The 71772-nt window shown below is 42.1% G+C and overlaps 5 protein-coding genes across 5 annotated transcripts; all 5 read right to left on the bottom strand.

Annotated features, from left to right (window-relative positions):
• Nucleotides 1-261: 261 nt before the first annotated feature.
• Nucleotides 262-11604, bottom strand: LOC121553986. Its single transcript, XM_045217341.1, has 7 exons — nt 11483-11604; nt 6666-6748; nt 6112-6447; nt 4942-5259; nt 3026-3151; nt 1043-1090; nt 262-647 (listed from the first exon to the last, which is right to left on the bottom strand). Exons 1-7 carry the CDS (start codon nt 11485-11487, stop codon nt 625-627), a joined length of 939 nt encoding a protein of 312 aa, XP_045073276.1. The 5' UTR covers nt 11488-11604; the 3' UTR covers nt 262-624.
• Nucleotides 11605-38897: 27293 nt separating this feature from the next.
• LOC121553848 (jupiter microtubule associated homolog 1-like) lies at nt 38898-45790 on the bottom strand. The gene is made up of 3 exons (XM_045217347.1): nt 45738-45790; nt 44135-44277; nt 38898-39306 (listed from the first exon to the last, which is right to left on the bottom strand). Exons 1-3 carry the CDS (start codon nt 45788-45790, stop codon nt 39197-39199), a joined length of 306 nt encoding a protein of 101 aa, XP_045073282.1. The 3' UTR covers nt 38898-39196.
• A 1647-nt stretch (nt 45791-47437) lies between these two features.
• On the bottom strand, nt 47438-57983 carry LOC121553932 (jupiter microtubule associated homolog 1-like). Its single transcript, XM_041867323.2, has 5 exons — nt 57726-57983; nt 55979-56121; nt 49499-49599; nt 49278-49305; nt 47438-48873 (listed from the first exon to the last, which is right to left on the bottom strand). The coding sequence occupies exons 1-5, from the start codon at nt 57779-57781 to the stop codon at nt 48725-48727; spliced, it is 477 nt and encodes a 158-aa protein (XP_041723257.1). The 5' UTR covers nt 57782-57983; the 3' UTR covers nt 47438-48724.
• Nucleotides 57984-60664: 2681 nt separating this feature from the next.
• On the bottom strand, nt 60665-63111 carry LOC123486130 (small ubiquitin-related modifier 2-like). Its single transcript, XM_045217346.1, has 4 exons — nt 63007-63111; nt 62247-62378; nt 61809-61880; nt 60665-61447 (listed from the first exon to the last, which is right to left on the bottom strand). The coding sequence occupies exons 1-4, from the start codon at nt 63025-63027 to the stop codon at nt 61382-61384; spliced, it is 291 nt and encodes a 96-aa protein (XP_045073281.1). The 5' UTR covers nt 63028-63111; the 3' UTR covers nt 60665-61381.
• Nucleotides 63112-63344: 233 nt separating this feature from the next.
• Nucleotides 63345-71441, bottom strand: LOC121553849 (ADP-ribosylation factor-binding protein GGA3). Its single transcript, XM_045217345.1, has 17 exons — nt 71363-71441; nt 70652-70736; nt 70311-70386; nt 70122-70220; nt 69877-70000; nt 69671-69774; nt 69044-69124; nt 68739-68876; nt 68412-68493; nt 68171-68290; nt 67697-67933; nt 67414-67478; nt 66972-67234; nt 66340-66632; nt 66030-66199; nt 65267-65377; nt 63345-65009 (listed from the first exon to the last, which is right to left on the bottom strand). The coding sequence occupies exons 1-17, from the start codon at nt 71400-71402 to the stop codon at nt 64899-64901; spliced, it is 2199 nt and encodes a 732-aa protein (XP_045073280.1). The 5' UTR covers nt 71403-71441; the 3' UTR covers nt 63345-64898.
• Between the last annotated feature and the right edge of the window lie 331 nt (nt 71442-71772).

The following is a 71772-nucleotide window of genomic DNA, read 5'->3' as shown; positions in this document are numbered from 1 at the left end:
GGGGTAAAGTGCAGAGTAGGCCTCATTGAGCATTTGTAGTCAGCAATGGGTGGGGGGGTCAGGTAAAGCACTTTTGCTACTGTAGGCTGAACAATAGAACAGCTATTTCCATGTTAAAATGTTATGGGATGCATTTGCTCCATTGTTTTTTATGGTAGGCCACTCTGGTAGGCCTACGTTATGATAGCCACACTAGCCTACTTGACCACTGTTAAAACTAACTTAAAACGGGTACAGCCTCAGTGTTCACAGTAAACACGCGGCGGAAGTTGCACAGAATTTTCGCAACGTTCAAGTTTACGCTCAGCAGACCTGAAATTTGCTCAGTCATGAAAAAAACATTGCTGTATAGAAACATTCATGTTAGGCTTTTAAACATAGGCTTTTAAAGTCATCAACCACAGTCATCAACCACAGTGCTTACAGACTGGTATTATCAGCTGATTAAGAAGAAACAAATGCCTCAATCAGAATGACCTGAGTGCCAAAGTGACTGTCACTTAACAGGAAACAGTCCATCAAAGGATAGTGATGGTGACAAGCCCCTTATTGATCGTCAAGGAAACAGTCCCTTCCAGAGACTGCCAGTTAACTAATCAGTTACTAGAGACTGGAATGCTGATCCTATGAACTGTCACTGTTTAGACCTGGAGAGAGGGAGAGGGAGGGAGGGAAAGAAAAAGAGACCGACAGAGACAGACAGACAGAGAAGGCGAGAGAGAGAAAGATGGAGAGAATGAGAGAGAAAGAGCATATTGTTACAAAATAGAAAGTAAAAACAGGAGACACCACTAATCATTACAAGGAGCAAGGACAGCATGTAAACTACATGATAACTGCAAGGTTAACTACAAGGTTAACTACAAGATAATCAATCATTTAAAAAAACATGTCCCCATGAAGCTATGATACTGAATAGAAAGAGCTCTATTATAAATACAGTAGATGTAGATACAATATACTTTAGATAGATATATTCATTTTAGATGTACAATATAAATATAGATATATTAATTGTAGATTGAACACATGGACACAGTACCTTTTGCTTCAACATCGTCATCATGCCTGGTATCTGTTTGGTGGCCACCTAAAAAAGAAAAAGACTAAGTCAGTGATCGTGATGTCTGTATGTCTCATCGTGATGTCTGTCTGTTGGATGGCCACTGTGACCTATAACTGACAAGAACAAGTGAGAAGCTGATCTGTGACATAATGTGGAGGAATGTCATCTAACATTTAAATCTCCAGAGGAGCATTGCATCCTCCAAAGTTCAGTGGAATTAACAGTTGGGCAGAAAGAGAAAAGTTAGTCAAGACAGCAAGTCTTCCCTCACAGTGCAGATAGGCCCATATTTCACCCAGGATTACATAATAGTATGACCCAAATAAATAATCTCCCTTCACCACAGCCACGCAGCTAAACTACCTTAATTAGGACAGGGGTGAGTCAATTATTACGATTTCCCCATGAGAACAGTACAAAAGCGGAGCCATCATCATCGCCAACTGGTTTGGTAAACAATTAGTAATCATCCAGCCTCCATTTTATACTCCACTTGTGACGCATGTGATGAAACACTTCCCTTTGACCTACATTCAATCACCCTAGTAGTCATGTTTAATAGGATAGCTAAGACAGATACTGTGTGCACAGCATATCAGATATTATACAGAGACAGATACAGGGACGGACTGGGACCAGAAACCAGGCCCATGTTTGCCCCTGTAGGCCCCCATACCTGCCCTAGACTGATAGGACAGACACTGTGTGTACAGCATATCAGACATAAGGGCCCAATGCAAACAAAGTATCTCCCTCTGAAGCTACAGTAAAGAGGAACAGAGAGAGGATGTGGTTAGTGAGGAGATTTGGAAGGGTGACAACAGACAGACATGTGTTCCGGGTGAGTGGCCACTGTTTCACAGTTTTACTGTCCAAGGCTGAGTGGCTAGTTTCACAAACCAAAAGCATGTGAATGCTAGCCTGGTCAAATAGCTGTACTACTCTTGCCAACTCCATAGCTCATTGTCAAGACAAAGATGTTTACGCATGACGATGAGTGACAAGGAGTTGGCATGATAGCCCAAACAGACTGGCACTCAGGCTATGTGAATGCATTATGGAGTATTGCTTTTGCCTTGGAAAATTTAATAATTTGTTGAGTTATAATTTTGATCAAATCAGGTGAATCCAGGTGAAAGCTATGATCCCTTATTGATGTCACCTGTTAAATCGACTTCAATCAGTGTAGATGAAGGGGAGGAGACAGGTTAAAGCAAGATTTAAGCCTTGATACAATTGAGACATGGATTGTGTACGTGTGCCATTGAGAGCGTGAATGGGCAAGACAAAAGATTGAAGTGCCTTTGAACGGGGTATGGAAGTAGGTGCCAGGCCCACCGGTTTGAGCGTGTCAAGAACTGCAACACTGCTGGGTTTTTCACACTCAACAGTTTCCCGTGTGTATCAAGAATGGTCCACCACCCAAAGGACAACCAGCCAACTTGACACAACTGTGGGAAGCATTGGAGTCAACATGGGCCAGCATCCCTGTGGAACTCTATCAACACCTTGTAGAGGCCATCCCCTGACAAATTGAGGCTGTTCTGAGGTCAAAAGGAGTTTGCAACTCAATAATAGGAAGGTGTTCCTAATGTTAGGTATACTCAGTGTATATTATATTATAATAGCATTATGGATTGTGTTAAGTATTAACTATACTGTTATTCATGGTTAATAGTATGCCACAACATGCCACTGATTTGACTACTCTAAACGATTGGCTGAGTTACCAGACAACATTACAGGTTGTGTAATCCCCCATGCAAAGCCAAAATGGATGGCTGCCAGAGCATGCAGGCTTGGCAGAGGAAGGGCCTCTGTACAGGTTAATCTAGCACTAGCTAGCATGACAAACAGATACATGATCAGATACATGATCAAAGCTCCATGTAATGATATTATGGAGTTATACACACACAACAGTCTCTACTTTATGAGTATGACAATTCATGTACTTACGTTGGGCGGAGCGCTTCTTAAAAAACAGCAGCGCAGCAAGGAGTCCAATGATCAGAGATCCTATGACTACAACCGGGACAAGCCACTTGGGGGTGGACACAGAATCCAACTTTTCAGCTTTACTACCTGGACAGACAAAATTGACAAAAATTGGGAGTTACAAAATAAATAGGCAATTCATATGAAGTCAAGAGAAAAAGGTTAGCTATGCTAGGGTCAAAGTCAGTATCAGGGCATTTCAGACACACAGACTTGAGTTCTGTTCTAATCTAAATGCATCTTAATAACCTTTTACTGCAGTGGGGTAAATCAGGGTCACACAGAGAGATTATTGGTAGTCTTAAACAAATCTAGAAGACTGGAATATAACAAAACCGTTTGACATAGAAACACCGGATTTTCGTTGTTTTAAAAAAATATTTATTTATTTTATAATTGTGAAATTATGAAAAATATTAAATATTAATACAATTCCACCCATGAGGCCAAAGAGGGTGCTTTTGGCCATTGACTGCAGGAAAGGGCTGCTTTACTTCCCATTGCTAAGAACAATTAGTTTTGGCATTAGATGGATCCTTTTTCTTTAAAAGTTCCCAGCCAGGCTAAAGAACAACAGCTTGAGGACTGCAGGTCAGAAATAATATTCAAAATGGCTGCCAGAGATGAGAAACACAACTGCAGAGACAGAATGTTCTGGTAAGAAGGTATTATGACTGCACTTATGAATCATGATAAGGGGCATTAGAGACATATTGGAGACTATCAGCTCTAATTTGCAACTAGTGCAGGTAGTTACAACTCCACTATCATTATTTCCCCCTCTATGGACCTATTGGATCAGATTAACCGAGTAATTTCCTATAGCTCATCAGATGACAAGTAGACTGGGTTAAGCAAACATTGAAGATCTTCTAGATTCCTGTTGAAACACGCATGAATAGAGCTTGCCAGCTTGTAGTCCTAAAACCCGGAAATGAGTTACCCTTGGTTCATTCAGCCATTCCTATGGCAAAAATTAAAGGCGAAAGAATACGGTTTTGAGATAAACGCCGAAAATAAGGTCTGAGGTTAACACAGGTTTAGGAGGTCTTATACGTTTTGTTCTATGAGATAATATCAGTCAGTTAACATGACCTTTATGAATTATGAAGCCTTTATGTGCATTATTAAATTACATAAATGCTTCAAAATTCACAAAAGGTTACGTTCACTGATGAAGATTATCTCATAGGACAAAATGTATAAGATCTCCTAAGCCTATGTTTACCACAGACCTTATTTTTGGCGTTTATCCAAAAACGCTACAAAAACTCCATTCATTTTCTCAATAGGCTTTGTCCAACGAACCGTGGTGGAGTTAGTGCCTACAAAAAGACGCCATTACTATTGCGCTCTATTGTTTCTTATCCAAACAAAGACAAACATTTTCCTTTTGTTCGAGTTTCAAGGAAGGTGTTCAGTCAGATTCGGGAGCATGTTATGGCCTGACCTAGGGCAGTGTTATAATTCTTTGTATCTACTCCACTCCTCAGTGACATGTTGTTCTCTCCCCGTGTAGCTCAGTCGGTAGAGCATGGCGCTTGCAACGCCAGGGTTGTGGGTTCGATTCCCACGGGGGGCCAGTATGAAAAATGTATGCACTCACTAACTGTAAGTCACTCTGGATAAGAGCGTCTGCTAAATGACTAAAATAAAATGGCTGACTTTTATTGCGTTCAGAAATGTGATAAAGACGTCGTAAAAAACATCTATGATATTAAAAGTAGACTAGATTGAGGCTGAATTGTTTTACAATTATCAGGGTCAGGATGAGGGAATGAGATAAATTGGCAGGTTTTGGACTTGGCCCTGCTTTTACAAAGGATGACATCACCAACATATTCATACCATTAGGTAGCAGCCATGGCAGAACATACCTAGGTTTCGGGACACAAACTGGATCTCAAATGAAGCCTTCCCCTCCAGGGCTTCATTGACATTGAGCACTTTGCACGTGTAGTTCGTGTAACTGGATGTTGCCTTCACTGTGAAATTACTGGCGAGGCTAAACAGACCATCGTCGGTCTCTTTGGCCACCAGCTCAGCACTCTCTGTGCAGTTTGTGCCAGACTGATCAAACCACCAGATCAACCCTTTCTGGGGCCCGCCTGTAGAGTTGCAGAAAATGGTAACAATTGTGTTCTCTTGGATGTTGGTGTCAGGGATGGAGCTCATGGTTGGAGTTTTGTACTTAGCTGGAAGAGAGAGAGAGTAAGGGGAAATTATATTATACATGTGGGTGCTATTTGGTACATCAGTAGTTATACAACGTCAGCGGGTAAACATTGTCTAGACAGACTCTGCACCTTTTCAACGTCAATCCAACGATTATAACTTGGAATGAGATTACAGTAGGAGTGATTTTAATAAACTGGAATGACCTTTTTTTAATCACTCAGATGTTCTAATTGAGTCTGTGTCCATTATTTGTAAACACTGATTGCATGCCATGGGCAGAATGGCATTATGGAGGCTAGTGGTGGACGTGGTACTACTGTGTACCATTTGAGCAATGTCATTCTGAAACAGAAAGTAAACAACGCTCCTGCTGTGCTGTCCAATCACACACTTACAAATAGATCTGAACTCCCCCTGAGAATATTACAGAATAAACATCCTTATCAATTTTGTATCATAAATGTATGGAAGTGCTTTCTTAGAAATGAAAAGCCTGTTCTACTGTATTTCACAATTCTATCCTCGATGCAAGACTTAGTGGTTGTATGGTTGTGTGCACGTGTGTGTGTGTGTGTGTGTGTGTGTGTGTGTGTGTGTGTGTGTGTGTGTGTGTGTGTGTGTGTGTGTGTGTGTGTGTGTGTGTGTGTGTGACAACAATGGAAGTTGAATAGAACTTTCCAAAGGATTTCAGCATATGGGCATCATAAGCTATGAGCCGAGACACATTAAAAAAAAGAAGTTGTCTATTCTTCTATTGCACTCCAAGCTTGGCTGAATATCTCACATGTTTAGTTTGCTCCTTTCATGAACCGGTGTTGAAAAATGTGTATATTTTCCTAAAATGACACTGTAGACGGTCTATGACTCACCTGTGACACTGAGGCTGGGTGTAGCTTTGTCAGTCCCAACATCTGTTTCCACCTCGCATTCATACTCCCCATTGTCGGCCATCTTGGTATTTGTCAACAACAAGGACACATTCATATTCTTCTTGTTCCAGGATGGCTCAGCAAATTTAAACCCAGGGGTTGGGATCATTTTATCTTTATGGTATTCCAACAAATTATCAGCAGCAGCTCCCACTCTCTTCCAGGTCACCGTTATGATGGTCACATTCTCATCCACTGGTTTGACAACGCACTCTAGAATTGACTGCTGACCATAAACCCCATGGTATTCTGTTTTACACTCCAGTTTGACAAATTCTGTTAGTAAAATATCAGAGAAAGAAATTGACATTAATACAAGAGAGAATTACTGTTATTGTAGTCAGTTTTATCATGTGACCAATCTTATTGATATTTTGGTTAAAAAAATTATACACAGTTCTCCCAAACCACAGAGAAAGGTAACAATCATCTGAAAACTATTTTTTTATATAACATTTTATAACCATTATTATGGCATTCATGGCACAACTTACTCTCAGAGGAATTTTCAGCTCTGATACAGGCAAAATTGATTGCAAAAAACAGCAAGCTGGTAGCTGAAGTCATCTTTGGATTCCTGAGTAGGAAGACAGAAATTTACAATGACAACACTTATCACAGCAGTATGAGGTCAGTCTATAGACTGTGTAAGGTAGGTTAATAGACTGCCTGTCACTCACAATGGCTCTGGACTGTCATCCGAAAATAAACATAAAACAGTTGCTAACAGAAACCAGACAGAAATTAATTATAATCCAGTGCTGAATATGTCTTAACCAGTGCTTGACTGTCCGGAACTGTCCGGCACACCATACTGGCACTTCTAATTCTGGGGGATTTGCGTACCAGCTCCTCTGTAAAAACAAAGTAGCCTATCACTGGCCCAGATTCACACACCGATTTTTTGGGGGGTTTATTTTATTAGGATCCCCATTAGCTGTTGCAAAAGCAGCAGCTACTCTTCCTGGGGTCCACACAAAACATGAAACATTACATAATACAGAACATTAATAGACAATAACTACATAAAAAAATTTTTAAAGGCACACATAGCCTACATATCAATACATACACACAAACTATCTAGGTCAAATAGGGGAGCGGCGTTGTGCCGTGAGGTGTTGCTTTATCTGTTTTTTGAAACCAGGTTTCTCTATATAATACTGTACGCTTTCTTGAATTTGTTCTGGATTTGGGGACCGTGAAAAGACCCCTGGTGGCATGTCTGGTGGGGTAAGTGTGTGTGTGTCAGAGCTGTGTGTAAATTGACTATGCAAACAATTTGGGATTTTCAACACATGAATGTTTCTTATAAAAAGAAGAAGTGATGCAGTCAGTCTATCCTCAACTCTTAGCCAAGCGAGACTGGCATGAATAGTATTTATATCAGCCCTCTGATTACAATGAAGAGAAAGACGTGCCGCTCTGTTTTGGGCCAGCTGCAGCTTAACTAGGTCTTTCCTTGCAGCACTGGACCACACGACTGGACAATAATCAAGATTAGACAAAACTAGAGCCTGCAGAACTTGCTTTTTGGAGTGTGGTGTCAAAAAATCAGAGCATCTCTTTATTACAGACAGACCTCTCCCCATCTTTACAACCATTGAATCTATATGTTTTGACCACGATAGTTTACAATCTAAGGTAATGCCAAGTAATTTAGTCTCCTCAACTTGTTCAACAGCCACACCATTCATTACAAATTCAGCTGAGGTCTACAACATAGGGAATGATTTGTACCAAATACAATGCTCTTAGTTTTAGAGATGTTCAGGACACACCATCACACCTCCTCCTCCATGCTTCACGGTGGGAACCACACATGCGGAGATCATCCTACTCCGCGTCTCACAAAGACACGGCAGTTGGAACCAAAAATCTGAAATTTGGACCAAAGGACAGATTTCCACTGGTCTAATGTCCATTGCTTGTGTTTCTTGGCCCAAGCAAGTCTCTTCTTCTTATTGGTGTCCTTTAGTAGTGGTTTCTTTGCAGCAATTTGACCATGAAGGCCTGATTCACTCAGTCTCCTCTGAACAGTTGATGTTGAGATGTGTCTGTTACTTGAACTCTGTGAAGCATTTATTTGGGCTGCAATTCTGTGGCTGGTAACTCTAATGAACTTATCCTCTGCAGCAGAGGTAACTCTGGGTCTTCCTTTCCTGTGGCGGTCCTCATGAGAGCCAGTTTCATCATAGCGCTTGATGGTTTTTGCGACTGCACTTGAAGAAACTTTCAAAGTTCTTGAAATGTTCCTGATTGACTGACCTTCAAGTCTTAAAGTAATGATAGACTGTCGTTCCTCTTTGCTTATTTAGCTGTTTTTGCCATAATATGGACTTGGTCTTTTACCAAATAGGGCTATCTTCTGTATACCACCCCTACCTTGTCACAACACAACGGACTGGCTCAAATGCATTAAGAAGGAAATAAATTCCACAAATTAACTTTTAACAAGGCACAACTGTTAATTGAAATGCATTCCTCATGAAGCTGGTTGAGAGAATGCCAAGAGTGTGCAAAGCTGTCATCAAGGCAAAGGGTGGCTATTTGAAGAATCTCAAATATTGTCACGTAGGTTGAGTACAGGATTGGACCAAGGTGCAGCGTGGCATGCATACATGTTTATTCACGAAGTTAACACACGACAAAACAACAAAAGCAACGTAACATGAAGCTCACAATGGCTACACACAAACAAGCCAAACAAGAGTCAAGATCCCACAACATAGGTAGGCAAAATGGCTACCTAAGTATGATCCCCAATCAGAGACAACAATCGACAGCTGCCTCTGATTGGGAACCACACCCGGCCAACATAGAAATCCCAAACATAGATATTCACATCACATAGATATTCACACCCTGACCAAACCAACTAGCGAACTCTATGTCAGGGAGTGACAAATATAAAATATATTTTGATTTGTTTAACACTTTTTTGGTTACTACATGATTCCATATGTGTTATTTCATAGTTTTGATGTCTTCACTATTATTCTACAATGTAGAAAATAGTAAAAATAAAGAAAAATCCTGGAATGAGTAGGTGTGTCCAAACTTTTGACTGGTACTGTAAAAAATAATGACAGACAGATTAACTATATCACCAATTTAAAACATAACTTGTAGCAGTTATCTCGCTAGTTAACTATAGCTAACTAAGCATTAATTTCGTTGTTGCCCTTCCACCGACAATGTAGAGCCTAAATAGATCTACACTGTTGGAAAGCGGGGATTCCCCTCTATTAAACAGTAGCCATGTAATTGCGACAACGTAAAAAAATATTATAAGAATACCTTAATTGACAAATAACTGGCTGTGCATTGATCTCCCCCGAAACATGAATATTTGAGCCTTATATATAAACATGTCTAGTTAGATACCTTGCTTTGAAGTAGCCTACCTTATCCATTTGATCCCTGATTTATAGAATGAGGGAATCATTTTATAAAGACAAAAGTATTTGGTTGTAATGTTGAAAAAGCCAAGCCTGCACACCCAGGAGCTCTCCAGATGGAGGGTTGACCACCTGTTGACAACATGTGACTAACAGTGCAGTTCTATGTGGGGGGGCTAAGTGCCTTGATCAAGGGCACAACGGCAGGAGGAGGTAGGTCTACATGGGATCAGACACAGCAGCTTTCCAGTGTCAATAATGCTTACTTTTTCATGTAGACTATAATAATAGTCATGGAAATTTGGTTAAAAGTCGTGGAGAATTAATGGAAAATGTGTATAAACCGTTAACAGTGAATAATCAGAGGTCTCTATAGCATAATGTAATTTGTGGATTTCAGTGAACATAGTCTAATGGACAGACTTGGAAAAAGACAGCTCCTGCACTTCTTCCATCCCAAGTCAAGCACTGGTCTTAACTAAGTGCATTGTGAATATGGGCCTCACATAGGCAACTGTCCCCTATTTAGCTATCTACTGGTCACCTCCCATCTGGATTGTTAACATGTCTGTTTCAACTATTTCTTCGGCAAACAAATGCAATATTATACAAATACACAAAAGAGCATAACATTCACTGAAGGAAACACATTCTATTATTAAGGAAACAATGTGTGGGAGATGACAGTAATGTTAAATGAATTCATGTGGCCACTAAAGCTGTTGGAGTTATTTCCCCCCACAATATCCTCATTGCTTCTGGAGCCAATGCGGCTGAAGAACGCCCAAAGGAATAAACAGCTGCAATGGGAGGATAAGGGATTTTTTTTGTCTACCTAGTGAAGGCTACTGGAGGGACCTTTTATGGAAAGATGCATGAAATAGGGCTACAGATACAAAAATGCATGCAATAATCTAGGGACAAATGTGCAGTATCCCCCTTTTCAATTGTTTATTTAGCACACTCGTTGTACTCCACCTGGTCTTTGGTTTTACACTTTTTAAAGCATTCATTAAAAAAAAGATTAACATATTTTTTATTGTGATATAGGCTGTGTATTGCCTTGCACCTTTGTGTCCCCAGATGGTTGTAATGCAATTTCCAAATTCATTTTTTACTAACCTAGACATTGGCTTGTATGGGAGTAATATCAATAGGAAAATATATCTGGAGTAAACCAACCAGTTATTGAATACATTTTGCAGTAGAATCCCAGTAAACCTCACTTAAAGGGAAAGTAAATTAGAAGGAAGTTCTGTAACTACAATTCAGCCTATGAATTTAGCACTTAATTTGGTTGTGGTTTGAGGACAAAAACAAACAAAAAAATGCCATATAGTATACTTGACATGTGGAGAAAGCTCCAAAATGTTGGATACGCAAAATGAAACATAACCTGCTTGCAAATGATGGACTCTTTCACTTTTACTAGGCAAATAGACACCCTTATACTATGCAAATAGATACCCACTGGCAGTGGGCACACACTGGTTGAATCAACGTTGTTTCCACGTCATTTCAATGAAATGATGTTGAACCAAAGTGGTATAGCCGTTGAATTGACGTCTGTGCTATGATGGACATTCTGAGTATTTTCCGTGAGCCGGCGCACTTGGCTCTGTTCACGTAAAAGAGAAGGCTCATTTGGCTCCCAAACGGCTCTTCGCTCAAAATGTTAAAAAATCGACCTAGAACCATGAAAAAAATGCTAACGTATCTGCATTAAATCGTTGTTTAAGCTCAAAAAGCAGTAGTAGCAGTATGCAAATCAGGGAGCCAAATGGACGGCTCTTTTTTTTTTTATCGGTAAACGCACACTTGTAATGCAATATATATGGTCAACAATTAATAAGCTTTCATTATTATTAAGAAAAGCTAGGCTACAGACACAGAAAACGTTCAAATCTTACCGCATAAACGCTTCAGGCTGTTACCGTTCAGAAGGTCTGAGTGAATCTGATAAAACATTACATTGAGAGGCTGTCTAAACGTTCAGTTTCGATTTGATGCTTTGGCTTCGAAACGTTCTATTCGTTGAAATGTGGTGGTGTTCAAAACTTCGGTTTAGTTCTCAGGGTCATTGCAGTACGCAATCTCCTCAACCGCGGCAAGGTGACAGTTCAGCAGAGGATTGGTCTTTATACCGTAGTGAATTTATATAAAACAACAAATTATTATACAGACAAACAAGGGTCTGTTGTAGCCATTTTTACATTTAACAGATGTTCTTTTCCAGAACGACTTACAGGAGCATTTAGGGTTAAGTGCGTTGCTCAAGGGCACATCAACAGATGTTTCACATAATTGGCTCGGGGATTCTAACCAGCAACCTTTCGATAACTGGACCAATTGTCTTAACCACTTGGCTACCTGCATAGACTCGCTTCCTCTCTGCTTTTCTCATGTGAAAATAAAGGTTCCCCACAAGTTATCTGATTGTTTGTGCATATATGGTGGCGCACGTGCAGGAATTAGATTTTGACACGAGGAAAGCAGGAGGAAGTTGGTCTGTCAGGCAAGGGATAGCATCTTCACGTCGGAACTAGGCGACCTCATGGACGGTCTTGACTTGACTCAATTCTAGACCATAGAAGTTATCTGTAACGGGTACAAATGTGTCCCAGACCAGACCAAGACACTCAAAATGCAGACTGGAATGCAGACCGAAACCATTATATTCATGCCTGCTGCATGCACAAAACTGTACATTCAAGCCTATAATTGTTGCCTATAATTCAGCTATTTTTACATGGCTCTGCAGTTTTTGAGATGGATTGTTTGAATATGTTCTTATTGAAATAATTATCATTTGATGTTACCAGAATGTGTTGTGATAAAACGGAGGAGACAGGCATCAAATACAGATGCAGTAGTGTACTAGGGCTACTGTAAATTAAATTACATTATTTAATTTAACAAAGGGCAGATGGACAGCAATACATTAATTGGACAGATGGATGCTTGTATAGGCCTACAGTTGGAGCATTGTCACGGTTTCGGCCGAGGCTGCTCCTCCTCCTGGTTCGGGCAGGCTTCGGCGTTCGCCGTCCCCGGAATACTAGCTGCCACCGTTGTATGTTTCGTGTGTTGATTGCTTTGGTCTGTCTGGTACACCTGTGTCTGTTTGTGTCCTAATTACGTGTCCTATAAGTTCCCTGTTTTGTGTTAGTTATATTGTGTGTTGTTGTCCGCGTGTCGTTTGAGCTGCGTGTTTTGCGCTCTACATGTTTTGTTTTACGCATGTTGCGTACTGTTCTCGCCTCTGTATTTCGAGGTCGTGTAGTGATTATTGTTCACTTTACTATAGTAAAGTTTGTTGGACTAAACCTCTGTGTCCTGCGCCTGACTCCTCATCACATCCACATCGGTGCCAAACTGACAAGCATACTGTTCTAGAGCCAATTCATTCAAACACTGGTTTACTTTTGAATTCTCAGTAAAGATCAGAAATGTAGTGTGTTAATGTTTTTTTTATTTTCTTTTTTTTTTGGGGGGGTGGATCAGCTTAATATTGCAGATAGATTGTAACTTCCATCAATTTAATTTTCTGCATCACTTCCAATCCACCATGTTTTATATATATATATATATATATACAGTGGGGAGAACAAGTATTTGATACACTGCCGATTTTTCAGGTTTTCCTACTTACAAAGCATGTAGAGGTCTGTAATTTTTATAATAGGTACACTTCAACTGTTAGAGATGGAATCTAAAACAAAAATCCAGAAAATCACATTGTATGATTTGTAAGTAATTAATTTGCATTTTATTGCATGACATAAGTATTTGATCACCTACCAATCAGTAAGAATTCCGTCTCTCACAGACCTGTTAGTTTTTCTTTAAGAAGCCCTCCTGTTCTCCACTCATTACCTGTATTAACTGCACCTGTTTGAACTCGTTACCTGTATAAAAGACACCTGTCCACACACCCAATCAAACAGACTCCAACCTCTCCACAATGGCCAAGACCAGAGAGCTGTGTAAGGACATCAGGGATACAATTGTAGACCTGCACAAGGCTGGGATGGGCTACAGGACAATAGGCAAGCAGCTTGGTGAGAAGGCAACAACTGTTGGCGCAATTATGAGAAAAAGGAAGAAGTTCAAGATGACGGTCAATCACCCTCGGTCTGGGGCTCCAAGCAAGATCTCACCTCGTGGGGCATCAATGATCATGAGGAAGGTGAGGGATCAGCCCAGAACTACACAGCAGGACCTGGTCAATGACCTGAAGAGAGCTGGGACCACAGTCTCAAAGAAAACCATTAGTAACACACTACGCCGTCATGGATTAAAATCCAGCAGCGCACGCAAGGTCCCCCTACTCAAGCCAGCACATGTCTAGGCCCGTCTGAAGTTTGCCAATGACCATCTGGATGATCCAGAGGAGGAATGGGAGAAGGTCATGTGGTCTGATTAGACAAAAATAGAGCTTTTTGGTCTAAACTCCACTCGCCGTGTTTGGAGGAAGAAGAAGGATGAGTACAACCCCAAGAAACATCATTCTTTGGGGATGTTTTTCTGCAAAGGGGACAGGACGACTGCACCGTATTGAGGGGAGGATGGATGGGGCCATGTATCGCGAGATCTTGGCTAACAACCTCATTCCCTCAGTAAGAGCATTGAAGATGGGTCGTGGCTGGGTCTTCCAGCATGACAACGACCCGAAACACACAGCCAGGGCAACTAAGGAGTGGCTCCGTAAGAAGCATCTCAAGATCCTGGAGTGGCCTAGCCAGTCTCCAGACCTGAACCCAATAGAAAATCTTTGGAAGGAGCTGAAAGTCCGTATTGCCCAGCGACAGCCCCGAAACCTGAAGGATCTGGAGAAGGTCTGTAAAGAGGAGTGGGCCAAAATCCCTGCTGCAGTGTGTGCAAACCTGGTAAAGACCTACAGGAAACGTATGATCTCTGTAATAGCAAACAAAGGTTTCTGTACCAAATATTAAATTCTGCTTCTCTGATGTATCAAATACTTATGTCATGCAATAAAATGCATATTAATTACTTAAATATCATACAATGTGATTTTCTGGATTTTTGTTTTAGATTCCGTCTCTCACAGTTGAAGTGTACCTATGATAAAAATTACAGACCTCTACATGCTTTGTAAGTAGGAAAACCTGCAAAATCGGCAGTGTATCAAATACTTGTTCTCCCCACTGTATATATATATATATACATATACACATATATATACATACATACACATATATATACACACATACATACATACACATATACATACATACATACATACACACATACAGTGGGGAAAAAAAGTATTTAGTCAGCCACCAATTGTGCAAGTTCTCCCACTTAAAAAGATGAGAGAGGCCTGTAATTTTCATCATAGGTACACGTCAACTATGACAGACAAACTGAGAATTTTTTTTCCAGAAAATCACATTGTAGGATTTTTAATGAATTTATTAGCAAATTATGGTGGAAAATAAGTATTTGGTCAATAACAAAAGTTTCTCAATACTTTGTTATATACCCTTTGTTGGCAATGACACAGGTCAAACGTTTTCTGTAAGTCTTCACAAGGTTTTCACACACTGTTGCTGGTATTTTGGCCCATTCCTCCATGCAGATCTCCTCTAGAGCAGTGATGTTTTGGGGCTGTCGCTGGGCAACACAGACTTTCAACTCCCTCCAAAGATTTTCTATGGGGTTGAGATCTGGAGACTGGCTAGGCCACTCCAGGACCTTGAAATGCTTCTTACGAAGCCACTCCTTCGTTGCCCGGGCGGTGTGTTTGGGATCACTGTCATGCTGAAAGATCCAGCCACGTTTAATCTTCAATGCCCTTGCTGATGGAAGGAGGTTTTCACTCAAAATCTCACGATACATGGCCCCATTCATTCTTTCCTTTACACGGATCAGTCGTCCTGGTCCCTTTGCAGAAAAACAGCCCCAAAGCATGATGTTTCCACCCCCATGCTTCACAGTAGGTATGGTGTTCTTTGGATGCAACTCAGCATTCATTGTCCTCCAAACACGACGAGTTGAGTTTTTACCAAAAAGTTATATTTTGGTTTCATCTGACCATATGACATTCTCCCAATCCTCTTCTGGATCATCCAAATGCACTCTAGCAAACTTCAGACGGGCCTGGACATGTACTGGCTTAAGCAGGGGGACACGTCTGGCACTGCAGGATTTGAGTCCCTGGCGGCGTAGTGTGTTACTGATGGTAGGCTTTGTTACTTTGGTCCCAGCTCTCTGCAGGTCATTCACTAGGTCCCCCCCGTGTGGTTCTGGGATTTTTGCTCACCGTTCTTGTGATAATTTTGACCCCCACGGGGTGAGATCTTGCGTGGAGCCCCAGATCGAGGGAGATTATCAGTGGTCTTGTATGTCTTCCATTTCCTAATAAATGCTCCCACAGTTGATTTCTTCAAACCTAGCTGCTTACCTATTGCAGATTCAGTCTTCCCAGCCTGGTGCAGGTCTACAATTTTGTTTCTGGTGTCCTTTGACAGCTCTTTGGTCTTGGCCATAGTGGAGTTTGGAGTGTGACTGTTTGAGGTTGTGGACAGGTGTCTTTTATACTGATAACAAGTTCAAACAGGTGCCATTAATACAGGTAACGAGTGGAGCACAGAGGAGCTACAGGTCTGTGAGAGCCAGAAATCTTGCTTGTTTGTAGGTGACCAAATACTTATTTTCCACCATAATTTGCAAATAAATTCATTAAAAATCCTACAATGTGATTTTCTGGAATTTTTTTTCTCAATTTGTCTGTCATAGTTGACGTGTACCTATGATGAAAATTACAGGCCTCTCTCATCTTTTTAAGTGGGAGAACATGCACAATTGGTGGCTGACTAAATACTTTTTTCCCCACTGTATATTTGGGGCCATTCTGGCTTTCTAGGGTGGACCAGGGCTTTTGGCACCGCTAGGTTGCTATGCAGTAGCCGACCAGCAGCGCTCGTGACTTCACGCTCCAGACCGGACACTGGGGGCCTGCTTAAAAGAGACCAGGAGTGCATGCAGTTTTTGCCAAACAATGAAGACGGTACAAAAGCAACAACTTCATATGTATCCATTTTTTATTTGTAATTTTCTAAAACTTTATTGTTCGCGCATCAGAGCTTTTGCCATTGACACCGGATGGAGTGAGGGACAACTTAAACCTCATGCCCTTTGACCAGCAGGCCTGTGACTACAGCACTACAGATGCCAGGGGCTTGGATCGGGTACATAAAGTGCTTCTGTCAAAAAACTCTTACAAATATTAAAAAAAGAGGGGGTATCAAAACAATGGACTCGGGGAGGGAGGAGAGAGGAAGAGGAGGACGGGACTCACAGATGAATGGGTGGTATTCAAAACTTTGACGCACAGCCTGACATTAATTGGAAAGGAATGTTACAAAGAAATGCCACGACTTTCACTTGGCCACAGGCAGGGCATTTTTCAGTTAATATATAAAGTACAGTAGTAATAGTCAAACTGACTGAAACTAAATCGATTTAGATCATTGAATAACTACACAGCCAACTGCCCTATTCCCATCAGAAAAAAAGACAAAGCCATGTATGGTCAAAAGTTACTTTAATGGGCCCCGTGTAGCTCAGTTGGTAGAGCATGGTGTTTGCAACGCCAGGGTTGTGGGTTTGATTCCCACGGGGGGCCAGTATGAAAAAAATATATATATATATTAAAAAAATTATGCGCTCACTAACTGTAAGTCACTCTGGATAAGAGCGTCTGCTAAATGACTAAAATGTAATGTTATTTTTATTTTCCTTTGTGCTAATATTCATTGAGACTTTTACAGTGATAAACAAACCTGCATGAATTCGGATGAACAAGTAACGGTCATGTAGCCCATCTTGACCCTTCAATATCTTCAGAACAGCACTCCACAAAATGTGAAATCACTAAAGCCATGTGTGCAATTTCATTCAAATGACATTTGAACTAAATTGACCTGTGTGTGTAAATACATACCTGTACACTGATTGAACCATAGGTTTTCCTGTACAAGGCAGACAGTAAAATAGGCATCAGACCTATAACAAGAAACAGAACTCTGGATACTTTGCTTAACGTACCAAATTGTTTGTCCAACATTGAGAATTAAAAGATTATGCAAAACGAGAACCAGGCAGAGCTGTCATAAAGTCACTTGTCATTCTATCAGATGGAGTACCATGCACAAACAGGCTGTTTAGCTGTTGAGAAAGTTTCCCTTTTAAAAAACACCTGGGCACTCATAACTGACATTAAAGTTATTACATTGACATGAAAAAAGTACAGATACAATTCAATCAGATTCTCCATTTCATCACATTAGTACGCCCATTCTTCAGTGTTGTAGTACTCGAGTCCAATCTCGAGACCACACTTTGAGTGTCTTGGTCTTGTTTTAGTGTCAGATATATTTGTACTCAGTCTTGACTCTGTCTCGGACAGTGAGGACTCCTAATTTCTTCCCGAGACCAGCAGAGTAAAAAAACTCATAATTATCAGCTTCCGTTCAGTGAGCGCAGGCCAAATATATACACTATTTTCTTGAAACATTAATACCTGAAGAGTTTTTACATCTATTATGGACATATTTGCACAGTGGCAAACCTATTGGACCTAGGTCTTCAGTGTGTGACTGGTTCGTGCTGCTAAAAGGACAGCAATGGTAATACCAGTGCACCAGTAGAAGCTGCTGAGGGAAGGACGGCTCATAATAATGGCTGGAATGGAGCTAATGGAATGGCATCAAACCAGGTGTTTGACGTATTTGATACCATTCCACTGATTCCGCTCCAGCTATTACTACGAGCGCATCCTCCCCAATAAGGTGCCACCAACCTCCTGTGCAGTGCACTCATGTAGGAGAGTGCACATTTTGTAAAACACAAAGGGCCAGTGATGTAGTGGAGGCTATACGCAGGTATACACATCTTATACACACTTTTTTTCCCAGTGGGCATTGCCTATACTCACTTCTTAATCCCCACTGATGTGTATCAAAATAGTGTAGTAGAGGTATACGACTTATCAATTATGTAGTACAATAGAGAAATCATGCACAAATTAGCCTACACAATCGCAAAGCATGTGAAAAATAAACAGTTGAAGTCGGAAGTTTACATACACTTAGGTTGGAGTTATTAAAACTCGTTTTCAACCACTCCACTAATTTCTTGTTAACAAACTATAGTTTTGGCAAGTCGGTTAGGACATCTACTTTGTGCATGACACAAGTACATTTTCCAACAATTGTTTACAGACAGATTATTTCACTTACAATTCACTGTATCACAATTACAGTGGGTCAGAAGTTTACATACACTAAGTTGACTGTGCCTTTAAACAGCTTGGAAAATTCAGGAAAATTATGTCATGACTTTAGAAGCTTCTGATAGGCTAATTGACATCATTTGAGGCAATTGGAGGTGTACCTGTGGATGTATTTCAAGGCCTACCTTCAAACGTAGTGCCTATTTGCTTGACATCATGGGAAAATCAAAAGAAATCAGCCAAGACATCAGAAAAAAATGTGTAGACCTCCACAAGTCTGGTTCATCCTTGGGAGCAATTTCCAAACGCCTGAAGGTACCACGTTCATCTATACAAACAATAGTACGCAAGTATAAACACCATGGGACCACGCAGCCGTCATACCGCTCAGGAAGGAGACGCGTTCTTTCTCTTAGAGATGAACGTACTTTGGTGCGAAAAATGCAAATCAATCCCAGAACAACAGCAAAGGACCTTGTGAAGATGTTGGAGAAAACAGGTACAAAAGTATCTATATCCACAGTAAAACAAGTCCTATATCGACATAACCTGAAAGGCCCCTCAGCAAGGAAGAAGCCACTGCTCCAAAACCGCCATAAAAAAGCCAGACTACGGTTTGCAACTGCCAATGGGGACAAAGATCATACTTTTTGGAGAAATGTCCTCTGGTCTGATGAAACAAAAATATAACTGTTTGGCCATGATGACCATCGTTATGTTTGGAGAAAAAAGTGGGCTACTTGCAAGCCGAAGAACACCATCCCAACCGTGAAGCACGGGGTGGCAGCATCACGCAGTGGGGGTGCTTTGCTGCAGGAGGGACTGGTGCACTTCACAAAATAGATGGCATCATGAGGAAGGAAAATTATGTGGATATATTGAAGCAACATCTCAAGACATCAGTCAGGAAGTTAAAGCTTGGTCGCAAATGGGTCTTCCAAATGTACAATGACCCCAAGCATACTTCCAAAGTTGTGGCAAAATGGCTTAAGGACAGGAATGTCAAGGTATTGGAGTGGCCATCACAAAGCCCTGACCTCAATCCTATAGCAAATATGTGGGCAGAACTGAAAAAGAGTGTGCGAGCAAGGAGGCCTACAAACCTGACTCAGTTACACCAGCTCTGTCAGGAGGAATGGGCCAAAATTCACCCAACTTATTGTGGGAAGCTTGTGGAAGGCTACCCGAAACGTTTAACCCAAGTTAAACAATTTAAAGGCAATGCTACCAAATACTAATAGAGTGTATGTAAACTTTTGACCCACTGGGAATGTCATGAAAGAAATAAAAGATGAAATAAATAATTCTCTCTACTATTATTCTGACATTTCACATTCTTAAAATAAAGTGGTGATCCTAACTGACCTAAAACAGGGAATATTTACTAGGATTAAATGTCAGGAATTGTAAGAAACGGAGTTTAAATGTATTTGGCTAAGGTGTATGTTTGGGGTCACTTAGAAATGTCCTTGTTTTTGAAAGAAAAGCAATATTTTTGTCCATTAAAATAACATCAAATTGATCAGAAATACAGTGTAGACATTGTTAATGTTGTAAATGGCTATTGTAGCTGGAAACGGCTGATTTTTTATGGAATATCTACATAGGCGTACAGAGCCCCATTATCAGCAACCATCAGTCCTGTGTTCCAATGGCACGTTGTGTTTGCTAATCCAAGTTTATCATTTTAAAAGGCTAATTGATCATTAGAAAACCCTTTTGCAATTATGTTAGCACAGCTGAAAACTGTTGTGCTGATTAAAGAAGCAATAAAACTGGCCTTCTTGAGACTAGTTGAGTATCTGGAGCATCAGCAATTGTGGGTTCGATTACAGGCTCAAAATGGCCAGAAACAAATAACTTTCTTCTGAAACTTGTCAGTCTATTCTTGTTCTGAGAAATGAAGGCTATTCCATGCAAGAAATTGCCAAGAAACTGAAGATCTCGTACAACGCTGTGTACTACTCCCTTCACAGAACAGCGCAAACTGGCTCTAACCAGAATAGAAAGAGGAGTGGGAGGCCCCGGTGCACAACTGAGGCCAGTTTTATTGCTTCTTTAATCAGCACAACAGTTTTCAGCTGTGCTAACATAATTGCAAAAGGGTTTTCTAATGATCAATTAACCTTTTAAAATGATAAACTTGGATTAGCAAACACAATGTGCCATTGGAACACAGGACTGATGGTTGCTGATAATGGGCCTCTGTACGCATATGTAGATATTCCATTAAAAATCAGCAGTTTCCAGCTACAGTAGCCATTTTCAACATTAACAATGTCTACACTGTATTTCTGATCAATTTGATGTTATTTTAATGGACAAAAAAATTGCTTTTCTTTTGAAAACAAGGAAATTTCTAAGTGACCCCAAACTTTTGAACGGTAGTGTATATATATATATGCGCGCCGCACACATAGCCTTGTTTCAGCGGAATGTCATCTGTAGGCAGCAAGAGCGCGCAGCTCTCGACTGGTTTTGGCATGGAGCAGCTCACAGAAGAATGTCATCGGTAGCTGGTAGGGTAGGTAGGAAAGACGTTTCAACCAGTAAATGCCAACTAAGGCAACAATGGGTATGCAAACCAGGTATTGAAAAGTTTGATCCAAGGTCTTGGTTAGTAGGTTATTTGTGAATCGCAATTCAGTCATCATATGCTGTTTGCATCAGGGGTGTAGGCATGAGTGGGCCTGGGTGGACACAGGCCAACCCACTGGGGAGCCAGGCCCTGACAGGCCCACACAATCAGACTGAGCAAAAACTAAAAAACAATACATTATTACAAGAATACTCCTCAGACCTCCAGAATGGTCTCCGGAGGTGGTTTAAGCATTCTTGTCGACATTTATGTTGTTTTTCTATTTAAAAAAAGTGTGATTTTGAGAGTGAAAATCGGAATAATATGTAGAAAAACTAATTAGAAAAACATATGAAAACAGGATTTTTCACACAGTGTGATTTCCTTCACTGGGCACCACTACACCACTGCATAGGGCTGATGGACAGCGGTCACACACAGCATGATGTTAAAAGATAAGCATGTCCATTCACTCGGACATAATAAGACAGTAGGTCCCAATCATAAGAATACCAAAACACAACCATTAGGCTAAGCATTTCCAATCGAAATGTACCAAATCAAAACAATTACTTCCAATTGCAAAAAACATTTTATGTTAAGCACACAAAGTAACCAGTGACCTAAAGTTTAAATGCAACAATGTTTCATACACAAGTTATTTTCAAAGAGATGTCTAACAACAGCAAGTGAGCTGCAATTAAAAACACAGTTCCACTCACCAGATGATGATAATTTGAAACTTAACTTCTTGTTGAAAGTTATTCTTGAAAAGGGAGAAGCTAACAAATTAGCAACAACATCCTCTTTGATAACACCTGCTGCAGCAGCTGCAAACTACCCAACAACAAAACATAGCTTGCTAGACCATGGGGAAACTACTGCTGGCTATTGAGCAGTGAGTGACCTGATGGCCTTCAAGAATGCATAAGATTTTTTTTATAAACGGTCCAAATCAAAATGTAATTGCTTGATTCCACTGTCACTCCAAAATGTTGCTCTAATACAGTGGAATGGCAGATGCCTTGTATCTAGCTTCTGATGGCCAAGCCAATAGCTGACTTAGCTAGCTAGATTTATCTCCCCAGAGACCACCAAAGAAAAATCCTGATTAGATATGTTTTTCTCTTCAGTGTTAACCTTTTCCTTTCCAATAAAACTGAAGATATTAAATCAGAACATAATTGAAAAAAATAATATAATTATAATTATTATTATTATTTGATAAATCCTTAGCTCTTCTCTGAAGATTTTGCAGGTTTTCCTACTTACAAAGCATGTAGAGGTCTGTAATTATTATCATAGGTTCACTTCAACTGTGAGAGACGGAATCTAAAACAAAAATCCAGAAAATCACATTGTATGATTTTTAAGTAATTAATTTGCATTTTATTGCATGACATAAGTATTTGATACATCAGAAAAGCAGAACTTAATATTTGGTACAGAAACCTTTGTTTGCAATTACAGAGATCATACGTTTCCCGTAGGTCTTGACCAGGTTAGCACAAACTGCAGCAGGGATTTTGGCCCACTCCTCCATACAGACCTTCTCTATATCCTTCAAGTTTCGGGGCTGTCGCTGGGCAATACGGACTTTCAGCTCCTTCCAAAGATTTTCTATTGGGTTCAGGTCTGGAGACTGGCTAGGCCACTCCCGGACCTTGAGATGCTTCTTACGGAGCCACTCCTTAGTTGCCCTGGCTGTGTGTTTCGGGTCGTTGTCATGCTGGAAGACCCAGCCACGACCCATCTTCAATGCTCTTACTGAGGGAAGGAGGTTGTTAGCCAAGATCTCGCGATACATGGCCCCATCCATCCTCCCCTCAATACGGTGCAGTCGTCCTGTCCCCTTTGCAGAAAAGCATCCCCAAAGAATGATGTTTCCACCTCCATGCTTCACGGTTGGGATGGTGTTCTTGGGGTTGTACTCATCCTTCTTCTTCCTCCAAACACGGCGAGTGGAGTTTAGACCAAAAAGCTCTATTTTTGTCTCATCAGACCACATGACCTTCTCCCATTCCTCCTCTGGATCTTCCAGATGGTCATTGGCAAACTTCAGACGGACCTGGACATGCGCTGGCTTGAGCAGGGGGACCTTGCGTGCGCTGCAGGATTTTAATCCATGACGGCGTAGTGTGTTACTAATGGTTTTCTTTGAGACTGTGGTCCCAGCTCTCTTCAGGTCATTGACCAGGTCCTGCCGTGTAGTTCTGGGCTGATCCCTCACCTTCCTCATGATCATTGATGCCCCACGAGGTGAGATTTTGCATGGAGCCCCAGACCGAGGGTGATTGACCATCATCTTGAACTTCTTCCATTTTCTAATAATTGCGCCAACAGTTGTTGCCTTCTCACCAAGCTGCTTGCCTATTGTCCTGTAGCCCATCCCAGCCTTGTGCAGGTCTACAATTTTATCCCTGATGTCCTTACACAGCTCTCTGGTCTTGGCCATTGTGGAGAGGTTGGAGTCTGTTTGATTGGGTGTTTGGACAGGTGTCTTTTATACAGGTAACGAGTTCAAACAGGTGCAGTTAATACAGGTAATGAGTGGAGAACAGGAGGGCTTCTTAAAGAAAAACTAACAGGTCTGTGAGAGCCGGAATTCTTACTGGTTGGTAGGTGATCAAATACTTATGTCATGCAATAAAATGCAAATTAATTACTTAAAAATCATGTTTTAATAGATTTTTTAATTCCACCAAATTACTGCACCAGGCCTTTATTTCTCCTGTATGAGAGGAGAAAAATACTTGTCAGCAGTGGAAGTTAGCAGTGGTCATTAGCAAGAAAAACATTAAATTGTCCTCACCAGGATTCCCCATGTCATTGTCTCCATTCTAAGAGGAGATTAATGAAAAGGGGTAAGTTATTAGAAAACACAAAGAAGGGCCTCCCGAGTGGCACAGCGGTCTAAGGCACTACATTGCAGTGTTGCGGCGTCACTACATCCTGGGATTCGATCCCAGGCTGTGTCATAACCGGCCGTGACCGGGAGTCCCATAGGGAGGCCCACAATTGGCCCAGCGTCGTCCAGGTTAGGGGAGGGTTTGGCCAGGGGGGGCTTTACTTGGCTCATCGCGCTCTAGCGACTCCTTGTGGTGGGCTGAGCGCCTGCAGGCTGACTTCGGTCGTCAGTTGAACGGTGTTTCAAATCAAATCAAATCAAATTGTATTGGTCACATGCGCCGAATACAACAGGTGCAGACATTACAGTGAAATGCTTACTTACAGCCCTTAACCAACAGTGCATTTCTTTTTATGTTTCCTCCGACACATTGGTGCAGCTGGCTTCCGGGTTAAGCAAGCGGGTGTTAAGAAGTGCGGCTTGGCGGGTCATGTTTCGGAGGACGCATGACTCATGACACATAGCCTAGTTTCAGCTGAATATTATCTGTAGGCAGCAAGAGCACGCAGCTCTCGACTGGTTTTGGCATGGAGCAGCTCACAGAAGAATGTAATCGGTGACAGAGCGTTGGAGAAAATGAAGAAGAGAGTGGTAGATATGCTCTTCTCCTGGACAGTGTCTTTACCCGATGAGGCCAAGATTAGTGAAGTTTATAAAATCCTGAAGAAACAAGGTAGGATTTCAACATTTTAAATGACCCTATTGCATGTTTTCATTGGTTTTTGTCACTTTTGGCCATGGCACTCCTCCTAACTGTGGCCTTTTTTTACCCTGAGGTTCCTCTGGATAAGACATTGATACCGTCGCCCCCCTTGTGGCTAGAAATGGACTTTGTGAAGAACGTGTTAATTGTGTTATCTTAAATTCTGTCTTTGGGATGCAAATAGCATAGGCTAGCTAGATTATGGCTATGTCATTTCAATTACAATATAAAAACCACCTGACTATCCCATCCTCTTTCTCATTGGTCGTGGCATGTTTGCTTTGCTGAGCTTCAAGTTGATCTATGATCAAAGATGTTTTCTCAAGCCCTGGGAGCTTTTACAGGGCTTGGCTGCTGTGACTGGACCATGCTGTGGGAAACAGACTAGAGTAGATTACCCACCCCCAGAGACTGTTGAAGTGCAGCAGCACCCTGGAGGAGATCAACAACAGTGTTAAACTGCTCAATGAGAAGCTCAGCCACTTCTGCAGGGACCAATCAACGGATGGAGACAAGGAGCTTATCAAAGTTGGTCTTACATCACTATCACTATTGTAGACTATTTTATTTTTATAGATAGGCAGTATTTTTATAGACTAACTTTTTTGTAGACTAACCTTGTGGAAGATGAAATGAGTTTGCTTGCAGCACAATAGAAGGTTGCTATTTTTTATTATAATTTTTTACTCCTTATACAAACTTATACAAACAACAACTTACAGACACACACAAACAATGTCTTCATCTCATCTGTCCAGACCTGCATGCTCACACCCCCATCCCTAGTTCCTGCACTATTGTTTGCCACTTGGCCTTAAATTGTACCAATTCATTTTTTTTCGCGGTCGCCCATGCTATTTCAATATATCAATAATAAATCATTCGATTTTTCCATCGTGTTAATGATGGCGGATTGATTGATTTCCATGTTTTTAGTATACGTTTTTTCAAAATGAGTGATGAGAAGAGAATCGTCCAGCCCATTGGGTATCTCACTACACACCATATGCCATGACTTGAAATATGCAGATAGATGGATTCAAAGTAAGTTTACATTGTAATACTTCTGACAGCCAACATTCTAGCTCCGCCCATACCTTTTGGATTTATAGCATTCCCAGAAAGCATGGATTCTTTATTAGTTTTACGCTTAAGACATGACTCTGCCATTGTGCTGTAGAATGTATGAGTTTTTCTCTTGTATAATCAATTATATATGTTAATTTAAACTGGATTAAGCGTACATTTTAGTTAACTGTAATTTTGTTAGTTATGCTCCAACTTTCCCTCCAGTTCTTTTTAAGACTTGGTTCCAAAAGTATATATACAGTTGAAGTCGGAAGCTTACATACACTTTGGTCAAATACATTTAAACTCAGTTTTTCACAATTCCTGACATTTAATCCTAGTAAAAATTCCCTGTCTTAGGTCAGTTAGATCACCACTTTATTTAAAGAATGTGAAATGTCTGAATAATAGTAGAGAGAATGATTTATTTCAGCTTTTATTTCTTTCATCACTTTCCCAGTGGGTCAGAAGTTTACATACACTCAATTAGTATTTGGTAGCATTGCCTTTAAATTGTTTAACTTGGGTCAAACGTTTCGGGTAGCCTTCCACAAGCTTCCCACCATAAGTTGGGTGAATTTTGGCCCATTCCTCCTGACAGAGCTGGTGTAACTGAGTCAGGTTTGTAGGCCTCCTTGCTCGCACACTCTTTTTAAGTTCTGCCCACACATTTTATATAGGATTGAGGTCAGGGCTTTGTGAGGGCCACTCCAATACCTTGACTTTCCTGTCCTTAAGCCATTTTGCCACAACTTTGGAAGTGTGCTTGGGGTCATTGTCCATTTGGAAGACCCATTTGCGACCAAGCTTTAACTTCCTGACTGATGTCTTGAGATGTTGCTTCAATATATCCACATCATTTTCCTTCCTCATGATGCGTTCTATTTTGTGAAGTGCACCAGTCCCTCCTGCAGCAAAGCACCCCCACAGCATGATGCTGCCACCCCCGTGCTTCACGGTTGGGATGGTGTTCTTCGGCTTGCAAGGCTTCCACCAAACATAACAATGGTCATTATGGCCAAACAGTTCTATTTTTGTTTCATCAGACCAGAGGACATTTCTCCAAAAAGTATGATCTTTGTCCCCATGTGCAGTTGCAAACTGTAGTCTGGCTTTTTTATGGCGTTTTGGAGCAGTGGCTTCTTCCTTGCTGAGCGGCCTTTCAGGTTAGGTCGATATAGGACTGGTTTTACTGTGGATATAGATAATTTTGCACCTGTTTCCTCCAGCATCTTCACAAGGTCCTTTGCTGTTGTTCTGGGATTGATTTGCACTTTTCGCACCAAAGTAAGTTAATCTCTTGGAGACAGAACGCGTCTCCTTCCTGAGCGGTATGACGGCTGCGTGGTCCCATGGCGTACTATTGTTTGTACAGATGAATGTGGTACCTTCAGGCACAAGTAGATGTCCTAACCGACTTGCCAAAATGATAGTTTGTTAACAAGAAATGTGTGGAGTGGTTGAAAAACGAGTTTTAATGACTCCAACCTAAGTGTATGTAAACTTCAACTGTATATATATTTTTTGATTGTCAGTTGGATATGCTCTCTGCAAGGTTTTGTATATCTTCCCTATCATATTAACATCCTTTTCTGACACAAATAAGATTCCCTCAAGGTTACTCTGATGTCCAAAAGATTTCAAATCGAAATTTCGTGTAACTTTTAACTTCTATGTATTTGAAAAATTGGTCAGTCCAAATTTACTTTTTAATTCTGTCATGGAAATAAATGTATTTCCTGTTACCAAGTCATTTACGGTTTCTATGCCTTTAGTAAAAATTGATCAGTGAATTCTGAAAAGCTATCTAAGGATTGTTCCATAAGGTTGTGTTTTTAGGGAGTGATATTGGTTCTTGTAGAATACGTTTCATTTTCTTCCATGTTGTTATAGTGTTATTAACTATGAAAAATCATGAAAAGCTATGAAAAATCAGTCTATTATTGAAACCACATTGTTAATTGTTAATACACTTTGGAAGCATATATGAAATGTGTTGTCATCACATAATATTATTACTGGTGTTGTTTTTCCATTTCAAGAGCTTTATGGTGACTGTGACAAGTTGATGGGGACTGTGTTCAAGCTGGTGACAGAGACAGAGGACAATGACATTAGCTTAGGTAACCAAAACCCAGAGGCCAGCCATCCTATTGGCCAAAATAGTCAAATCCCTCCCATTGGTCATATTGATTGGTTAGATGAGCCGTCATTGTGACCTTTGACCTCTCGTGACCCCCAGGTGACATCTTGCAGGCCAGTGAATACCTGTTCCTTGTCATCAACTCCTATAAGAGGATTGTGGAGGGACAGACTATCAATGGGGAGATGGAGCCATTTGGACCATCAACTACTACACAATGTAAAAACATGAGGGTTCACAGATTTCAGATGTCCAGATAAACAGACTACATATTCATGTGTCTGTAAATACTCACAATAATCCTAGTTAAAGTTAAAATATATTAATATGAAAAAACATGATTTTAGTATGGTTTGTAGTGCTGAAATGTTAAACATTCATGGAGTGTTTGTCTATATAGACTTGGCTCTAGGACTTTGTTGAGGTCTTGGTCTAGTTGGTGCCATTCCTTGTTTTTTTTTTAATTCCTTGGGCCATTTAATTCTTTCTCTTTTTGGTTGGGCTTGAGTTTCTGGAGTGGCATCAGATGGGTCCCTCCTGTGGCCTTGGGGTGACACGGGTGCTGAGAGATCTCCAGTGCTGTGGGGTGCTTCCTGACTGGAGTTCTCCTGTGTCTCTGGAGGTGCTACCACTTTGTGCTGCTGTGTCTCCCCTCTTCCACACCTGGTCCTGGCTTGTTGTATTTTCAGCCCCTATTTATTCTTGCAGGTCTTTCCGCAGTGCCACTTTACTTCTAATACCTCCCACTTCTAATGCCTGATTATACTGGTAAATTGTTAATTATTTGTGATGTCATATTGCAACATATGGAATGCCATTAGATTTGAATATGGGAGCGGTGAGACAGTAACATAAGTCTTTGTATGTGTTGTTTTTGTTTTTCAATCAGATTTCTGCTCTTGTATCCATTGGGGGACATGACACAAAACGTTTGGCACGTAACATTCTTGCTCACATGTTTTCTGACAGTGTTGCAAAGAAGATAAACTGGAAAAGGTTGAACGGGAAAAAAACCTTCAGCCAAATGGTGACAAAGACTGTACTCATACGTAAGTAAATTACTAATGAGTCTCATTATATGCATATGCAATGGTGGGGTGGGGTGATTTTTTCCTAAGCTTTGTAACAGGATGTATGCAAACTCCATTGTGCAATCCCGAAAATCCTTCATAGGTAAAGGGGAAAGTTTAAAGTCACTTCAGCAACAGGTTTGAATCATGCAGGCTGCTCATGTTTACTATAAATGTGTGAAGTATAATTGTGTCTCCCGTTCACTCAACTATTTGAAGTCTGGGGAACTTCAGTATTGGACATTTGGAGGTTTAATTGAAGCCCTGGCATTCAGCTCTGGCATTTGATTGGCTCTGAGTAACTCTACCCATGCAACATACAACACGTCACTAGTTTCCATTTAGACTGTGCCGTACTCTACCACTTTTTCTCGTCTTTCTGAGGAGATCTTCTCCAGACTTTTAAACGGTATGAGAGAAGCCTGGGATTCCGAGGCCACGTATAACTCAACTAATAGAACACATGTAGAAATGAATATCACTCTCACTAACATAGTGCTAGCAACACATCTTTAAACATTTCCTTCGTTTTATATAACAAGTTGTGTGTCTTTTTGTTTGTTTGTTTAGGTGCTGTACGGAAGTGTCATGTCTCCCAGACTGCAACAGATGGAGAAATATCGAGGCATTCCCTCAGATGGTTCGATCTGGTATCCACCAAAGCTGCAGAGCATGTTCTAAGACCGGAAGACTAATCTTAAGACAACTCAGGTCATCGACCACTCACAGACTGCTCAGAGGGAAATGTCTGGTCTCTGGCATCTCTGCATGGGACGTTGTTCTCCATCCTCAACAGGCACGTGCACAGAGAGGGCTCTACCTGTGCAGAGTACATGCCCATTTCAGGCCGATTTGCCCTTCCACTCTCCAAAGTGCCCTTTTCGGTGGTGGTCGAATTTCCTCCCCAAAGTTGTTTTTTTATATAACCCACTGCCCGCAAGCTGTCGTTAAATTTTCATCTATGCTTCAGAACCAAAAAGTTCTGCGTCTTCATTGTTGATGTTGATCAATGGCCAGTCATCAGCATTGGCGGGTAAAGGCGGTCACGCATATCCAGATTAGTGCCCTGAAAGAACCAGTTTTGCCTGACAAAAACAGAGTAGACCTACGTTAGGCATCATCGCCAGAACATTAATAGGCTACCTGGCAATTTGATTGATAATTTTCATATCAGATAGGCCTAGTTTGGGTGGCTACTGGGTATACAGTGTATTCGGAAAGTATACAGACCCCTTGACTTTTTCCATATTTTATTACAGCCTTATTCTAAAATGTATTAAATATTTTTTTCCCTTATCAATCTACCCACAATACGCCATAATGACAAAGCAAAAACAGGTTTTTTGAAATTTTTGCAATTGTATAATACAAATATAAAATAAAATACCTTATTTATGTAAGTATTCAAAACCTTTGCTATGAGACTATAAATTGAGCTCAGGTGCATCTTGTTTCCATTGAGCACCCTTGAGATGTTTCTACATCTTGATTGGAGTCCACCTGTGGTAAATTCAATAGATTGGACATGATTTGGAAAGGCACACATCTGTCTATATAAGGTCCCACAGTTGACAGTGCATGTCAGAGCAAAAACCAAGCCATTAGGTCGAAGGAATTGTCCGTAGAGCACAGAGACAGGATTGTCGAGGCACAGATCTGGGGAACGGTACCAAAATATGTCTGCAGCATTGAAGGTCCCAAACAACACAGTGGCCTCCTTCATTCTTAAATGGAAGAAGTTTGGAACCACCAAGACTCTTCCTAGAGCTGGCCGCCCGGCCAAACTGAGCAATCGGGGGAGAAGGGCCTTGGTCATGGAGGTGACCAAGAACCCGATGGTCACTCTGACAGAGCTCCAGAGTTCCTCTGTGGAGATGGGAGAAACTTCCAGAAGGACAATCATTTCTGCAGCGCTCCACCAATCAGAACCTTATGGTAGAGTTGCCAGACGGAAGCCACTCCTCATTAAAAGGCACATGACAGCCCGCTTGGAGTTTGCTAAAAGGCACCTAAAGGACTCAGACCATGAGAAAAAATATTATCTGGTCTGAGAAAACCAAGATTGAACTCTTTGGCCTGAATGCCAAGCGTCACGTCTGCGGGGAAACCTGGCACCATCCCTACCGTGAAACATGGTGGTGGCAGCATCATGCTGTGGGGATATTTTTCAGCGGCAGCGACTGGGAGACTAGTCAGGACCGAGGGAAAGACGAACGGAGCAAAGTACAGAGAGATCCTTGATGAAAACCTGCTCCAGAGCGCTCAGGACCTCAGACTGGGGCGAAGGTTCACCTTCCAACAGGACAACGACCCTAAGCACACAGCCAAGACAACGCAGGAGTGGCTTCGGGGCAAGTCTCTGAATGTCCTTGAGTGGCGCCATCCAGAGCCTGGACTTGAACCCGATCGAACATCTCTGGAGAGACCTGAAAATAGCTGTGCAGCGACGCTCCCCATCTAACCTGAGAAAGCTTGAGAGGATCTGCAGAGAAGTGTGCCAAGCTTGCAGCATCATACCCAAGAAGACTCGAGGCTGTAATCGCTGCCAAAGGTACTTCAACAAAGTACTGAGTAAAGGGTCTGAATACTTATGTAAATGTGATATTTCATTTATTTAAAAAAATATTAGCAAAAATGTCTAAAAACCTGTTTTTGCTTTGTCATTATGGGGTATTGTGTGTAGATTGATGAGGGGGAAAACGATTTAGTTCATTTTAGAATAAGGTTGTAACGTAACAAAATGTAGAAAAAGTCAAGGGGTCTGAATACTTTCTGAATGCACTCTATGTCTAAAGATAAGCAGCTGATCGCACTGCCTTAAATATTATGGGATGAAGATGTACAGTGGGGAAAAAAAGTATTTAGTCAGCCACCAATTGTGCAAGTTCTCCCACTTAAAAAGATGAGAGAGGCCTGTAATTTTCATCATAGGTACACGTCAACTATGACAGACAAAATGAGGGGAAAAAATCCAGAAAATCACATTGTAGAATTTTTTATGAATTTATTTGCAAATTATGGTGGAAAATAAGTATTTGGTCAATAACAAAAGTTTCTCAATACTTTGTTATATACCCTTTGTTGGCAATGACACAGGTCAAATGTTTTCCGTAAGTCTTCACAAGGTTTTCACACACTGTTGCTGGTATTTTGGCCCATTCCTCCATGCAGATCTCCTCTAGAGCAGTGATGTTTTGGGGGCTGTCGCTAAGCAACACAGACTTTCAACTCCCTCCAAAGATTTTCTATGGGGTTGAGATCTGGAGACTGGCTAGGCCACTCCAGGACCTTGAAATGCTTCTTACAAAGCCACTCCTTCGTTGTCCGGGCGGTGTGTTTGGGATCATTGTCATGCTGAAAGACCCAGCCACGTTTCATCTTCAATGCCCTTGCTGATGGAAGGAGGTTTTCACTCAAAATCTCACGATACATGGCCCCATTCATTCTTTCCTTTACACGGATCAGTTAGTCCTGGTCCCTTTGCAGAAAAACAGCCCCAAAGCATGATGTTTCCACCCCCATGCTTCACAGTAGGTATGGTGTTCTTTGGATGCAACTCAGCATTCTTTGTCCTCCAAACATGACGAGTTGAGTTTTTACCAAAAAGTTATATTTTGGTTTCATCTGACCATATGACATTCTCCGATCCTCTTCTGGATCATCCAAATGCACTCTAGCAAACTTCAGATGGGCCTGGACATGTACTGGCTTAAGCAGGGGGACACGTCTTGCACTGCAGGATTTGAGTCCCTGGCGGCGTAGTGTGTTACTGATGGTAGGCTTTGTTACTTTGGTCCCACCTCTCTGCAGGTCATTCACTAGGTCCCCCGTGTGGTTCTGGGATTTTTGCTCACCGTTCTTGTGATCATTTTGACCCCACGGGGTGAGATCTTGCGTGGAGCCCCAGATCGAGGGAGATTATCAGTGGTCTTGTATGTCTTCCATTTCCTAATAATTGCTCCCACAGTTGATTTCTTCAAACCAAGCTACTCACCTATTGCAGATTCAGTCTTCCCAGCCTGGTGCAGGTCTACAATTTGGTTTCTGGTGTCCTTTGACAGCTCTTTGGTCTTGGCCATAGTGGAGTTTGGAGTGTGACTGTTTGAGGTTGTGGACAGGTGTCTTTTATACTGATAACAAGTTCAAACAGGTGCCATTAATATAGGTAACGAGTGGAGGACAGAGGAGCCTCTTAAAGAAGTTACAGGTCTGTGAGAGCCAGAAATCTTGCTTGTTTGTAGGTGACCAAATACTTATTTTCCACCATAATTTGCAAATAAATTCATTAAAAATCCTACAATGTGATTTTCTGGATTTTTTCTTCTCAATTTGTCTGTCATAGTTGACGTGTACCTATGATGATAATTACAGGCCTCTCTCGTCTTTTTAAGTGGGAGAACTTGCACAATTGGTGGCTGACTAAATACTTTTTTCCCCCACTGTAGCATATTCTGGCAAATTTATTACGATATTTGCGAGGAAAACAGGGCTACCCGGCTGTACTTAGATCTGAGACTATCCATTTAGTATGATATGTTACGTATTGTATGGTTACATAAGACAGATGGTTGCTTAAGGCAAAAACAAAAGTGGGGTGGTTGGTCGTGGTGGATAGTTGGGTGTATACCGCGAGCGTCTAGCAACCAAAAAGTTGCGAGATTGAATCTCAACATGGACAACTTTAGCATTTTAGCTGATTAGCAACCTTTCAACTACTTACTACTTTTTAGCTACTTTGCAACTACTTAGCATGTTAGCTAACCCTTCCCCTAACCCTAACGTTAGCCACCTAACAACCTAGCTAGAATTTGTAACTTATTACACGTTTTTGCAAATTCGTAACATATTTTGCATTTTGTAACATATAATAAGAATTGTAATTCGTAACATATCATACAAAATGGGCGATGGACATCCACAAATTAATACCATACGAAACGTAACATGTCATGCTAAATGAAGGGTCTCAAATGTACATACAGTGAGGGAAAAAAGTATTTGATCCCCTGCTGATTTTGTACGTTTGCCCACTGACAAAGAAATGATCAGTCTATAATTTTAATGGTACGTTTATTTGAACAGTGAGAGACAGAATAACAGCAAAAAAATCCAGAATAACGCATGTCAAAAATGTTATAAATTGATTTGCATTTTAATGAGGGAAATAAGTATTTGACCCCCTCTCAATAAGAAAGATTTCTGGCTCCCAGGTGTCTTTTATACAGGTAACGAGCTGAGATTAGGAGCACACTCTTAAAGGGAGTGCTCCTAATCTCAGTTTGTTACCTGTATAAAAGACACCTGTCCACAGAAGCAATCAATCAATCAGATTCCAAACTCTCCACCATGGCCAAGACCAAATAGCTCTCCAAGGATGTCAGGGACAAGATTGTAGACCTACACAAGGCTGGAATGGGCTACAAGACCATCACCAAGCAGCTTGGTGAGAAGGTGACAACAGTTGGTGCGATTATTTGCAAATGGAAGAAACACAAAAGAACTGTCAATCTCCATCGGCCTGGGGCTCCATGCAAGTTCTCACCTCGTGGAGTTGCAATGATTATGAGAATGGTGAGGAATCAGCCCAGAACTACACGGGAGGATCTTGTCAATGATCTCAAGGCAGCTGGGACCATAGTCACCAAGAAAACTATTGGTAACACACTACGCCGTGAAGGACTGAAATCCTGCAGCGCCCGCAAGGTCACCCTGCTCAAAAAAGCACATATACATGCCCATCTGAAGTTTGTCAATGAACATCTGAATGATTCAGAGGAGAACTGGGTGAAAGTGTTGTGGTCAGATCAGACCAAAATGGAGCTCTTTGGCATCAACTCAACTCGCCGTGTTTGGAGGAGGAGGAATGCTGCCTATGACCCCAAGAACACCATCCCCACCGTCAAACATGGAGGTGGAAACATTATGCTTTGGGTGTTTTTTCTGCTAAGGGGACAGGACAACTTCACCGCATCAAGGGACGATGGACGGGGCCATGTACCGTCAAATCTTGGGTGAGAACCTCCTTCCCTCAGCCAGGGCATTGAAAATGGGTTGTGGATGGGTATTCCAGCATGACAATGACCCAAAACACACAGCCAAGGCAACAAAGGAGTGGCTAAAAAGAAGCACATTAAGGTCCTGGAGTGGCCTAGCCAGTCTCCAGACCTTAATCCCATAGAAAATCTGTGGAGGGAGCGGAAGGTTCGAGTTGCCAAACGTCATCCTCGAAACCTTAATGACTTGGAGAAGATCTACAAAGAGGAGTGGGACAAAATCCCTCCTGAGATGTGCTTTGCAAACCTGGTGGCCAACTACAAGAAACGCTCTGACCTCTGTGATTGCCAACAAGGGTTTTGCCACCAAGTACTAAGTCATGTTTTGCAGAGGGGTCAAATACTTATTTCCCTAATTAAAATGCAAATCAATTTATAACATTTTTGACATGCGTTTTTCTGGATTTCTTTGTTGTTATTCTATCTCTCACTGTTCAAATAAACCTACCATTAAAATTATAGACTGATCATTTCTTTGTCAGTGGGCAAACGTACAAAATCAGCAGGGGATCAAATACTTTTTTCCCTCACTGTACATAATCAAACTAAATGCTCTGAGACCAGGTTGGGCTGGCCAGCCTGGACTCATACACTAGACATACCATAGGAAATGTAAATCGGGACACTCAAATTTGTATGATATGCTACGTTTGGTATGGTTACATAAGACAGATGGTTAATTAATGCAAAAACGAAAGTAGGGTGGTTGGTCGGGCTGACAATGAGCACTCTGCAGGCAGGCTGCCCTCCAAAGTGATGGTGCAGTGCAGACAGAACATGCTTTCCATCAGATCCTGCAACCTCCGCTACAAGTTGGTTGTATGATTTCGCCTGCTCTGGACTCCAGAGAAGTGACATGATATATCCCTAGTTGACATTGAAAGCTAACATGAATCAATTTCTGCTCCAAATGCAGTTGTAAAACACAGTTTATTTCTGTAGCCTGTCTTGTGTTTTGAAAATGCATCAACATTTATGGCTGTAATGCTACATTTGCGCGCATGTTCGTATGCACACGTGCATGTGTGTGCGGGTCGCAAGTTTTGTACCACTCCTTTTTTGGGGGTAGCGGGTCAAAAAGTTTGAAAACTTGCATGATAGTGGCAACAAATGGAGTTCAGTTGGATATAGTAATGTTAGGCTACAGTATTTCTTACAATCTTCTATTTTGATTGAAATTGTGTGGCCATTCTTAATAAGTTCAGGATTTATTCCAGCTCAAAATACATTGAGCTCTGAAAGTAGTATTTGGTCCCATATTCCTAGTAAGGAATGATTACGTCAAGCTTGTGACTCTACAAACTTGTTGGATGCATTTGCTGTTTGTTTTGGTTGTGTTTCAGATTATTTTGTGCCCAATAGAAATGAATGGTAAATAATGTATTGTTATTTCAGAATATGTTTCTAAACAATTCTACATTAATGTGGATGCTACCATGATTATGAATAGTCCTGAATAAATCGTGAATAATGATGAGTGAGAAAGTTAGACACAAATATCATACGCCCCCCCCAAAAAAAATGCTAACCTCCCCTGTTATTGTAATGGTAAGAGGTTAGTATAATATTTGTGTGTCTGTGACTTAATGACTCCAGACCACCACAATGAGATCCTCTTGAAAGCTGTATGTTTTTGAGGACTCAAAGCACTGACTGGGTTAGTACAGGTTTTTTTGACTGCTTTCATTCCACATTTGTCACACAGAGAGACAATGCAAAGGCACAAGCACCCCAAATGAAAAACACAGCATTGTAGAAGTCTGGGAGTGTCACATCCGTGACAAATAGTTCTGGTAACTCATTATTCCCTGCACGACTAGCTGAATCAATTAGAAGTCTTCAATCTATCATTCACGAGCAGGGGACCCACTGACAGTGCAGTTGTCTGCACCAGAGCATGGGGATTGGAGGACAGGTCTGCTCCGCTGATCCCACAAGGATGTGGCTGTGGTAGAGCTGGGACAATAAACCAAAAATGACAGACGCCCACATTGCCTTCCTCTCACCAAATCATGCTATTCAAAACTTTGACGCACAGTCTGACAGTAATTAGAAAGGAATGTTACAACACAACTTTCACTTGGCCACAGCCAGGGTATTTTTCAGTTCATATACAGTGTTATAGTATTATTATTAAATAGTCAAACTGAAACTGAAACTAAATGTATTTAGGTCATTGAATAACTACACAGCAAAATATTCCCATCAGAAATAAAGACATAGCCATGTATATCCTTGAGACTTTCACAGTGATAAACCTGCATGAATTCAGATGAACAAGTAACGGTCATGTAGCCCATCTTGACCCTTCAGAACAGCACTTCAACATGTGAATTCACTAAAGCCATGTGTGCAATTTCATTCAAATGACATTTGAACTAAATTGACCTGTGTATGTAAATACATAAATTGAACCACAGGTTTTCCTGTACAAGGCAGACAGTAAGATAGGCATCAGACCTGTAAGAGAGACAATGAACAAGAACTCTGGATACTTTGCTTAACGTACCAAATTGTTGGTCCAACATCGAGAATTAAAAGATTATGCAAACCGAGAACCAGGCAGAGCTGTTATAAGGTCACTTGTCATTCTATCCGATGGAGTACCATACACAAACAGGAATACTTTAAGCTGTTGTTGAGATAGTTTCCCTTTTAAAAAACACCCAGCACTCATAACTGGCATTGAAGTTATAACATTGATGTAAAGACTACAGATAAAATACAAAAACTGAAATCTGATTCTCCATTTCATGACATTAGAATGCCCATTCTCTGAACATATTCTCTGAATTTAGTCTTCAGAAATAATGACGCCAGTGTTTTTATTATTTTTTTACAAAGGCTTCACCAAAATGTTTTGGTTGAGTCGGACTCAGAACAAACCAGGCGTGCATGCAGTCTTTGCCAAACAATGAACACAGTGCAAAAGCAACAACTTCATTGTATCCATTTTTTATTTGTATTTTTCTCAACCTTATCGATCTCGCATCAGAGCTTTTGCCATGGACACAGGGATGGAGTGAGAGACAACTTAAACCTCATGCCCTTTGACCAGCAGGCCTGTGACTACAGCACTACAGATGCTAGGGGCTTGGATCGGGTACATAAAGTGCTTCTGTCAAAAAACTCTTACAAAAATTTAAAAAGAGGGGATATCAAAACAATAGACTCAGGGATGGAGGAAGAGGAGGACAGAATTCCTGGACTCACAGATGAACAGGTGGGGATTCTTCTTTTTTCTTTGATAATAGGATGGCGGAGTTTGGAGAAAAAGAGAGATAGGGAATGAGAGGGACCTGTTACAGCGTTATCTAAACATGGGAAAGGAGACAGGATAACATGCTTAAGACTTAAGCATTTCAACATGTGGTAATAACATACACAGAAACAAGCCTATATGCACAAACATTATAAATATTTAACATTTCAACATAGCCGTGGGAAACAGGGGTGCTGAGGGTGCTGCAGCACTCCCTGATAAATAAATATATGTTTTTTTATAGAAAATTACTGCAGTAGGCCTTTATTACTCCTGTATGAGAGGAGAAAAATACTAGTCAGCAGAGCGGAGAAAAATACTCCTCAACAGTGGAAGTTAGCAAGAAAAACACAACCTGTCCACACCATTCCCCGTGTCATTGTCTCCATTCTAAGAGGAGATGAAGGGGAAAATAGTAAATTATTAGAAGAAAAACAGAAAGGAGTAGGCCAACTACATGAAAGCAAAGTGAAAGAGAAAATCCTCTACAAGGAATGCCTATTGTTTAACTTTGAGGACATGTTAACATGGGAAATTCCAGATTTATCACACACACACACAAACACACAGTGTTAAGCTGTCATCTCACCCCGGCGTTGGAGTCTTCAATGTTGTTGGAGGAGGACTTGGCAGCACATCTCCTCAGTGGAGCCAAGGGCTCTCCACACAGCACTCCAGTGGGATTCCCACCTTTAGATACACAGAATTGACACAATTAACATTGTTTGATTCTCATTTATTCCCTGTGAATTGTCTGGCTAATCACCAAGTGATAGAGAGCTACATTCTAATCTACGGACCTGTCTAATGTCAGAAATTATAAAGTTTTAGATCCTTGATAGCGTTACAAGCAGCCGAACACCGCATCTAATGAAGTAGAATGAAACTAAAACGACTTAGCTTTGCCCTTTCACAGATTGACCCTCATTAATTTTTTATTGCTTAATCACAAGGGGTTGGGAGTTATGACCTAGAAATGAAAGTTTGGAGGAAGAGTGAGAGTTCACAGCCACAACGACAGGGAACATTCCAATTCAACATCCTGCCTGGGGGCAAGCCAAAAACCCCTCCGTTTCCCCACCTGACCTTTCAGACAACATGCAGAACTCCCCTACTCAAGTCAGTTGGATTTATCGTATCATATATCATCGTATTATTTACGCTGATCGTATTATTTACGACAAAGCATATGTGATCAATATCACTATCAATGGAAACAAAGAGACAAGCAGCTTCAATAGGTTTCAGACAAAGAGCCCTTGAGAGAAGGACTGTCCATTGATGTCCATAGAGCAGTCAGTGTACAGTAATAAACTGACATAATAACTCTAGACTCCACCACAATGAGATCCTCCTGAAAGCTCTATGTTTTTGAAGACTCAAAGCACTGATTGGGTTAGTACAGGGTGCTTTGCTTGCTTTCAATCCACATCTGGCACACTGAGACAACGCAAATGCACAAGCACCCCAAATGAAAAACACAGCATTGTGGAAGTCTGGGGGAGTCACTTTCCAAAAAATGATATTTTGAGGACATCAGTTGCGGCATTGCACCCGGTAGTTCTGCTAGCTTATTTTCTCCCACACAACTAGCTCATCAAAACAGCCCAACTTACTGGAGCAATTAGAAGTCTTTAATCATCTAAAAGCTGGGGACTCATTGACAATGCAGTCGTCCGCAGCTAATCATAGGGATGGGAGAACAGCTCTGCTCCCACAAGGATGTGGCTGTGGTCTATGGTCCTCCCACTTCACCTGGCACACAAGGCCTCAGTAGCGGTGTGTGGGTAAAATCACCGGGGAAGACAAGCCAGAAAGAAAATGGCATATAATAACCTTTGTTTGCTCTATAACCTCTTAGTTCATATGCCTTGCGACCGTGATATATAGGCCTAAGGCCGAGACAATATGTCACGATCGTCGGTAAGAGATGAGGACCAAGGCGCAGCGTTGAATGCGAACATATTTATTTATATAATGATCACACGATCAAAACAACAAAACGATGACGTGACAGTCAATGGTCAAACACAAACCAACACGAACAAGAAACCACAATGAATGAATGCCTAACGGCTACCTAAGTATGACTCCCAATCAGAGACAACGAGCTACAGCCGTCTCTGATTGGGAGCCACCCTGGCCAACATAGATATACAAACACTAGAACCAACACACATGAAAACTCACACCCTGGCTCAACATACTAGAGTCCCCAGAGCCAGGGCGTGACAGTACCCCCCCCTAAAGGCGTGGACTCCGACCGCGCCAACCAAATACCACAGGGGAGGGACCGGGTGGGCACTCCGCCTTGGCGGCGGATCCGGCTCTGGGCATGATCCCCACTCGCTCTCTAACCCCCCAAAGTACCCCTGGTCCGGTCTGGCCCTGCTGACCGGAGCTGGACTGCACACTGGTGGAGCGGATTGCTCTAGCTCCGGCGTGAAGCAGCTGACCCGTGCTAAACCAGGCACCAGAGGAACAGGCACGGGCTGTGCCGGACTGACGACGCACACCACTGGCTTGGTGTGGGGAGCAGGAACGGCCCGAGCCGGGCTGACGAAACGCACCACTGACTTGGTGCGGGGAGCAGGAACGGGCCGAGCCGGGCTGATGGCGCACCACTGACTTGGTGCGGGAGCAGAACGGGCCGAGCCGGGCTGACGGAGCGCACCACTGACTTGGTGCGGGGAGCAGGAACGGGCCGAGCCGGGCTACGAGCGCACCATGACTTGGTGCGGGGGCAGGACGGGCCGGCCGGGCTGCGCGCACCACTGACTTGGTGCGAGGGGCAGGAACAGGCCGGGCCGGGCTGGCGAAGCGCACCATAGGCTTGGTGCGAGGAGCAGGAACAGGCCGGGCCGAGCTGGCGACGCGCACCGTAGGCTTGGTGCGAGGGGCAGGAGCAGGCCGGGCCGGGCTGGCGACGCGCACCGTAGGCTTGGTGCGAGGGGCAGGAACAGGCCGGGCTGGGCTGGCGACGCGCACCGTACACTTGGTGCGGGGAGCAGGAACAGACCGGACCGTACTGGGGACACACACCACTGGCCCTACACCGGGATCTGGAACGGGCCGGACCGGACTGGTAACACACCCCAGTACCTCTCGCCGTGCCTCTACACCTTCCATCCCCTCTTCGACCAGTGGCCCCCGTAACCTGGCGGCCTCCTCTGCCAACCCGCTGGACCGCTCTATCGCGGCCTCCTGCTGCCCCGACGTCGTGAGCCCCCCCTAAAAATGTTCTGGGGGTCTCTCTACCCCGTGGGCCAGGCCTCTATAGTTCTCGCCCAACTCTCGCTCTTCTGCTTCCAACTCCCTCCATTCAGCTCCTCATTTGGCTTGACCCAGTCGAAGCTCTTCCTCCACTGTTCCCAAGTCCACCCTCTCTGCTCCTCACTAGGCTTGACCCAGTCGAGGTTGCCACGGAGATCTGCTAGCGATTCCCCTGGCGATGGCTCCTGGACACGCTGCTTGGTCCAGTTTTGGTGGTTTCTTCTGTCACGCTCGTCGTAGGGAATAGAGGACCAAGGCGCAGCGTTGCAGGCAAACATACTCTTTAATTAGAGACACGATCAAAAACAACAAACGATACGTGACAGTTCACGGTCTAACATAAACAGACTAGAAACAAGAAACCACAATGAATGAATGCCTAACGGCTACCTAAGTATGACTCCCAATCAGAGACAACGAGCTACAGCCGTCTCTGATTGGGAGCCACCCTGGCCAACATAGATATACAAACACTAGAACCAACACACATGAAAACTCACACCCTGGCTCAACATACTAGAGTCCCCAGAGCCAGGGCGTGACACAATAAGGAGACACAGTGGCAGAATAAATTCAACCACACCTTTGTTTCATCAAAAAAACGGAGAGCAAGATCTGTCTGGTGAAGTCCACAATGCATTTCGCATGTCACAAACAGTTAGGAGGGCCGAGTGTCTGCAGGGTTTCGCTCCTCCCTTGTACTTGATTGATGAATTAAGGTCACTAATTAGTAAGGAACTCCCCTCACCTGGTTGTCTAGGTCTTTAATTGAAAAGAAAAACCAAAAACCTGCACACACTAGGCCCTTCATGGAATGAGTTTGACACCCCTGACCTACAGCATGGTCAAGCGAGTTAATGTTTCCAACATTTTCGGACTACTAAACTACCATTGATTTAGAACCACAGAGAGTTACCGCAAGTCGAAATGAAAACAGGGGCTGCCTCCACTATTCCAGCACCATTTCAACTTCAACATTTCAATATAATGTTTGTGTGGTGTGTGTATGTGTGTAAATACGTGCAAGTAGAAAAAACATGTTGACTCACCCTATTTGTAGAGCAGGTGTGTCAAACTCATGACTCTGTCATACAGTACACACTTTTCGTTTTTGTTGTCCTAGGCTACCTGGCTAAAATGCTAAAATGCTTGCTCGCTAGCCTAACTTCTTTTCATTGGCAAAGATGCGCCGGGCCAGCTAGCTAATTAACGTTAGCCTACTACATATTGAACTTCCATCCTCTCAGGCCAGGGGCACAATGTATGAATTTATGGTTGGATCAGAATCGGCGTTATAATCATTAGCCAGTACGGAGAATTAAGTAAAACCACAAGTCCAAATCCCTTCCAAATCCATCCATGGCTAATTTAGGAAAGGGACGATTTTTTAGCTAGCTAGCTAGCTAGCCCCAGAGGAAAACGACACAACAATTCCAAGTTTTTTCTGTAAATGACGTTATGCCTTTGATGTGAAGGCAAATCCAAAATTGCTTCGCTTAACACTTTTTTTGGTGCTCCAGGACTATTCACTGTTGAGCTCACCCAGTTTAGCTCAAAGCTGATTGATTGGCTATTTATTTATTTATTTTTATCGCTCGCTGCTCGCTGGCTTCCTTTGCATTCAATGCTATGAGCGGCAATAATGTCACTCTTTTTGACCAGACAGCATCAGATAGATGCGCTACACATACTGAGGAAGAGGGGCGATGTTTCGCTCGCTCGAATGCTTTCTCCGTTGAGGTACATTCAGCCACTTTCTTTGAAAAAATATTTTTGGGGAAACCTGGCTTCCCTTGGCATCCATGAATACAGGCTACTGCAAGGCCTCACTATGACATGGGGGAGGATTGGAGGCCTGACACAGGAGGATTCACTGGAGGCAATGCAGAGATCCTCATAAATATTTCAGCATGGCTCAGATTCAGCCCTACTGGGATTCAGTGTAGGAAGGAACTATGTCAATAACAGAAGATCAATAGTGGAAGATCTAATGTAGTGACTATGGATTGGAGGAGTTAATTGGCCATTTCCTATACATGGTGACTAAGCAAGGTGACCAACCACATGGTGACTGAGCATTTCTCCTATCTGGGAAGCAAATGTTAATCACATAATTATACATGTGGTTGCAACTTGCATCCCACATAGAGTAACCAGTCGTTTAGGTACATTACATAGGCTACTCACAACTATAGAGGAACGGTATAAGTATTACACAAGAGGCTGTGGTAGGGTGAGAGTTTACCAGGTGGGTTGTTCTTCCGATGAGCGTGCGGGTCATCTGGTTCAGCGAAGATGTTGGAGGCCAGCTTGTTCTCGCGATTGGGGGGCCTTTCCTCGTCATTGCCGAAAGAGGTCTTGGAGGCTCCTCCAGGGGGGCGCAGGACACTAAAAAGAGATAAGTAGTGAGTAAAATAACTAGCCTAACATATATTTCTTACTGGTACAGCCTTAAACTGGGATTTGTACCGGCTAAGTAAGAGTTCCTACTGAAGTGAAAAAAAGTGTGCACTTCTTAGTCTGAAATTTTGCACAGGACAAAGGGTATCATGTCCATTGACCAACCTGAAAACCATTCAATCTATTGCCTGAGGACTCAAACTGAAATCTTCCGCTGCTTTAGGTTCGCTACATTCTTCAGTCTGAGACTGCCATCTTCTTCTTCTTTGGGGTTTAACGGCAGTTGGCATCTAATATGTTGCATTATAAATCCATTATACTTTGTGATACAAAATGGGGAAAGAGGAAACTTTTAAATGTAAAACAAATAAAAAATAACACCCTTCCAACTAACCCCACACTCATAAACCCACTACCCCATTCCACTACTTTGACCCTATCTGCTCCTGCACCATGCCAACGGCCTGAGAGGACACGACACCACCACTGAACACACCCTGTAACTCTTCTGAAGTAAAATCTCGTATTCCCAAATATTTCTCTGCAGCTGCCACCACCACATCTATTTTCTACCATTGCTATGAACGCTAAGAAGCCAACCTTGAAGCATATATCACTTGTTGGCTTATCCCTCTGTGCTAGCACAGATCTACTACTCACAGGGATCCTCTCAGGATCCCTCACCCTTGACCCATCCTCCTCTACTTTATTCACTGCCTCAGCATACACCACCTTCTGCACCACTTGGACTCTGGCACCCCTACAGTTGACACACACAACTTTATCCACCAAAACTACACAATCCTCTGTCCCATGCCCTCCTGCACACTTCCCACATCTTGAAATCCCCCTCCTACACACTGCTGCACCTGAAACACTGCAGTGGATTCGGCACAAAAGCTCTAACAGGATAACGGATATATCCTAACATGACTTTGTCGGGTAAAGACTCTGACTCAGAATTCAAAAGGACTGACAGTGACTCCTCTGCTTCACCACGTTCACCACCGTGTCTGCGTCGCACCAAACGGCGGGTGTCACAAAAAACGTCATTTGCTCCACCTCCACACTTAATGCTACCCCAAACATCACTCCCTTCAATGGTGCCCTATTCCTAAGCTCAAAGCAAGAAACAGATCTACACCCAAGTTGTATGACATGGAGCACCCGCTCCCTCTGGGCAGAAGAAACACAAACAAATATCACAAGTCCACTACAGGTTACCTTCACTGATTCAACTGCACCAAACTCCTTTCCCCCCCACCCTGAAACAAATGGATCCACCAAAAGGCAAGGATCCACTTTATCCCAAAATGGCACTCCTATTGGACCAGATTCTTCTTTATCATGTCCATCGATGCCAGGCTCGGGTTCCGAGCTCTTCACCACACCTTCCACCACAATTAACTCACCCTCACCTCCAGAACTCTGTCTGGCGTACGGCTCACTGTTTGCACTTGACACCAATCTTCTTCGATACCTCTTCCCTCTTTTCTGCCATCTTTAACAGATTCAGACAACCTCTGCCTCCCTCATTCTCTTCATCCTCTCTTTTTCCCTCCATTCCTCCTCCGAAATCCAATTAAACGACTCCATTAGAAAATATTCAACTTTTTCGCATCGTAATCTTTCTTGCCTCCTCGAGGGACGCGATCTCTCTACCAGTCCCCCATTTCCACCCCCTATTCTGAGACTGCCATCGTTGAAGTTGTTTGTGGTGAAGTCAAAATAAGGGTTATTGTACAAAACAAAGTCATCAGCGATTGGATCATCTCTAACCAATCAGATTATCAAAGCCAATGACGAATTTTCAAAATGCCTCTTTACCCACGTTTGTTCTGGCTCTGGCCCAACCCATCGGTTTCTGGGACCAATCAGAACGGTTAGAATGTGTTTGCATTTTAGAAGTCGTTGGGGAGGTACTCAGCTCCAGACTCATTGCGGAGAAGAAACTAACATCCGTGGACGTGGTGTAGCATTTGGCCGAAGCAAGGAGTTTGGGTAGCCAGGCAAATCAATCTAGTCTGATGAAACTAGTAATTTCCATTGAGGGCAACCTCTTCCCCAGGATATTTGGGGAGGAAGTCAGTGTCTGGTACGCAAGACTACATTAAGACCACTTACTTTCAATGCCCTCCTGACCCCTGTCATTATGGTGGTCTGGTTAGCGGACACACTGACTGACTGGAGCTAATCTATGCTGACACAGAATGCTTTGAATTCCTGCTCCTGCTGGCTCCACTATCTCTTCCCGCAGTGAGTGAAACCAACTTTAAAAGGAAAAATCCACCCAAAACAGACGGTTACCATGGAGACCAAGCATGAGGATTTTTATAGCATGAAATAATCTTTGAACTGGAAGCTTCTCTTAGAGATGCTACAAAGCAATACCCTCCAAGATTAAGAATTAAAATGTTAGTTTTTTTACCCACTCTAGGTTTGCATAAATGTAAACCAGGTGCAGGTTCACTTAATCGATTTTCACCAGAAGACATTTTAGGTTCCCCACCCACACATGCCCTTTGGCCAGCAGGCCTGTGATTACAGCACTAGATGCCAGGGGCTTGATCAGACACAAAGTGCTTCTGTCAACAACAAAAAAAGTGAGGGATCAAAACCATGGAGTTGGGGAGGGAGGAAGAGGAGGACGGGACGGAACAACTGGTGGTATGCTATTCAAAAATCTTGAAGCTGTCCGACCATGATTGAAAAGGAATGTTGCAACAAAATGCCACCACTTTCACTTGGCAACACGTTTGCACTACAGAATATTCAGCCACAGCCAGGGCATTTTGCAGTCAATATATATACAGTAGTATTAAATAGTCAATGTAATTAAGCAATAAGGCCCGAGGGGGTGTGGTATATGGCCAATATACCACGGCTAAGGGCTGTTCTTAAGAACGACGCACCGTGGAGTGCCTGGATACAGCCCTTATCCTTGGTATATTGGCCATATACCACAAACCCCTGAGGTGCATTATTGATATTACTGTATAAACTGGTTACCAACGTAATTAGCGTAATAAAAATAACTGTTTTGTCATACCCGTGGGCTAGAACCACCCAATTCATAAATGTATTTAGGTTATTGAATAACTACACAGCCAACTGCTCCATAGTCATCAGAAATAAAGACGTAGCCCTGTATGGTCAAAAGTGACATTTAATTTGTGCCAATATTCATTGCGACTTTTACAGTGATAAACAAACCTGCATGAATTCGGATGAACAAGTAACGGTCATGTAGCCCATCTTGACCCTTCAACATCTTCAGAACAGCACTTCAACATGAATTCACTAAAGCCATGTGTGCAATTTCATTCAAATGACATTTGAACTAAATTGACCTGTGTATGTAAATACATACATTGAACCACAGGTTTTCCTGTACAAGGCAGACAGTAAAATAGGCATCAGACCTCTAACAGAGACAATGTCAGAAGTTTGAACAAGAACTCTGGACACTGCTTAACGTACCAAATTTTGTCCAACATCGAGAATAAAAAATAATAATATGCAAACCGAGAACTAGGCAGAGCTGTTATAAGGTCACTTGTCATTCTATCAGATGGAGTACCATACACAAACAGGAATACTTTAGCTGTTGAGAAAGTTTCCCAATAAAATAAGAAAATACTTTTTTTTAAATCACTAAAAACTGGCACTGAAGTTATAACTTTGACATGTAAGGACAACAGATACATTACAAAACTAAAAACGGATTCTCCATTTCATGACATTAGAATGCCCATTCTCTGAACATATTCTCTGAATTTAGTCTTCAGAAATAACGACGCCAGTGTGTTTGATTTGATAGCTTGCCTCTCCCGTGTGGATTTTAGTTTCCATAGAAATGTTCAAGTTCAAACTTCATGCAACACTAAATCATGTATACCAACAATTATTTAATATGACTCACAATTTTGTCCAGCATAACCTTAAAAATAAAATAACTTTCACAGTAAAACATTTTTCATTTTTTTTAACAAAGGCTTCACCAAAATGTTTTGGTTGAGTCGGACTTGGAACAAACCAGGAGTGCATGCAGTCTTTGCCAAACAATGAACAGTGCAAAAGCTACAACTTCATATGCATCCATTTTATTTTTATTTATTTTTTCTCAATCTTATTGTTCGCGCATCAGAGCTTTTGCCATTGACACCGGATGGAGTGAGGGACAACTTAAACCTCATGCCCTTTGACCAGCAGGCCTGTGACTACAGCACTACAGATGCTAGGGGCTTGGATCGGGTACATAAAGTGCTTCTGTCAAAAAACTCTTACAAAAATTAAAAAAGAGGGGGTATCAAAACAATAGACTCAGGGAGGGAGGAAGAGGACGGGACGGAATTCCTGGACTCACAGATGAACGGGATTCTTCTTTTTAAAAAGAGAAAAGGAGTTTGGAGAAAGAGAAGGAAGGAGAGGAACCTCAACCCAGGATGAGGCTGGACTTGCCCCCTGGGGGGTTCCTGCGGCCTGACGTCATCCCTGCGGCGGGCTGGGAGGCCCCTGCTGACGGTTGGGGCGCCTCCTCCCTCTGCTCTGGAGCAGGCACGGCCTCTACCTCCACAGCGTTATCTAAACATGGGAAAGAAGACAGGATAACACGCTTGAGACTCTTAAGCATTTAAACATTACATTTACATTTTAGTCATTTAGCAGACGCTCTTATCCAGAGCGACTTACAGTTAGTGAGTGCATACATTTTTCAAACATGTGGTAATACTGCCACTTGAAGCTTTTAAACATCTGTTAATAACAAAAACAAGTCAATATACACAAACACTATAAGTGTTCAACATTTCAACACCACAAACCATACTAAAATCATGTTTTTTTCCTATGTCTTAGCTATGATTTAACTAGCATTATTGTGAGTAAAATTAACCTTCTTAGAAGTTTACAGACATGAATATGTAGTCTTAAATCTGGACTTGTTTAACATTGGAAGTTAGCAAAAAATTAATCAAAATCGTCCTCACCAGCATTCCCCATGTCATTGTCTCCATTCTAAGAGGAGATTATGGAAAAGGACATAAGTTATTAGAAAACACAACAGAAAGGAGTAGGCCAACTACATGAAAGCAAAGTGAAAGTGAAACCTCAACAGGGAATGCCCACTGTTTAACTTTGAGGAAATGTTAACATGGGAAAATCCAGATTCGTCCCCCGCACACACAAACACAGCGTTGAGCCATCTCACCCCGGCGTTGGAGTCTTCATGATTGTTGGAGGAGGACTGGGCAGCACATCTCCTCAGTGGGGCCGAGGGCTCTCCACACAGCACTCCAGTTGGCTTCCCACCTGAAGATATACAGAATTCACACAATTAACATTGCTTGATTCTCATTTATTGCCAGGGAATTGTCTGGCTAATCACCAAGTGATAGAGGGCTACATTCTAATCTACGGACATCTCATGACAGAAGTGATAACATTTGAAATGCTTGATAGTTATAAGCAGCCAAACACCTCATCTAATCAAGTAGAATGAAACTAAAACTGCTTAGCCTGGCCATTTCATGGATTGACCCTACTGCTCATAAATGTATTGCTAAATCACAAGGTTTTGCGAGTTATGACGTAGAAACTGACGTTTGGAGGAAGAGTAAGAGTTCACAGCCACAAAGACAAGAAACACTCCATCAGCTGCAAATCAGATAAGTCAGTTGGATTTATCATATAAAATGCAACATCAAACAACGTCAAAGACTTTACGGAGTTAGAGTTCTTAAGGAAATCTGTCAATTGAAATAAAGTAATTAGGCCCTAATCTATGGATTTCACATGACTGGAAATACAGAGGAGTCTGTTGGTCACAGATCTTTATTTATTGTTTCAAAAAAGGTAGGGGTGTGGATCAGAAAACCAGTCAGTATCTAGTGCGACCACCATTTGCCTCATGCAGCGCAACATCGGCGTCGCATAGCGTTGATCAGGCTGTTGATTTTGGCCTGTGGAACGTTGTCCGACTCCTCTTCAATGGCTGTGCGAAGTTGCTGGATATTGGTGGGAACTGGAACATGTTGTCGTACACGTCGATCCAGAGCATCCCAAACATGCTCAATGTCTAGTGAGTATGCAGGCAATGGAAGAGCTGGGACATTCAGCTCTCAGTAATTGTGTACAGATCCTTGCAACGTGGGGCCATGCGTTATGCTGAAACACGAGGTGACGGCGGCGGATGAATGGCATGACAGTGGGCCTCAGGATCTTGTCAAAGTATCTCGGAATTCAAAATTGCCATCCATAAAATGCAATTGTGTTAGTTGTCCATAGCATATGCCTGCCCATACCATAACCCCACCGCCACCATGGGGCACTGTTCACAACGTTGACATCAGCAAGCCACTCGCCCACACGACGCCATACACAGGGTCTGTGGTTGTGAGGCCAAATTCTCTAAAACGACACTGGAGGCGGCTTATGGTAGAGAAATTAACATTAAATTATCTGCCAACAGCTCTGGTGGACATTCCTGTAGTCAGCATGCCATAAAACATGGGACCAACACTTTACATGTTGCATTTAATATATTTTTGTTCAGTGTATCACGTATTATTTAAAAAGCATGCGATCAATATCACTATCAACGGAAACAAAGAGTTGACAAGCAGCATCAATAGGTTTCAGACAAAGAGCCCTTGAGAGAAGGGCTGTCCATTGTCTATAGAGGAGTCAGTGTAATGTAATGAACTGACTTAATGACGCCAGACTCCACCACAATGAGATCCTCTTGAAAAGCTATATGTTTTTGAGGACTAGGTTAGTACAGGGTGCTTTGACCGCTTTCATTCCACATTTGGCAAACAGAGACAACGTTAAGGCACAAGCACCCCATATGAAAAAAACTCAGCATTGTGGAAGTCTGGGAAAGTCACGTCCTCAAAATATATAGTGACGCAGCCAAACCGGAAATGTGGCATAGCGACTATATTATTTTGGGAAAACTTTGGCATAGTGACCATATTTAGATTTTTAACACTTGATATGGGCACTTCCGATTTTTGCGGTATTTCTCGTGCTAAATATAAATTCTTCCCGGTATTGAAACTTGGTCAATTTTCAGGGAAATATGAATACCTGGTGTATATACACGCATCGTTTGCATTTAGATTACTGATAGTATTATTTAGGTTGTTAACTGGATTGTTCTGACATTTGTGATTTCTTGTTTCTGATTATTTGTCTACTTCTTTGAGATTTTTACTGCAAGTAACATAAGCATTTCACTGCACCCGCTATAACATCTGCTAAACTGTGTACGCGACCAATAAACTGATGGGGAACTGATCAAACAAGGACATGGCTGTGGTCCTCCCACTACACCCGGTACACTAGGCCTGACAGTGACACGGGGGGAGGATTGGAGGCCTGACACGGGAGCATTCACTGCAGGCAATGCAGAGATCCTCATAAATATTTCAGCATGGCTCAGACTCAGCCCTGCTGGGATTCAGTGTAGGAAGGAACTGTGTCAGTAACAGAAGATCAATAGTGGAAGATCTAATGTAGTGACTATGGATTGGAGGAGTTAATTGGCCATTTCCTACACATGGTGACTTAGCAAGCTGACCTGACATGTTGATTGAGCTTTTCTCATAATATCTGGGAAGCAAACATACATGAACATGATCTGCCCTCTTGTGGAGGAAGTTGCAACTTGCATCCCACATACAGGGTATCCGCAGGTTCCATGAAGTTGAATTTAAGACCTTTATAATACCACTTGGAATGCAATTTAATACCAATTGTGAGGTATGCACACCACACCTGCTAATATTCCCCTCCAGAAATGAGCCAGTTTGCAAAAAGTAGTATATTTTTAGGGCTGGCTCTTAAAGTGGAACTGACAGCATTAACTAATTTGCAAATGTGAAACAGACTATCACTAAAAAATATCAAATTCCCAGTTTATGCTACAAAATCAACTTTAAGAGGTTTTACAAATAGGTTATATTTGACCAAAAAAATTCCATGACCTAAATAAAGTAAGGCATTGTTGGCAGAATAGATGGATGCAGCTGAATGCATGGTTAATATAATTCACTAAGACATTTTTTGGTAGTCCAACAAATATTGCCATCAGGTTGTAAATACCAGCTGGCCTGGTACCTTGCTTGTTTAAGTTTTCATGACTCAATATTTTGGACAAAAACTGACAAAATGTAACTATTCTGACATAATGTCAATACAAATCAAACTAGCAAGGGCAATGATCAAGTCAGTCATAACGTGGCTAACATGCTGATCAGACCGCACACGTTACGTCCACGAGCGTTGCAAAATAAATGTACATGTTATTCAATAATTTCAACCAAACTGATCACGTGCGTCAGACTTCTGCGTAGCCAGGCGCTAAAATAGAACTTGGTTCTATTTTAGCCGCTTGACGCGCTGCATGTCCCACCTCTCCCATCTACTCGTTGGTCATTACGAGCACATACCCACATGGGTGATTGAAAGACGGAGGTCCACACTCCAGTCCAGTTGGTGACGGAAATGCACCTTAAAAGTTGTTTGCCAACAACCATCAAAATTCTATAAAGATTATAAAGATAATTGGAAAATATGCATTTCAGGTAAAATAACAACCCATGTTAATCTCCCAGGACAAATTAGCTAGCAACAGCAAGCTAGCTAGCTAAATGTCCATGAACGTTTCATATGCGTTTCAACCGGTCCCTAAATTAATATAGTTGGTTCTGGTATTTTAACCTGGGTGTCGAACCCATCTGGTAGGGATAGACAATCAACATGCATGCGCGGAGCCGGTTTGGTCATTAAGATAGAAAGTCAGGCAACCAGTAGGCCTAGGCTATATATAAAAAAAACTACATTAAAAGCAATGAGTCTGATGCAACAGATCAGAACCTTTATCTTAAAAATTTTGACAAAATTAAACACTACATTGCCAAAAGTATGTGGACACCCTTTCAAATTAGTGGATTCAACTATTTCAGCCATACCTGTTGCTGACAGGTGTATAAAATCGAGCACACTGCCATGCAATCTCCATAGACAAACATTGGCAGTAGAATGGCCTTACTGAAGAGCTCCGTGACTTTCAATGTGACACCGTCATAGGATGCCACCTTGCAAACAAGTCAGTTCATCAAATTTCTGCCCTGCTAGAGCTGCCCCGGTCAACTATAAGTGCTGTTATTGTGACGTGGAAATGCCTAGGAGCAACAACTTCTCAGCCGCGAAGTAGTAGGCCACACAAGCCCACAGATCAGGACCGCTGAAGTGCGTAAAAATCTTCTATCTTAGGTTGCAACACTCACTATTGTTCCAAACTGCCTCTGGAAGCAACGGCAGCACAAGAACTGTTCATCGGGTGCTTCATGAAATGGGTTCCATGGCCAAGCAGCTGCACACAAGCCTAAGATCACCATGCGCAATGCCAAGCGTCTGCTGGAGTGGTGTAAAGCTTGCCGCCGTTAAGACTCTGGAGCAGTGGAAACGCTTTCTCTGGAGTGATAGATCCCGCTTCACCATCTGGCAGTCGGACAGACGAATCTGGGTTTGGCGGATGCCAGGAGAACGCTACCTGCCCGAATGAATAGTGCCAACAGTAAAGTTTGGTGGAGGAGGAATAATGACCTGGGGCTGTTTTTCCATGGTTCGGGCTAGGCCCCTTAGTTCCAGTGAAGGGAAAGGCTACAGCATAGACATTGTAGACGATTCTGTGCTTCCAATTTTGTTGGAAGAATGGGGGCTGTTATAGCAGCAAAGGGGGGGGACAAACTCCAAATTAATGCCAATGATTTTGGAATAAGATGTTCGACAAGCAGGTGTCCACATACTTTTGGTAATGTAGTGTACTTTCATTGCAGGAAGCAGGATAATGCACATTACTGTTGACCAAATAATGGTTTTAGAACCCAAAAATATCTGCAGAAATGTTGTGTAGCCTATTCACCAAGATAAGCAAAACTGCGTCGTAAGAAGAGGGCAACGTCGGTGTCAGTAATTTTCAGTTTACCTGCTCTAATTAGTGTTGTCTATCAAATTGTATAGGACTTTCAGCATGCTTATAGAGAAGGGCACTCAACATGTACTACACTGACACATAACTGATGATTGGTTGAAAGAAATTGATAATAAAGAAGATTGTGGGAGCTGTACTGTTAGATTTCAGTATAGCCTTTGATATTGACCATAACCATAACATTATTATGGCTTTTCAACCTCTGCCATATTGTGGATTCAGAGCTATATAACAGAACTCTGAGGGTTTTCTTTAACAGAAGCTTCTCCAATGTCAAACATGTCAAGTGTGGTGTACCGCAGGGCACCGCTCTAGGACCTCTTTTCTATTTTTACCAATGACCTGCCACTGGCATTAAAACAAAGCATGCGTGTCCATGTATGATGATGATTCAACCATATTCGCATCAGCAACCATAGCTAATGAAGTACTGAAACCCTTAACAAATAGTTGCAGTCTGCTTTAGAATGGGTGGCCAGTAATAAACTGGTCCTGAACATCTAAAACTAAGAGCATTGTATTTGGTACAAATCATTCCCTAAGTTCTAGACCTCAGCTGAATCTGGTAATGAATGGTGTGGCTGTTGAACAAGTTGAGACTAAATTACTTGGTGTTACCTTAGATTGTAGACTGTCATGGTCAAAACATACAGATTCAAATGGTTGTAAAGATGGGGAGAGGTCTGTCCGTAATAAAGACATGCTCTGCAGGCTCTAGTTTTGTTTAATCTTGATTATTGTCCAGTCGTGTGGTCGAGTGCTGCAAGGAAAGACCTAGTTAAACTGCAGCTGGCCCAGAACAGAGCGGCACGTCCTGCTCTTCATTGTAGTCAGAGGGCTAATTCTTATAATTGTGTTGAAAATCCCAAATCGTTTGCATAGTCAACCTACACACAGCTCTGACCCTACCAGACATGCCACCTGGGGTCTTTTCACAGACTCAAAATCCAGAACAAATGCAAGAAAGTGTACTGTATTATATAGAGCCATTATTGCATGGAACTCCATTCCATCTCATATTGCTCAAATGAAACGCAAACCTGGTTTCAAAAAACAGATAAAGCAACACCTCACGGCACAACGCCTCTTCCCTATTTTACCTAGATAGTTTGTGTATGTATTGATATGTAGGATACGTGTGCCTTTTATTTATTTTTATTGATGTAGTTCTGTCCTTGAGCTGTTCTTGTCTATTAATGTTCTGTATTGTCAAGTTTCATGTTTTGTGTGGACCCCAGGAAGAGTAGCTGCTGATTTTGCAACAGCTAATGGGGATCCTAATAAAATACCAACAAAAAACTGGTATAAGCCATCTTGCTCTCTCCTCTGGCAACGGCCTGACTCGCACAGACACATAGGCGCACATGTGGTTGGATAACTAACATTTTGAAAGTGCGCCTCAAGTATTATTTGATGTTAAAATAATAATAATTACCGCAGTGGCAACAATTAAGCAGCGGCACTATAACGGAAACACTGTAGTCATCTCAGTCGCATTTTTTAAACCCTTTGAAAACTGAATTTAAGACCTTGACTTAAGGCCTTTAAATTGAGATAAAATTAATTTAAGATTGAAAGACTTTAAGGACACGCACATAGAGGAGTTCTGATACATTACATAGGCTACAGACAGCTATAGAGGTACGGTATAAGTATTATACAAGAGGCTGTGGTAGGGTGATCGGTTACCAGGTGGGTTGTTCCTCCGATGAGCATGTGGGTCATCTGGTTCAGCAAAGATGTTGGAGGCCATCTTGTTCTTGCGATTGGGGGGCTTTTCCTCGTCATTGCCGAAAGAGATGTTGGAGGCTCCTCCAGGGGGGCGCAGGACCCTAAGAGACAAAGCAATCAGAAAAGTATTGAGTAATATAAATAACTAGACTATTTTTATTTTTTTACATTTTTGTCATTTAGCAGACGCTCTTATCCAGAGCGACTTACAGTTAGTTAGTGCATACATTATTTTTTATTTTATTTTTCATACTGGCCCACCGTGGGAACTTGTAGCGTTCTTACTGGTATAGCCTTAAACTAGGATTTGTACCCTCTAAGTAAGTAAACTACTGAAGTAAAAATAAAAAATTAAAAAATTAAAAGTATGGACTTCTCAGTCTGAAAGTTTGCACAGGACAAAGGGCATCATCCCCAGGCTATTTGGGGAGGAAGTCAGTGTCTGGTGCGCAACACTACATTAAGACCACTTCCGTTCAATGCCTTCCGGACTCCTGTCATTATGGTGGTCTGGTTAGCTGACACACTGAGTGACTGGAGCTAATCTATGCTGACACACTAAATGCTTTGAATTCATTTTAGAGATGGGCTCCTGCTGGCTCCACTATCTCTTCCTGCAGTGAGTGAACCCACCTTTAAGACGTGGACTTAGACTAGGATGAAAAATGGGTGTGACATAAAACCATGGAGACCAAACCTGAGGATTTTTAAAGCATGAAAGAATCTTTGAAATGGCAGCTTCTCTGCATTTAGAGATAATGATAGAAAGCAATACCTTCAGCTAAGATTAAGAATGTAAATGTTTTTTTTTATTTACATGCCTTGTGTTTGCATAAATGTAAACCAGGTGCAAGCTCACTTGATCGAGTTTCACCATAACAGACATTTTAGGTTCCCCCAGCCCACTCGCCCCAAAGGCACACTACAACCAGCGGGTCATAAAATATCCAGATGTCATTGTAGCCAGTTGCCTCTGTACATGGGGCAGCTGCTTCGGCCTGATATTAACCTCAATCAAGCCGGCTAAACCAAACAGATGCAAGATAATTTAGGTCTGATTAGCATAGTTGGTTTTGCAAGTCAGTAAGTAGCTAGCCAAATAGATGTTTAGTGAATATTTAATTTGAGCAAATCTGATTATGGACGTAGGCTGCATGGTCGTGGTTGGCAAAGTGGATACTAGTAGTCGGCTAGAAAAAGCATCCTCCACAGGGGGCCCCACCCAACCATAAAATTAACTGCCATTGATTTGCTAGCCAACGACAAGTTTCATGCTAGCAGTCTGGCTCTAGGGTCATGCACCTTACATTGATAAAAGAACAAGCGAATGTTGGTTCCTTTGAAGGCAAGCAATCAATGAGAACCATTAGCTTGCTTTTACACACCTACTAACACGTTCGCTAGCTATATTCACTAGCTAAATACTAGCAAGCTAACGTTAGTTAGCCTGTTCCACATACAAAGAGAGGAAAATATCAACGGTGGTTGTGGACACAGACGCATTTGACAGATAATACATCCACTCACAAATAATTTAAAATTCCATTAATACGGCCAGGTTAAGAAAATAGTGTATATTGTTTGACAGTTAGCTGGTTAGCTATAGTTCACTGGTTAGCTAGCTAACTTAGCTGTCTAGAGGAGGGCTGCATCATTTGACATTTGGCTGAAAATGCAACTGCAAGGCTCTAGACATGATGCTTACCTGGAGCTGCTTTTTGCTCCGGCTTCCATGCCTGAATATATAGTTGTCGTCGTCATTTTGTGACAGGCTGGTAAGAGTTGATAAGCTATTGCAAATAACACGATGATTTTGGCGTTTTTAGACCAATATTCACCACCTCATACTCGTTTTACTCCACCCGGTACAAGCAAAATGATCAATCGGCTTTGAAAAAACGTGAGGGCGTTTCCATCGTTGAATTGCCACCCACAAAAGGACGATTCGTTATTCTGATTGGTTCCTGACTCATAAATCATGCATTTGATTGGAGAATCGGTGTACGACCTGCGAGCTCAAGGAAAAGTGAACGGTCCTCAGCAACACAAAAAGGATCCACATGATAATGTCTGAATCTAGAAATGTTATAACCCTCCTTCCTGTACAATCAAACATTGAGATAAATCCTTTCCTGAGAAATACTTCTGTTTTTACACCCCATACAGAACCAATCAGTCGATACAATAGAGAACAATTATTAAAAAATGTGACTATATGAATCAGACAGAAGGTCACCTAGTCTGCATTTACATAGGCAGCCCAATTCTGATCTTTTTTCCACTAATTGGTCTTTTGACCAATCATATCAGATCTTTTTCAGACCTGATCTGATTGGTCAAAAGACCAATTAGAAAAAATATCAGAATTGGGCTTCCTGTGTAAACAGCCCTACTGACCCACTAGTAAGTCAGATGGTTGATAATCACCTATTCATATCATGTTCCACTAGTTAGTAGGTCAGAAGGTTGATAATCATGGATTCATATCATGAACTAGTGGATCAAGATATGAATCAGTGATTATCAACCTTCTGACCTACTAGTGGGACAGTAGATGACCTGTCATTCATATCGTCAGATTTGTATTGTTGTTCTCTATTGTATTGACTGATTGGTTCTGTATAGGGTTAAGCAGTAATCATTTTTATTTTGTATTATCATTATGTCACAACTTGGATTTTAACCTTTATTTAAAGCTTTTTCATCAAACATACCCTTTTCTTTTTTATGTCAGACGGTCCAGTACCATCCTCAAGTCAATTGCTTTAATTTCTGGAAAAGGCTTAAAATCCAAGTTAAAATCCAGGTCATGTGACATGATTAACCAGAACACAGGGCCCTAATTATCTTTTACAGTCTGTGTGAGATTGACACACAGGCATATCAATAAAATTGCACTTTTCCTAACAAAACTAATTGTGATATCAGCTTCCCACCATCAAGAGTACATGGAGGGATACATTAAATAAGCCTAGCGTGCATACATCTTTGAATGTCAGGTTTGCTGTAAGTGATGGCATCATCAATCTCCTCTCTACCATCTGAACATGCACAGAGGCCTATACAGTGAGGGAAAAAAGTATTTGATCCCCTGCTGATTTTGTACGTTTGCCCTGACAAATGGTAGGTTTATTTGAATAGTGAGAGACAGAATAACAACAAAAAATCAAAAATGTTATAAATTGATTTGCATTTTAATGAGGGAAATAAGTATTTGACCCCTCTGCAAAACATGACTTAGTACTTGGTGACAAAACCCTTGTTGGCAATCACAGAGGTCAGACGTTTCTTGTAGTTGGCCACCAGGTTTGCACACATCTCAGGAGGAATTTTGTCCCACTCCGCTTTGCAGATCTTCTCCAAGTCATTAAGGTTTCGAGGCTGACGTTTGGCAACTCGAACCTTCAGCTCCCTCCACAGATTTCCTATGGGATTAAGGTCTGGAGACTGGCTAGGCCACTCCAGGACCTTAATGTGCTTATTTTTGAGCCACTCCTTTGTTGCCTTGGCCGTGTGTTTTGGGTCATTGTCATGCTGGAATACCCATCCACGACCCATTTTCAATGCCCTGGCTGAGGGAAGGAGGTTCTCACCCAAGATTTGACAGTACATGGCGCCGTCCATCGTCCCTTTGATGCGGTGAAGTTGTCCCCTTAGCAGAAAAACACCCCCAAAGCATAATGTTTCCACCTCCATGTTTGACGGTGGGGATAGTGTTCTTGGGGTCATAGGCAGCATTCCTCCTCCTCCAAACACGGTGAGTTGAGTTGATGCCAAAGAGCTCGATTTTGGTCTCATCTGACCACAACACTTTCACCCAGTTCTCCTCTGAATCATTCAGATGTTCATTTGGCAAACTTCAGACGGGCCTGTATATGTGCTTTTTTGAGCAGGGGGACCTTGCGGCGCTGCAGGATTTCAGTCCTTCACGGCGTAGTGTGTTACCAATTGTTTTCTTGGTGACTATGGTCCCAGCTGCCTTGAGATCATTGACAAGATCCTCCCATGTAGTTCTGGGCTGATTCCTCACTGTTCTCATGATCATTGCAACTCCATGAGGTGAGAACTTGCATGGAGCCCCAGGCCAAGGGAGATTGACAGTTCATTTGTGTTTCTTCCATTTGCGAATAATCGCACCAACTGTTGTCACCTTCTCACCAAGCTGCTTGGCGATGGTCTTGTAGCCCATTCCAGCCTTGTGTAGGTCTACAATCTTGTCCCTGACATCCTTGGAGAGCTCTTTGGTCTTGGCTATGGTGGAGAGTTTGGAATCTGATTGATTGATTGCTTCTGTGGACAGGTGTCTTTTACATAGGTAACAAGCTGAGATTAGGAGCACTCCCTTTAAGAGTGTGCTCCTAATCTCAGCTCGTTACCTGTATAAAAGACACCTGGGAGCCAGAAATCTTTCTGATTGAGAGGGGGTCAAATACTTATTTCCCTCATTAAAATGCACATCAATTTATAACATTTTTGACATGCATTTTTCTGGATTTTTGTTGTTGTTATTCTGTCTCTCACTGTTCAAATAAACCTACCATTAAAATTATAGACTGATAATTTCTTTGTCAGTGGGCAAACGTACAAAATCAGCAGGGGATCAAATACTTTTTCCCCTCACTGTATATCTATGACAGAGACAGATTTAAAAAAGAATCAATTTATTTCAACAATAACAGATGTGAGTCAATTTAAATGCAGGCTTATTGGAGAACATCAATACAAGTTGCATCGCAAACAAAACCTCTACAACATAAGTATTTTTAAAAAAGATCAAGAATCCATCTCTGAAAACAAAAACTGTCTGCTGACCAGCAATCGTCAAAACTGATGAATTAGACGTAAAGAACTTACACTCACCTTCCAAAAAAGACATTGTCCAGAATTGTAGGCTTTGATTTCTAGATTAGTTCGGCACATGAAACAGGATCTGACAAAAATGGGTACCCTCACTCCCAACCCTTACTTACAGATGTTTATGTACAGAATAAATGCAAGGATGATATAATATACAACAGTATGTTATGTGCATTTTGTGAAAATATCAGAGTGAATGGTATTGACAGTTGTAAAAATAGGTATGCTGAATCGCAAATCGACCCCAAACTCTTACTCCCTAGGCACTTCTATGGACCTGAAAGGATTGGAAGTATCCAATATGGCTATCATACAGCAAGTCAGAGATATTACCATATTGGTCAAACCTATCCAATCGTTTCAGATCTGCATAAAGTGCCTAGGGATAGGAGTTAGAGGTCAATTTGGAATTCAAAAGCGGAGTTTCAGAAAAGAAGACATTATTAGGGAACGTAGAGGTGAGCTGATAGGGGAGGTAGGGGTGTTGGTGGGGAACATAGGCCCCTAGTGAAGAAAACCTCCCGTTTGCTGCTGGAACACATCGATTGTGTCTTCATCTTCCATTTCCAACTGAAAAACAAAAGTCATTGTCAAGATCAGTTATAGCATCATAGCAATTTATAAGCATGTTTCTACCAGAGTCAACATGCTTCAATGGGCAGGATAAAACAGGTTTTAAAAATATATATTTTTGGGGGGTATTTTTAAGTTTTATTTACATGTTCAGATCAGAATGTTAAATGGGGAGACAGATGAGAGGATTACAGGAGAGAAATTAAGTGGAGGAATGGGGATTGAACCTCTGCCCTCAGGGGCATATGTTGTCCTGGAGGCAGCCCCCGGCACAGGGTAAAACTGTTTGCCAATGAACGGTCAACTCAACCATATGATATGAGGAACCAACAATAACAAACCTTATCGGCCAACTTACTTGTGCTGGTGTGTCTGTCTCGTTGATGGGTTGACCATCAAACCGGAACCGTATTTGCCTAATCGTCAGGCCCTGTGGAAAGGCATCATAAGACACTTAAATATGCAAATACTATAAAATACACAATACTTCAATCAAGGGAACTTGTGCATTGTAATAAAGCCCTCCGTCTGGGTGCATGTGTACAGGACGTCATGTTGCTTGCTTAGGGAGTACCACTTCCTCCCGATTCGGCCCATACCTTGAGCGATCTCGGGACCTCTGCCTTGTTAACACACATGACCACCCTCCTGAAGCGTCTTACCAGTCGGCGCCACGCGAAATGCTAGCTATTCGCTGGCGCAGGTGGGGACACTTCAGGCTGAGGAGTAAGTTTCACACATCCCCATGTGTTACACATGCATGTTTGTAAGGCAACGGATGCTGCGGGTGCCTTACCTGTCTTTCACAATATGCCTTCATGAGTTTGCTGAGAGGTGTGTGCCTTTTGATCTTGAACTGCACCACTGAGCCGTCTTGTCCTGCAACCTTCAAGTTGATGTGGTCATTGTTCTCGGTCTTCACTCCTTCCTAAAAACAAATAAAACAGATTCCATGATTAGAGAAGGGAGTGGATATTTGGAACATTCTCTAGTAACTAAACTATCATTCACATCTAAACTAACTTTCAAATCATGGATGATGATATTTGGATAGAGACTTTAATGTGAAGTGCAATGGTCTGCACAGAATACTCTGATTCATAACAATGCAATGTTTACAACAAGCTAATTGATCATGTTAGCATGCTAGCTACTGTATGTAGCTAGCTGCCATACTGTGCACGGGCCCTCGACGTTAGCCATCTAGTCATCTCGGTAGCATCCTCGCATCATGACGAGAAAACACTTTAAAATGAATATGAACAATATGAATATTACATTTAAATTTGAAAATTAAACTGCTTACATTGACTGACAAAACATTAATAAATCACAAAAGGCACTGTTTACTGATATTATTCACTCGCTAGCTACATGCTAGCAGTTAGCCTAGGCTAGCTGTCCAGACCGATTCTGAAATATTTCCTAGTAAATCAACCGGTTTAGTAAATTAACTGCTATAAACCTCAAACCTTTTCTAAATATCATACAGACCAACATAACGAGAATACATTTTCACTGTAAATATTGCGAATAAAATACATTTCATTGCTCACCTTGGGTTTTTCGTCTGCCATTGCTGCTACACTTCAGCAACTGTGCGCTTTCTCCACGACCCTTGGGCAGGAGCGGCACTTCCATCTGCGCCAGTTTGGAGAGCAGTCAGTCTCTGCTGCGCTTTTTCCATGACGATACATTTCTGACCACTCACAGTGTGTGCGCGCATAGTGTTGCTTGTCGGTGTGTAACTAAACTTAAAAATACAAAGTAAAATGACATTTTCCAAGAGTGTTGATTATTTATAGATGTTTCATCGCCGGTAATCAAAGTCAGTGTAGGCGCAAGTGGGTTAGGGCAGTCTGGGCAGGCATATGAACATAGCACTGCACGTGGCAATTCTTAAAAATTAAGACTTTAATTCTTCATGCGGTGAAACAGCTCTTCGAAAATACATATACAGTACATACTTCTGTTAAATCTCATTAAAGAACCACACATTAATGCACATGAATTAATTTGTCAATCTCTAAAATGGACAATAAATACAGCAACAATTTATATCTAGGTCTGGAAGAGTCCTCCTCCCATTGTAACATGACACTGGTACTGATAACAGAAAATGGCTGCAGAACGCAAACAGACAGAATACAGACAGAGATAGTCAGACACTGTTACATACTAGTACATTGCAAGGGACATCCATAAGCCCTATTTTGAGTGACTGATTCATGTCCTATTGTCCCACTGCAGGAAAAGCACATTCAACATGGGCTGTTTGAATGTGGATGCAAGGTTTAGGACATCGCAGATAGAAATGTAATGTATAGAGCTGACAAGCTTCCCTATTCAAACAACTTTGTTCTACTCAATACAGGTCTATCTCAAAGTGCTGTTGGATAAGCCCCAGGTTTCTACAAACTAATAGTACATTGCTACCAAGCCATTCAAAGTCAAGTCAAGTCCTACAGGCTTGGACAAAGAGTACTGACGAGTGGGACTGCAAATTATATGTCATGAGTATGCAGGGAAAAATTCAGCAGTAAACTGTGATCTCAAAACAGTAGACAGAGCCTGCTTCGCTAACACATCTCTGGAAACTAATACCTTCATGACAAGCACCTAAAAATAAATAAATAAATAAATACTGAAGGATTCAGTCACACACCTTGGCAGGCCACCACCTCCCATAACTGAAACATGTCATTATAGCACTAATATAAATATATAGATAGAAATAGAAAAATCCCACCTGTCCAGATAAATAGTGCTCTGCTCTCAAAATACTAATAATTAATTTGAATATATTCACAAAGTGCTTCTCAACACATTACGCAAGAGTTCAGCATTTAGCTATCTGTACTGTCAGTTATCTGCACCATCAGTTTCTACTGTGGTATTGGAATAGAGTGAAAGGGGGCAGGTGGAAAAGAGATACATGTATACCGTATGCTACTAGTCTAGGGCTTCTTTTCCATTAACAGTGACAAGCGGGAGATTATCCCAGTCCAATTCCCGGTAGTTCAGTGTAACCGTGTAATCTTGTGTAACTGCATGATATATCATGTGATAACTTCCACTCTTATCACATGCTAGGCTGGCTCTTCTTGACCGTTGAACGTTATAAACTGTACAAGTGTATATGACCGCTCTCAAACCAAACATTGTAAGTCTGTATGGCATCTCTAAAGTGCAGCAATTCTGTAACAATTCCATTCAGAGAAGATTGGGCTTGAAGTGGAAAAAAATTCAACATGACACCTAACAGAAGAACAATGTAACAAATGGCATAATGGTATTAGCGCTTAATAACTTACTAGTATATGAAACATTCACAAATACATTGATTCTCCCCCAAATACCGTCTTTGTAGTGTCAACTGACTCAAGCTCAAGCTGTCCCCAACATGTGTTACTGTATTGTCTCTGGCACCATTTTGGGGTTAGGGGGGCTATAGAGCCCCCCATATCTCAGCTGGGGGGAACTGGTCCACCTCCCCAGTCTCTGTGCACTGCTGCTCTCCCAGTGTGAACGTCAGCTTGTATCTCATCCGGACCTTCTCCTGCAAGTGAGAGAGAGAGACACACAGGCACAGAGTTAGCACACAGGAATCATAAAGACCAAGTAACAACTGTAAAGGATGGAATAATGGATCCTGAACCTTAGCAGGGATCACACATACACAAAAAATGTATGCACTCACTGTACCATAACACGTCTGCTAAGTGGTATATATTATTACATCATAATAACCGCATTTTCAACTCATGCAAATATCAGATTACTAACTCTCATTGACTACACTAGGAGGACTCTCACCATGAGTGGGTTGGCCAGCAGCATGACTTGAGTGATGGCGGCGGGGGGAAAGATGGGGTTAAAGGGCGCCAGGTCAGTTCCCGAGGGCGGTTGTAGTCTCACCTTCATCGACTGGCACGGGGGAAGGAACGAACAGGGAGGAGGGGGGAAGAGTTATCAGTGACAGTTTGAGGACAGGCTTTGGTTCATATAGATTAACTCACAAATATTATAGTTTGAGCAAACTTCACTGCCTTCAAATGTCATGAGTTCTGTTCCTCAACTACAGCAGGGTTCCCCAACTGGCGGCATTGGTTTTAATTGGCCCCCCATGTTTTCTGAGCAAATTTCCCCCCCATTGTTGAACATAAAAGACTGTAAAAATACCAGGAAATCAGCTCCAAATTATTTTATTTTTGGAAATCTGTTCCTAAGTATTCCCACACATAATAGAGAGATACTGTATACTGTATGTGATCGTATACAAATGTAAGCAAGGTTTGAAAATATTATGTTTTAGTCAAATATGATATCTTCTTGCGGTCAATTTGCAGTCTACAAATTATTTGTAATTATAATAATAATAATAATAATAATAATAATATGCCATTTAGCTATGTTCCGGCTCCGACCATCTGCTCAAGAAAAAAAGTTGGCCTGTGGCTGAATCTAGTTGATTATCCCTGTACTACAGTGTAAGTACAGACTACAGTGTAAGCATAGACTACAGTGTAATTGAATAAGTTGTAACAGTGCGAGTGTCCACTGTCCAAGTCAGCCTTACCTTGGGTACAGCAGCCTGTAGGACTATGTTCCTGACTGGAAGAGGCGCCGTGTTCAGCATGGACACCACCATCACCAGCACGTCAGGCCGGCCCGGCGGACAGTCGGTGGCAAAGTGCAGGAGAACACGGACCCCGTCTTTATCATAGGCCGTCACAGGACACACCTTGCCTTAACCATCACAGAATGACAGAGAGAGGAAGAAAACACTCAGTATCTGCACTTCCAGCCACTGTACTGATCCATCTGTGTTGACCAGACTACAATACCCAGAAACCCCTGAAGGCAGGCTAGGTCTCCCTGGAACTCACTTGGCTTGATGGCTTCCAGGGGGACGTGGACGTTACTTAGAGAGATCTCAGGGATCTTGGCTGGGCTGGCCTGCCCCAGCGGGAGAATCAGGATGGGGGACAGGGAGCGGAGAAGGGGGCTGTCATCAGCCTGGGTCTTAGGGGACATGGTAGGGGCTGCAGCAGCAGATGGTAGGATGCCCAGAGGGAGAGGGCTGGATCTGGAGGCGGGGATCCCAATTCTCGGGGAGGCAGTGGCACCCATAGCCTCACCCATCCCAAACAGGTCGCCAGCGTTGATCACACCAGGCATGCTATAGTAGATGATGAAAGATGGATGTACATTAAAACATTACTCTGTACCGCCCATCCCTACTGCATACACTCGAATGAATAGATCAAGAAATATTCAAGCAATTACGCCAATTGGTTATTATAGTTGGTGGCATTTAAATGCTCCTTCAGTTATCCACTTTCAAGCCTCCACAGTTACATGGTGTGCTACATGCTAGCTAGCATCTAGCCTCCACAGTTACATGGTGTGCTACATGCTAGCTAGCATCTAGCCTCCACAGTTACATGGTGTGCTACATGCTAGCTAGCATCTAGCCTTTACAGGAACAGAACGTTTGATTGGTAGCGGAGATGAGCACCTCTTGGGGCTGCCCAGATCCAACATGGCCAGGTCCTGCAGACTGTGGTTCAGGGAGGCAGAGACTGCCTGGGCAGCAGCACTGGGGTAGGGGAAGGAGGCCGCCGCTGACGATTGTGGGTAACTGACAGGGGCGGCTGTCTTAGAAGCAGGCTCCGTTGTAGAAGCTCCTAACAGGTCCAAAGTGGCGTCTGTCGTAGAAGCTGCAGAGAATACAGTAGCTGGAAGGGCGCTGCCAAACAGGTCCAAAACTGGGTTGGGAGCCTGGAAGACAAGGGGTTTAACATCAATTGTTTAACAAAAACCCATGACAATTACCATTAAACAATGTGTGTCAAGCTAATATTGTTAAGATCAATATTTCCAGGAAGGATACATATTTCTACCAGATAAATGCTTCTGAAAGTGTTGACTGGTTAGGACACTTGAAAATGGCCATTTACCTGCAAAGATGTCGTCCACAGATTATTCAAGTTGTCATCTTTTGCAGGAACTGGGTCATTAATTCCTGAAACAAACAAACAGTCAATATATCAGTCAATATATTCTCCTATTCTATCAAGAAAACCCTGATTCCCCAGAAGAGGGAGAGACTTTGGCAATATATGTGGGGATTAGGTAGGTCCACTATGTGAATTCAAGGTAAAAAACATTAATCACAAAGACACACAGAAGACTAATGCTTTTTTATCAGACATAAAGGTGCTGATACAGGATGTGCTGTACCTAGAGAGAGGAGCTCTTTGTCCAGTAGAGACAGTGCGGCAGAGGGTTTGCTGGGGCTGGGGTCCTCCAAGGCAGGGAAGACCTGAAGGTCCTGGAGGGGGGCAGACCCGTACAGCAGGTCGGCTGGGATGAGGTCTGGGTGCTGGGCTAGAGGAGGATGCTCTGGTGGGGAGGGGCTCAGGAGGTCCAGACCAGCCAGGTCTATCAGGATCTCAGACTGGTTGCTGTCTTTGGTACCTGGCCAGGGAGGGAGAGAGATTGAGTTTCACTTATGTGTTGCTGCTATCATGATTTGGGAAGTTCACAAGATGAGGGTGAAACAGTCCAAGATGGTAAATACAATAAGACACCAATGTGATCTCATATGAAGGGGGGCTTATACTTTTGTAAAGAATCCCCAGACCTGGGTCTCAGAAAATAAAAGGTTGAATATCCCTGATAGAAAATAAAATCTGTGAACACTCATGTTCTTACATTGTGTATTAGTTGATGGTCCAAGTGGCTCCATCTCTCCATTGACAGTCTGTCCTTCCACAATCCTCTTATAGGAGTTGATGACACGAGACAGGTCATCGCTGGCCTGCAATATGTCACCTGGGGGTCACAAAAGGTCAAAGGTCACAATGAAGGATCATCCAACCAATCAATATGACCAATGGGAGGGATTCAACTATTTTGGCCAATAAGATGGCAGGCCTCAGAGGGTGTTGGTTACCTAAGCTGCTGTCATTGTCCTCTGTCTCTGTGGCCAGCTTGAACACAGTCCCCCTCAACTTGTCACAGTCACCGTAAAGCTCCTGAAATAAAATAAAAAAACACCAATAATATTATTATGTGAAGACAACACATTTCATATATGCTTCCAAAGTGTATTAACAATGTGGTTTTAACAACAAAAGATTGATTTTCAAGCAAACTTTCATTGTGCTGTAAGCGATCTCTTTTTATTTTCCACAAAGTCAGTCTACACAAATAGTGTCTATCTATAAAAAAAAATTAGAAGAGTCTACAATAGTGATAGTGATGTAAGATGTGGAACAACTTTGATAAGCTCCTTGTCTCCATCCGTTGATTGGTCCCTGCTGAAGTGGCTGAGCATCTCGTTGAGCAGTTTAACACTGTTGTTGACCTCCTCCAGGGTGCCGCTGCGCTTTGATGCTCTCTGCAGCCTCACCTCATCCTGAAACACAGCACACACCTGCCTTGAACCCACTGGGACACAGTGACAGATTCAATCACTTGTCGTCATTATGTTCGCCATCATGATGTTTGTGTAGCAGCTCTGTTCACACAACTGCTGCCTATGTCACGGGATGCATATCTGTATGATGATGCATGTCGGCTAACCTCTTTGACCATGTTTTTGATGAGGCGGTTGGCCTCCTGTAGATCCTCAGGCTTTTTGCTCTTCAGAAGCTCGGCCAGTCGCTACAGAGAGAGAGAGAGAGCGAAAGAGAGAGAGGGGAGAATAATCAGTCAGTGTCTCTAGTACTCTAGTCTGTTTCCCACAGTATGGTCCAGTCACAGCAGCCAAGGTCTGTGAAAGATCCCAGGGTTTGAGAAAACATATTTGATCATAGATCAACTTGAAGCTCAGCAAAGCAAACATGCCACGACCAATGAGAAAGAGGATGGGATAGTCAGGTGGTTTTATATTGTAATTGTAATTGTAATGACATAGCCATAATCTATCTAGCCTATGCTATTTGTATCCCAAAGACAGAAACATATATTTTTTTAAGATGGCACAATTAACACGTTCTTCACAAAGTCCATTTCTAGCGTCCGTATACAAAGATCTTCCATCAAACATCTTAATAATAATATAATATGCCATTTAGCAGACGCTTTTATCCAAAGCGACTTACAGTCATGTGTGCATACATTTTTACGTATGGGTGGTCCCGGGGATCGAACCCACTACCCTGGCGTTACAAGCGCCATGCTCTACCAATTAAGACGGAAGCATCTCACCTTGCTCTTCTCCTCGTTCTCAAACACAGGGTTCTTGGGCCGGGAGGGCGGCGACGGCATCAGTGTCTTATCCAGAGGAACCTCAGGGTCAACTGTGACAATACCTGAAAAAAGTCAACAGTTAGTAGTGCCATGGCGACTTTACAGTATAGGCTAAAAACCAATGAAAAACTGAAATAGGGTCATTTTCAATGTTGAAATCCTACCTTGTTTCTTCAGCATTTGATAAGCTTCACTGATCTTGGCCTCATCGGGTAAAGAGAGCGTCCAGCTGAAGAGCATATCTACCACTCTCTTCTTCACTACCTCCGACACTCTGTCACCTAGATACTGGAACAGGGTTCAGTTGGATGGATTCCATTTTAACAAAGCCACAAATTACACTATCATATAGAACTATAGAACTATGGGACTAAGGACCAATACAAAACAGTTGATATTATCTACTTACTTTAGGTGACACCACTTTGATGAGTTCATTTAGAAACCTAAATTTCCCAACTTCGTTATGAAACCTTTTCCCGCAGTTCTTCATGCAAGCCTCTAAAACCTGCAGTGAGTGGTCAATGTTAAAGCTCCTAGAATTATAGGCCTAGTGATAAATGATAAATACTCAATGTAAGAGTGGGATGTTACGCACCATCAAAGCCTGTATTGCCTCCCATTCTTGTGGGGACTGGATTTTATGGGCTAACAATCTCACAGCAATCTGTGGGCTTAAGTTAAAATGGAAATCCTATCATATCAGAACAAATCTCAAACAATTCAAGGAATCGACAGTTACAAATTAGGCTAATTTGAGGTTATGCAGTTGACAATGGTGACAACAATAAAATATTAAAACCATTACAACTTCAGAAAACCCTATCGATTACAATGAGATTACTACCATAACACTGCAGAAATGAGTTCAGCTTCTGAAATATGATCCAGTGGACATGCTGTAACGTTACTTGAAGAGCAAAGAAAAAGCATCCATACCCTTCCAATTCCTTATTGATTTGGTCACAGAATCCTATAATATACTCCCAGTCTTCCTGCCTGTTGGATGGGTTGGTGGCTTTGTCTGCAAGAGGGGGGGATCACATGAATATCTATCCCTGACTGAGTTTTCATAGCCTTCTTTAGAAAAACTGCTGATGGCTGACATCTGAATGTGATAAAAGCCAAACATGTAATGTAAGTTACAGCACATTTGTCTTGACGCAAGCACTGCAAGATCTAGTCGAATGCAGGCAGCCCTTGCAGTAAAATTAGGTAGCTAGGTTGGCAGCTAGCTAGTCATAGAGTTGTGTAGCCAACTGGTGGTGAATTTGTAAACAACTAACGTTCCAGTAGTTGCTAAGCTAGCTAGCTAACTAACTCCAAAAATCTTGACAACTAGTAAGAAATAGCTAGCTAGCTACCTAACAAGTGTCAATAAAGGGTCGTAGTCAATGGGCAATTTGAACATGAACTGTTGTCAAAACAGTTTGACAGCTAGCTAGCTAGCTAACGTTAGCTAGCATTGCAAGCCACCTCTCATGACCCAAACATTGACTCAAAACACAAATAAATGAACATAGACATTGTTGCCATTTGTATAAAATGTACATTCTAACTGGTGATGTAGAAGTGAATTGCCAAATTGTTGAATATTAAAACGATGCATAAAGAAGTACATATAATTGAATTTCCAAGCATGCAACTCACTGAGCCACGACTCCAGCGACTCCCCTTCCGCATCCGCCATATTCACTGCGTTAGGGAGACACCAATGGGCGTATTCGATTATGCTGAGCCACGGGGCCACCGGTCGTGAACGGCAAAAGCGGTAAGAGCTCATTTTCCAATCGAACGGTAATCTGCTGCGATCGGTCATGTTGTCTAGCAGCATGGCGCATCACACATCCATTTCCTTACAATATTTTTTCATTGGGAAGGCAGATAAAACGTTTTTATCAAAAACAATCACTTTTCATAAAACAGAATCCTACTCACTAATCCACCTGCTTAATAATGTAACTTTGTTTTGACCAACTTCGCTGGGGCTTTGAAAGGGGCACCTGGCTCACACCCGGGAGGCACCCAACGTTATAGATAATTTGTTGGCGCAGATGGTT

Source organism: Coregonus clupeaformis, unplaced genomic scaffold (assembly GCF_020615455.1).
Source record: "Coregonus clupeaformis isolate EN_2021a unplaced genomic scaffold, ASM2061545v1 scaf1019, whole genome shotgun sequence".
NCBI lineage: Eukaryota > Metazoa > Chordata > Actinopteri > Salmoniformes > Salmonidae > Coregonus > Coregonus clupeaformis.
This window is presented reverse-complemented; position numbering and strand designations above follow the sequence as displayed.

Bases quoted from the DNA above. Each gene is read 5' to 3' on its own strand.
- LOC121553986 (XM_045217341.1), bottom strand. The intron at 6,448-6,665 runs GTAAGTTGTGCC...TTTTACTAACAG, and splicing joins AGCTGAAAATTCCTCTGAGA to AATTTGTCAAACTGGAGTGT. The intron at 3,152-4,941 runs GTATGTTCTGCC...TTGTCTGTCCAG, and splicing joins GTTTGTGTCCCGAAACCTAG to GTAGTAAAGCTGAAAAGTTG.
- LOC121553848 (XM_045217347.1), bottom strand. From the start codon at position 45,790: ATGGCAGAAAAGAGGGAAGAGGTATCGAAGAAGATTGGTGTCAAGTGC. The intron at 44,278-45,737 runs GTGAGCCGTACG...ATCTCTTTTTAG, and splicing joins ATTGGTGTCAAGTGCAAACA to TGTCCTGCGCCCCCCTGGAG. The intron at 39,307-44,134 runs GTAAACTCTCAC...GTGTATCTAAAG, and splicing joins TCGGAAGAACAACCCACCTG to GTGGGAATCCCACTGGAGTG.
- LOC121553932 (XM_041867323.2), bottom strand. From the start codon at position 57,781: ATGACGACGACAACTATATATTCAGGCATGGAAGCCGGAGCAAAAAGC. The intron at 56,122-57,725 runs GTAAGCATCATG...TTTGTCTCTTAG, and splicing joins GGAGCAAAAAGCAGCTCCAG to GGTCCTGCGCCCCCCTGGAG. The intron at 49,600-55,978 runs GTAACCGATCAC...GTATATCTTCAG, and splicing joins TCGGAGGAACAACCCACCTG to GTGGGAAGCCAACTGGAGTG.
- LOC123486130 (XM_045217346.1), bottom strand. From the start codon at position 63,027: ATGGCAGACGAAAAACCCAAG. The intron at 62,379-63,006 runs GTGAGCAATGAA...ATTTGTTTTTAG, and splicing joins TGGCAGACGAAAAACCCAAG to GAAGGAGTGAAGACCGAGAA. The intron at 61,881-62,246 runs GTAAGGCACCCG...GCCTTTCCACAG, and splicing joins AGGCATATTGTGAAAGACAG to GGCCTGACGATTAGGCAAAT.
- LOC121553849 (XM_045217345.1), bottom strand. From the start codon at position 71,402: ATGGCGGATGCGGAAGGGGAGTCGCTGGAGTCGTGGCTCA. The intron at 69,125-69,670 runs GTGAGATGCTTC...CTCTCTCTGTAG, and splicing joins AGAACGAGGAGAAGAGCAAG to CGACTGGCCGAGCTTCTGAA. The intron at 67,479-67,696 runs GTACAGCACATC...TGTTTGTTTCAG, and splicing joins CAAAGAGCTCCTCTCTCTAG to GAATTAATGACCCAGTTCCT.